Genomic DNA, 71,246 nt, shown 5'->3' on the forward strand with positions numbered 1-71,246 from the left:
TTTTTCGGTTTCGGTTTTTTGAAAGTGGACACCGTCGGTTTTTTGAAGTTCGGTTCGGTTCGGTTTCGGTTTTTTAATTCGGTTTTTTTTTGCATGGGCCTAAAATGGGATATTTTCTGCTTGTAAAATGGACTTTCTTTTTAATTAAAAATGAGCTATTTTATTGTTTTTATGTATATGCTTACCGATTCTTAAACATATATATTTTACCGAATGTAAGCTAGATAATTTAAACACATATGTCGTTACACCTTGCTAGTCCAAACGGTACTATACCGAAAAACCTTGCTCAATCCCTCTGTTAAATCCTAAAGGTACTATACATAGAACTAGAACTAGAACATTAGCATTAGAACATTAGTAGTCATTAGAACTAGAACACTAGCACAATAGTCATTAGAACATTAGCATTAGTGAAAAAATGGTGCTAATAGTTTACAGTGCTAATAGCAAACATAAATAAAGTATAAAAAAAAATGGTCTAATACATGAGCAATTAGCACTGAGAAAACTGGAAATTGGAAAAGACATGAGCAATTAGCACTGTAGCAGCACTGTTCGGTTAAACCGAAAAACCGGTGAACCGGAACCGAACACCGTACCGAAAAAACGAAAAACCGGTGAATCGGAACCGAACACCGTACCGAAAAACCGAAAAACCGAATTAATTCGGTTCGGTTCGGTTTTTCGGTTTTCGGTGTTTATGCCCACCCCTAAAGAAAAGACATACAAGATCTAACAAAACAAAAAAACTCTCAAAAAACACCTCACAAATCTCTCAAGGATATTACACAACTCTTCTTGGTTGTGTTGTGATGATCTAATGTCTGATGATAGAAAGCTTTACAAGTTTCTCTATTTATAGGACCAAAACTAGGTAGGAGGAAGTTAGGAGGAAGGTGTGAGGAAGCTTGGAGGAAGCTTCAATGGTGGGTGAGAAGAAGGTGACTCCTAGGTGCTATGAAGCTTCCCTTGTCATTCATAAATTTGGAGAAAGCTTCATAGAAAGTGCTAGGATATGTCCTGGAAATTTCTTCAATTCTCCCCTTCCAGGCATATTCAGAACAAGCATCCCGACTATGTCTCTACATAGTTCTAGCTTATCTCGTGTCACCACCTTTGTCAGCATGTCTGATGGATTCTCTTTTGTGTTGATCTTCACTAGTCTCAACAGTTGTTGATCATTCGTCTCGCGTATCCAGTGATACCGAACATCAATATGTTTTGTACGGGAATGGTACATGGAGTTCTTGCTCAAGTCTAGAGCACTCTGACTGTCACAATGTATCTTGTACTCTTTCTGCTGGATCCCAAGTTCTTGGAGATAGCGCTTTAGCCACAACATTTCTTTACTAGCTTCAGCGGCAGCAATGTATTCTGCTTCTGTTGTAGATAAAGCGACACACTTCTGCAATCTTGATTGCCAAGAAACAGCTCCCCCTGCAAAAGTGTAGATATATCCTGAAGTAGATTTTCTACTATCAATATCTCCGGCCATATCAGCATCTGTATAGCCTTCCAAGACTGGATCAACTCCTCCGTAGCAAAGACATAACTTCGTGGTACCCTTCAAGTATTTGAGAATCCATTTGACTGCCTCCCAATGCTCCTTCCCGGGGTTAGAGAGAAACTGACTCACTGTACCCACTGCATGAGCGATATCTGGCCGTGTGCATACCATGGCATACATCAGACTTCCAACTGCTGAAGAATAGGGAACCGCTGACATCTCCCCGATCTGTTCCTTGGATGTGGGACATGTTTTTTTGCTCAACTTGAAGTAATTCGCAAGTGGAACACTAACTGGTTTGGAATTATTCATGTTGAATCTCTCAAGTACCTGTTCAATGTAATTCTCTTGAGATAGCCATAACTTGCGATTCTTCCTGTCTCGAGTGATCTGCATCCCAAGAATCTGTTGCGCCGGTCCTAAGTCTTTCATATCAAAAGACTTAGAGATTTCTTTCTTCAGTTGGTTTATCTTCATTTGATCTTTCCCAACGATAAACATGTCGTCTACATATAGTAGAAGAGCAATGAAGGTACCGTCTGGAAGTCTCTTGATGTATACACACTCATCCGCAGTAGTCTTCTTGTAGCCTTGACTCTTCATGCATGAGTCAAACTTCTTATTCCACTGCCTTGGTGCCTGCTTCAAACCATACAAGCTTTTAGATAGCTTGCACACGAGATTATCACTTGAAACCTCAAAACCTTCTGGCGGCTGCATATAGATTTCTTCTTTCAAATCTCTGTGAAGAAATGCTGTCTTCACATCCATCTGTTCAAGCTCCAAGTTCAAACTTGCTGCCAAGCCAAGTATAACTCGGATTGAGGTCATCTTAACAACTGGTGCAAAGATCTCATCAAAGTCAATTCTTTTCTTCTGCTGGAACCCTTTGACAACCAACCGAGCTTTGTGTTTCACCACTTGTCCGCTTGCATCCTTCTTTAACTTGAACACCCATTTGTTTCTCAGTGCCTTCTTCCCTTTAGGAAGTTCTACGATCTCATAAGTTTGATTTTTCTGTAGAGATTCTAGCTCATCCCGCATTGCTATCAGCCATTTTGCTTTATCCTTATGAGACATAGCTTCTTGAAAACTCTCCGATTCTCTATCTTCAGTAAGCAAAAGGTATTCAGATGATGAGTACCTTTTTGATGGTATATGGCCTCGTTCAGATCTACGAGCAGTTGGAACCATCTGAGAAGAACTACCGTCATCTGTGTCGTGTGATGGTTCTGGTGAGGTGGGTTGTGGCTCCCCTTGCTCAGCACTCTCTTCTGTCTCCTCATCTTCTTCTGCTTCTGAGTTTTCTTCTAGTACTTTGTCATTATTTCTCAAGAACAATTCTGGTGCTTCATTTGAAACTTGAGCACCCTCATTTGACTTTTGAGACATCATGGATTTTTCAATGTCTTCTATTGTTAAATTTTCGTGAAACACAACGTCCCTGCTTCTGATCACTTTTTTCTCCTTAGGATCCCATAACCTGTATCCAAACTCTTCATTTCCGTAGCCAATGAAAATGCATGGGATAGTTCTCGCATCAAGCTTCTGTCTGAGCTCTTTGGATACATGTGCATATGATGAACACCCAAATACTCTAAGATGTGAGTATGTAGGATCCTTACCTGTCCATAACCTCTCTGGAACTTCAAAGTTGAGTGGTACTGAAGGTGATCGGTTGATGAGATAACATGCGGTATTGACTGCTTCTCCCCAAAATGGCTTTGGAAGTTTAGCCATGTTCAGCATGCTCCGGACACGCTCCATGATAGTCCGGTTCATTCTTTCAGCAACGCCATTGTGCTGAGGGGTGCGTGGTACTGACTTCTCATGTCGAATGCCATATGCTCTGCAATATGCATTGAACGCCTTGGAAGTATACTCACCTCCATTATCAGATCGGAGACATTTCAGCTTCTTTCCTATTTCACGCTCTACCAAGACGTGAAATGACTTGAAGCACTCGAACACCTGGTCCTTCGTCTTCAGGAAATACACCCACACTTTCCGAGAAGCATCATCGATAAAAGTAAAAAAATATCTGCTTCCACCGAGTGATTCAACCTCCATAGGACCGCAGACATCAGAGTGTACCAAACTTAACAACTCTGATCTTTTTGTTGTAGTGAAATTAATTGATACTCTGTGTTGCTTACCGAAAAGACAATGATTGCAAGGACACAGTGCAGCGTTCTTGTCAACATTTATAAGATTCTTCTTCATCAAGGTAGTCAACCCTTTCTCGCTCATGTGGCCGAGTCTCTGGTGCCATAAATCCTGAGAAGCCTCATCTGCAATGTTAAGGCTGTCTGTACAAATTCTCAAATGCGTTTTGTACAATGTGCCACAAATATGTCCTCGAGCGATTGTCAAAACGCCCTTTGACATTTTCCATGTGCCTCTGCTAAAATGGTTTTCATACCCTTGTTTGTCAAGAGATACCACTGACAGGAGATTGAGCCGAAGATCTGGCACATGTCTGACATCCTTCAAAGTGATTGTTCTCCCGGTACCTATCTTTATTTGTACATCACCAATTCCGGCTATTCCAGAGGAACTGGAATTACCCATCTTCACCGCTCCAAAGTCTCCAGCTTTGTATGTTGTGAAGTAGTGCATGTGGGGAGTTACGTGGTAGGATGCTGCAGTATCTACCACCCATTCCGTGTCTTCTCTTGAGACGTGAAGGCATGTCTCATCATGGGTAGTACAGTACGCTACATCACCTGAGACTGTGATAAGCGCTTCACCACCCTTATTCTTCGGTTGAGAACTGCTCTTGCCTTGCTCCTCTAGCCATTTGTAGCAATTCTTCTTCATGTGACCCTCTATACTGCAATGGTGGCAAGCATAAGAAGGTTTCTGGCCATCCGATGATCTCCCCCGACTTTTGCCTCTACTTTGCCATTTTCCTCTACTGTTTCTTTGTTGTTTTCCTTGTGATCTTCCTCGATTCTCCGTCACAAGGGCATGAGTCTGATCTGTGCTCATGTCTTTCCTTCTTGCCTCTTCATTGAACAATGCATCCTTGACCACAGACATGGTAAGTTTGCCATCTGGGGCTGAGTTGCTGAGAGTAACAACTAGTGTTTCCCAACTATCAGGAAGGGAACTAAGAAGTAGTAGAGATTGCATTTCGTCTCCAAGTGGCATTTCTACACAAGATAATTGATTTACCAGACTCTGGAACTCACTGGTATGTTCGGCAACAGAAGTTCCACTTTTGAGCTTCATATTGACAAGGCGTCTCATCAGAAGGGCCTTGTTCCGAGCGGTCTTGGCCTGGTACATGTCTTCCAACTTCTTCCAAAGGGTATAAGCGTCGATTTCTTGTGCAACGTGGTGGAAGACACTACGGATTTGACCAATAGTTTTTCTATTAATTTTCTTCCACTCTATTGACTTGGGCGGGTCAGGATTAATACCCTTCAACTCTATTGGATCAAAAATATCTTTACAAGGAAATCTTCCATCCGAGGTTTCCACAGCGTGTAGTTGGTAGCCGTGAGCATAATCATAGCTCCAGAAGATGAAGTTGACTCGTCAATGGTCATTTTTCACCTTCTGAATAATTTTCAAAAAAAATTGAGGGACCAAACTGCAATTTTTTCAAAATTACAAAACTGATCGGTAATGTGGCAGCTGATACAGGAGCACCAAGGTAATTCTTTTCTGATGTGGAAGTTCAGACTATGCTGCAACCACAGAGCATACTCAGACAGAACCTTGGCTCTGATACCACTTGTTGGGGGGAATTAAAGTATCGAGCAAATATGAGAGAAAAATACTTCTATTACTTTCAAGAATAGAAAGAAAAGACATACAAGATCTAACAAAACAAAAAAACTCTCAAAAAACACCTCACAAATCTCTCAAGGATATTACACAACTCTTCTTGGTTGTGTTGTGATGATCTAATGTCTGATGATAGAAAGCTTTACAAGCTTCTCTATTTATAGGACCAAAACTAGGTAGGAGGAAGTTAGGAGGAAGGTGTGAGGAAGCTTGGAGGAAGCTTCAATGGTGGGTGAGAGGAAGGTGACTCCTAGGTGCTATGAAGCTTCCCTTGTCATTCATAAATTTGGAGGAAGCTTCATAGAAAGTGCTAGGATATGTCCTGGAAATTTCTTCAAAAAATTGGAAGCCGTACTTCTGAAAAGTTTGCACAAGTAAATGGAGGACACTATAAGGAATTCGAGCTCAAGTATTGTTGTTAATCCACATCTAGACATTGGTACACAACATCAAGAAGAAAAAACTTAAAGAGTGAAAGCCGATTTGGTACTACGACAATGACTAAAAAGAGATGCATGTGTTTAAGATGATTAATGAAATTCCAAAATGTCCTCAAGGGTGGGATGACCAACAACAGTTGTTTCTAATTTATTTTTTATTTACAAACTCGTGCTTCAATTGGACGAAGGCTTATTACGTGATCCACAAACTGAAGTTCTTTTATTCTTTTGTCACCCCCTTTCCAGACCCAAAATGATGTTGATACATCATAAAAATACACAAAGCTAACCATTCTTTCGTTGAACACGTCTTAAGAGGAAAAGAATTTCCCTGTGTCCCTATACCTTATTTTTCCCCGGAAAAGTAAAAATTTATTTTTAAACTTGTAAAAAGGTAACGAAAGGAGAATCCTTTAAGTCCAGAACAAAAGGTTCAAGATTTTTTCATGCAAGGACTAACATGTGTGACAACATCTCTTTCTAAAGTATGACTTCAAATGAATAACTTGGATTTGTAACTTAATTTTTATAAGCGGAAGCGCATAACAATTCTACTTTACATTGATTAAGACAACAATTGCAAAATGCCCATACAGTATAATCCACGGGGAACAAGGTATTAGACCATTGCTTAGACATAATGTACCTGGAAAACACGCACAAAGGATAAAATATTAATGGAGATGACAACTTGACTTATGGATGTTGCATTCTTGATTAAAGAAAATCATATAAAGAATACTAAGAACCACGGCATGTGGTAACGAAATACCTCGTCTAGAATTAAGTTTTTCAAACAACCAAGCAATTTGCTTGTCCTAATCAAAATCTAATGCAAAGGAGGTGTGGTGTCGTTAAAAAATATCATATTGGTTCCAATTCTCTGCTTCTGACATCACCAGTCGGATTAACAGATATATTACCCGTCCGAAGCCTGAATACCAAACACGACATTAACACTTCAGTAAAACAAAAAATGCTACTATCATTTACTCTGACATGATGTTCATTATGTAATTTCAAATACTTCAATTTCATTTAGAGCATTTGGATTTTCTTAGGGAAGTTATTCTTAATTTTGTGTAGTGTCAGAATAACTATAGCAAGCAAAGAATTTATATTTGATAGTATGTCATCCTAATTTTAGTTCACAAACAAAGGCAAGAATTTAGAAAAGTGGTTTCTTTTTGTTCTGTCATCTCATTTTGAAGTGAGAAAACAGTTCATAGGATCAGATGCCTATAGGATTTTTGGGGCCTAGAGACTTATGGTTTAGGCATATTGCTCGAACTCTTCAAAAATGTCGATGGGTGTGTGTCGGATTCTTCAAATTAGTTTTTTTGGGGGATCCGACACAGGTGAGGCAGTATTTTTAGAGAGCCCGAGCTACATAGCATATAACTTCTTGTGTCATTGATTACTTTCACGTTAATTAATTACACTTCATTGAGCAACGAAAACTAACTCAATGACAAAAGTGGAAGAAATAAACGTATATGTGAATTTGTTGGTAAATGCAAGAGTAATTTTATTCCTTTGTAAGGGAAAAAATTATGAAGAAGACACGAATGGAGAAAACTCACCGCCCAATGTTTCATGCCCTTTTGTTCCTTTGCACGATCATCTTCATAAAAGAAAAAAACTTGTCATTGACTGAAGGTGAAATTGTAAATGTAGTTTATATAAGTGAACAGTCACAACATATTCAATTTCTGTTTTTACCGATTTAAGGGTTTAAAGAAAGAAGAGGACGATTATACAAGTTAGCGATCACAACATATTCATTTACTATTTTGTGTCTGTTAAAGGGTTTAAGAAAAAAGAAGACGACAAAAGAAGAAGAAAAAGGAAGACTACAAAAGAAGAAAGTCATCCTCCCCAATTATTCAAGGTACTTGTTGCTTTTTTTGTCCACACCTACACAATTAGATTAGGGTGTTGGTTGAACCATTTTGAAAATATAAATTGAACAAAAACATTAGTTGTTGAATTGAGAGAGTGAAGATGTTGCATGTTGCAAATATATCGAAAGAACGTGTAAAGATTTACTTTCAAAGAATTATCGATCTACATTTGTTGAGTAAATAACACCCTCTCCTGAAGTCATAGCCAATGAGGACAACTGGATCACGGTTGGCTACCAATTCAGTTAAGAATTGATTCCGTAAAATAAGAGAAGATCTTGAAAATTTTGCCTCTAAAAGTAATGGATCTTAAGAAAAAAAAAACTCTTAGCAGTGTAGTGATTAGAAAACCTTTGAATAAAATAAGTTGATAGATAATGTTAACTTCTATATGCACACCCCAAAAAATAATGGAGCTTGATTCCCCACAATTTGGATACCGCAAGAAAGAACAAGGGAAACTGAAAAATCATGTTATATTGAACATTAGTATAAGTGTACTTTCAATATAATTATAGAACCTATTGTTGAAGATAAGGATCCTAATATACAGGATATACATCCTGATATACAGGATACACCAGATATACACGATATACATTAGTGGCTGTTAGTCGAGTTATAGTTGTACTCAAATTCTTTCATGTATCTAGTTGTGTCATGATAGGGTTTAGGTAGTATTGTTTGTATTAGAATAGAACTCTTGTATTTCAAGTGTAGTAGGCTAAGGTCTCTATGCATCTTCACTCCTATATATGAAGCACATGTACTCGGCTATTATCATCAATACTAACAAAGCATTTCCCCTGAGTAGCTTGAGATTTCTACATGGTATCAGAGCATTAGGACTCTTCTCGCTACTTAAGTTGTAAAACCTTGCAACTGCTCTTTTTCTATCCACTCTCAATGGCTCCAAACACACCTACGACTAATACCCTCTCAACTTCATCACTGCACCACCTTATTGCCTCATGTTCCATCAAACTTAAACTAACAAACTACTTGATATGGAGGACACAGATGCTGCAGCTTATTCAGGTGATGAGATTGATGTATCTCATCAAGGAAGATGCAACAGCACCATCATCTGTGAAGGAAACTGGAAAAACTGCTGAAATCAGTTCTGGAGAAACTGTAGACAGTAATAGTAGTGAAGATTGGGAGGAGAAAGATCTTTTGCTTAGGAGTTGGATTTCAGGAACTCTGACAGAAGAAAGTATGTACCTTATAGTAGGGTGCAATACTGCTAAAGAGATGTGGGAGTGCTTGGAGGAAGCCTATCTCCAAGCAACCAAAGATAAGGAGTTTCAACTTAAACAACAGTTGCAGAATGTTAAGTTGGGAACCAAACAGGTTGATGAGTACATTAAAGAGTTCAAAGGCATCTGTGATGGACTTGCAGCCATACACAAGCCTGTTGATGAAGACAGCAAAGTGATCAATTTTGCTAGAGGATTAGGCTTGAAGTACAAAACCTTCTGAACTGTCATGTTAGGTAAGGCACCCTATCCTACTCTAAATCAATTTGTCAATGCACTCAGGGGATTTGACATGAGAGAGGATGAAGAAGAAGTGCCTCAAAAGAACTTTAACATGGCATTCTCTGCTCAAAGAGGTAGAGGAAGAGGAAACTACACTCAAAGAGGCAGAGGAAACAACAACTTCAACTCAAAGGGAAGAGGTTTCAGGCCTGTTCGCCAAGGAAACAATAATCAAAATAATCAGAACAACTCAGGTGGAACTCAGAACAAAGGAAAAAGTGCTTCTGAGTCATGCCAGATTTGTGGTAGAAACAACCACACTGCTTTAAAGTGTTTTTACAGGTGGGATTACTCATATCAAGCAGCAGATGAGTTGCCACAAGCACTAAGTGCTATGAATCTGCAGAACCCAACCAATACAGATGATGCAATGTATATAGACTCAGGTGCAACTAGTCATTTGACTAATAACTCAGGTAATTTGTCTGAACTTAAGAGTTATGATGGTTCTAATAAGATTATTGTTGGAAATGGTTCTAAGTTAGATATTACTCATATTGGAAACATAGTTAGAGCAGGATTGAAACTAAAGGAAGTTCTTGTAGTACCTAAGATCAATAAGAACTTACTCTCAGTCAGTAAAATTGCAAAAGATAATTCATGCACTCATGAATTTGATGAGTCTCATTTTGTTGTTAAGGACAAGAAGACAAGGAGTCTACTGGCCAAGGGAACTAAAAAGGAAGGCCTATATACATTGGAGGATAACAACTTATGTGCCTTAACTGCAACACAAGACTGGAAGAAATCAGACACTATTTGACATACTAGATTAGGACATCCCAGTTTAAAGTCTTTACAAATTTTAAGTAGAAATAGTTGCATTGATGTTAGTAGTTGGAATAAAGTGCCTAGTGTTTGTTCTAGTTGTCAGTTGGGAAAGAGTTGTAAACTACCATTTGGTTTAAAAAATAAAATTGAGAAAGAACCTTTGTTAAAAATTCATTGTGATCTGTGGGGTCCTGCTCCAGTTGAATCATCTCAGCATATGAGATATTATGTAGTGTTTGTGGATGATCATACAAGATATTCATGGGTTTATCCTTTGAGAAAGAAATCAGAATTTTTTGGCATTTTTCTCAAATTCCAGAAAATGGTAGAAAGGCAGTTTTCAAAGGTCATTAAAAATTTTCAGTGTAATGGAGGTGGTGAGTTCATAAAAACTGAATTCATCAAACATTTGGAAGATTGTGAAATCATCAGACATATTTTTTGTCCTAACACACCAGAACAAAATGGAATTGCTGAACGAAAACACAAGCATATAGTTGATACTGGACTAACTTTACTATTTCATGCCAAGTTGCCTTTGTTCCTATGGGTAGAAGCATTCTTGACAGCAGTGTTTCTCATAAATAGATTGCCCTCATCAGTATTGAAAATGGAAACACCTTTTGTTAAGTTGTTTGGTGCTCAACCTGAGTATAACAGTCTAAAGGTGTTTGGATGTAGGTGTTTTCCATACCTAAAGGGCAGTACAAAGTTCAGTCCAAAAACTTATCCTTGTGTATTCATAGGTTACAACAGTTTGCATAAGGGATATAGGTGCTATCATCCTTCAACAAGAAGAGTATATGTTTCTAGGCATGTGATATTTGATGAGTTCCTACTGCCTTATGTCCACTCAGATCCAAGGCAGGCAACACCTGATGTTTCAACACACTTAGCCACTTTTACTGAATTTTTCTCTAAGTTACAGGTACAAAATTCAGGAGAAGTGCTGCCTAGTGATCATGATGATCATGGTGATCATGACCTTACAACTACTGATGGTATCACTTCAGGGGAAGTAGTGCCTACTGATGGTGCAACAACTGATGACACTCAACATGACATGTTGCAGTTTACTCAGGCAGCTGAAGATGTTACAGCAACTGATCTTGATCATGTTTCAAATGCAGAAGTTCCAGGTGATCATAGTGACTCTGATGATCACATTGAGTCTGATGATCACTTTGAGTCTGATGATCACTTTGAGTCTGTTGATCACTCTGATGATCCCATTGAGTCAAGTGCAGCACAGGAAAATAATGTTTCTGTATATAATCCTCAAGGTATACAGTTGGAAGTGGATTTCTCAAAGTGGTTCAATTCTGCTAGTCAACATCAAGAAGTAACAAGTGATGATTCAGATCATGTCTTAGACTCAACCAATACAGCTCCAGCAGTGTCAGTTGCAGATCCTACAACTGATGGTGAACAAGGCCATCACATGGTGACAAGGTACAAGTCTAAGTCTAAGAATGTGCCTATAACACATGTTTCTCTTACTACTAGCAGAATAGAGACATACAAGGAACCAGCAAATATTAAGCAAGCTTTGAAGAGTCCACACTGGCTTCAAGCAATGCAAGAGGAGATTGATGCCTTGCATAACAACAAGACTTGGATACTGGTGCCTAAAACAGCAGGGATGAACATAGTTGGCTCAAAATGGGTGTTCAAAACCAAGTTGAAGGAAGATGGAACCATAGACAGACATAAAGCAAGACTAGTTACTAGAGGTTTTTCACGGCTTGAAGGAATTGACTTTAAGGAAACTTTTAGTCCTGTGATTAAAGCAACTACCATAAGAGTTGTGTTTTCAGTTGCAATCAGCTCAAATTGGTAGATCAAGCAGCTAGATGTCAAAAATGCCTTTCTATATGGTCATTTACAAGAAGAAGTGTATATGAGCCAACCTCCAGGATTCATTGATATCAGGTATCCCAATCATGTTTGTTTCCTAAAGAAAGCATTGTATGGCCTCAAACAGGCACCTAGAGCCTGGTTTGACAGATTCAGCCTACATTTACTTCATCTAGGATTCTTTTGCAGCAAGGCAGACTCTTCTTTGTTTATAGTACATTGCAAAAGAGGCACAATTTTGCTTTTATTGTATGTGGATGATATCATAATAACAGGAAGTAATTCTGAGCATGTCTCAAATATTATCATCACACTAGGCAAAGAGTTTGCAATGAAGGATCTTGGCCCTGTTCATTTCTTCTTAGGCATTGAAGTCAAGCAGTTCTCAAGAGGAATTCACTTGAGTCAAAGCAAGTATGTTGTTGAACTCCTGCATAAGACTGACATGACCCTGGCCAAAGCAGTGCATACACCCCTGGCTCAGAAGCATGGACTACAAGAAGCAACAGGCAGTCCTGTTGATGTCTCCTTGTATAGAAGCATTGTTGGGAGTCTGCAGTATTTAACACTCACCAGGCTTGATATCACTCATGTAGTCAACTTGACTAGTCAGTTTATGCAGAGTCCAAATAATGAGCATCTTCTAGGTGTCAAACGAATCCTTAGATATGTCAAAGGAACTCTGCAACATGGTCTCAGGATTATCTCACAGTCTTCTTGCAGGTTATATGGTTATTCAGATGCAGATTGGGGAGGTTGTCCAACTACTAGGAGATCACCTACAGGTTACAACATCTATCTTGGAGCAAACTGCATTTCTTGGGCATCCAAGAAGTAATCTACAGTAGCAAGATCAAGTGTTGAAGCTGAATATAGAGCATTAGCATCTACTGCAGCTGAGATGACATGGATCACCTACATTCTTCATGATATTGGTGTGTACATCAAAAGGGTTCATATATTGTACTGTGATAACTTAAATGCTCTATATATGACTGTTAATCCTGTGATGCATGCAAGGACTAAACATGTTGAAATGGACTACCACTTTGTTAGGGAAAAGGTGGCTAGAGGACAGTTGCTAACACAGTTTGTAAGATCAAAGGATTAGCTAGCTGATATACACACTAAGGCCTTGACAAAGCAAGTGTTTACTGGTTTCAGAAGCAAGCTAGGAGTGGCAGTTCCTCCACCCACTAGCTTGAGGGGAAGTGTTGAAGATAAGGATCCTGATATACAGGATATACATCCTGATATACAGGATACACCAGATATACACGATATACATTAGTGGTTGTTAGTCGATTTATAGTTATACTCAAATTCTTTCATGTATCTAGTTGTGTCATGATAAGGTTTAGGTAGTATTGTTTGTATTAGAATAGAACTCTTGTATTTCAAGTGTAGTAGGCTAAGGTCTCTATGTATCTTCACTCCTATATATGGAGCACATGTACTCGGCTATTATCATCAATATTAACAAAGCATTTCCCCTGAGTAGCTTGAGATTTCTACACCTATACATGTTGGAAATGCCAAATGCTGACCCTATGCTCATTTTTTTTTAATCTTTTTAACTCTTTTTATCTGAATATAAATCGCACAGTCCAGACAAACAATGTGGAAACCAGGACTTCTTTCTTTTATAGACATAATAAATGGGTACACCAGAACTTTTTTTTTTTTTTTTTGTGAAATTTAGAGTTATGTATATGCGGTAAAGATTACTTTTCGATCTCAAGCCGCGGTGTCTCTACACGGCATTTTATCGTCAAAGTAAGCACCTTGTTTTTTCCCTCACAGATGAGTAGGGTACCATTGGTATGTAGTTTCCTCTTCACTGTTGTAATGCAAACGCAGACAGAATTAAACAAATCAAATTTCAGGTAACTGGAGCATGAAAAATAAAGTGGAGATAGCAATGAGGAAAGAATATAGAAGAATCCAAGAAATTGATGAAAAGTGAAGCAAGAGAACAACAGAACAAAAATGGATAGGAAAGGAAGAACAATAAACAGGGAATGAAGAGAAAGAATGAACAGTCAGGGAAAAGAATCGCTGGGATCTTCAAGCGGTTGTAACCGTAGATTTAAGTACTGACCAAAAGAGAATTTTTAATAGTTGTGACTTTTGGGGTTCTTATTTTATTTATTTAGGGCACTTAAAGAAAAAAATCAAAATTAAAGAAAAAAAATCAAAATTCTAAGAAAAAAGATATATGTAAATGCTGATTTTTTAGGCTGCCACATCACCCTTATGCAACTATGCGATCATTCAGTCATATAACAAAAGCAAACCACTATCAACCACATGTATCATCTATAGCATAACAGTACTACACTATTCGTAAAACGTACTAGATAATAATCCAGATCGCTAGAGCATAATAATAAGTCTTACGTAACAATAATTGAGCAACTTTAATTTAAGAATCAAGGAACAAGATAACATAACGACTTAAGAATAATAAGGAGTGTCAAATGGGCGCGAAGTTGGCTGATTTTGGGCGGGTTAAAATGAATTGAGCTAATAAATGAGCGGGTCTTTAGTCTTTATCCAGACCCGATTTAAAAAATAAGATCACTTCTTATGGACTCGTTGAGAATGATTCTGATCTAGTTCATGGCCTATCAACTCGCTTAAAGATTACTTTGGCTGAGATGGGCTTGGTTAAGACGTGCTCAATAATGGGTCATAACCCAATCTGCCCGACACTTGTCAAGTTTTAGTTATTTTGTTTGCTTTCTTATAATTTGTTTAATTGCCAAACATACAGTCAAACAATGTTTTTTTTTTTTTTTTAAAAAGAAAATATTTTAAGAAAGTTTATCATGAGTTAATCTGGACTATGTATGTCTAAATCAATCTAACTTTTCGATGAACTAAATTGGATGGGTCAAAATAGACTGAATTAATAAATGAACGGATCGATAACCTACCTAAATTTGGCATATTGGACGAATCATGTGTTCATGGCCTAGTTTTCCAATGGTGGTTCACCGGATCAAGTCATCAAGCTGTGTGTGGCAAAACATGCCAGCGTCGTCTAACATGGCAGAAACATAACAAATGCCTTTTCCATTTTTGGTAATATAACCTGGATCTAGGAGAGATCATAATCTTCAATACAAAAATAGAGAGATGGGGAATGCATGCGTACGTACGTGTGTGTGTGCGTACGTATATATGGTTGTTTTCAAGAAGTCACTTAAGTAGGGGCGGTCTTTTAATTTGCAGTTGTGTCTCATTTACGATAATCCTTCTTTAGAAAGAAAAAGGTAGGAAGACTCTCATTTCTTCCTCCCACCATGAGTTGTTGGCCTTATATCGATGACTTTGAAGACATGACATTACGATATATAGAAATGGAGCTACCTCCTATCAGCTGGTGTTAATGCAAAGCTGATTATATTGTTGACAACTTGGCACTGAAGTCACTGGATTCTAATCCGAGACGGGTCCAAAATTTAAGTTTATATATTCCTATAGTGATCTCAAATTGCTATTATATAATGTAATATATAGTGCATGTAGATATTCATTGAAATTTTTAATAAGGAAAAGGTGCAAATATACTCCTCAACTTTGCTATTTGGAGCAAATATATCCCCGTTATAAAAGTGGTGTAAATATACCTCTGTCATTACAAATGGTGCAAATATACCCTTTTTTATGACAATTTAAAAAAAAAAATTATTTAGTTTATTTTTTAATTAAAAAAAATACCAAGTGGCTTTAAAAAAATGTCTACCCATTTTTTTGAGTATACATATTTTTCTAAAGCCACATATAATTGTTTTTTTCCTGAGGGTCGGGTCTGATTTGTTTAAAAAAATGGGAAAACTTTTTTTTTTTTTAAAGCCACAAAGATTTTTTTAAATGAACTAGACCCGACCCATCAGAAAAAATTTACCATGTGGCGTCATAAAAATATGTCTACTAAAAAAAAGTGTGTAGTCTTTCTTTTAAAGCCACATGACATTGTTTTATTAATTAAAATTAAGCTAAATGATTTTAAAAAAATATCATTAGCGAAAAGGGTATATTTGCACCATTTTGTAACAGCAAGCGTATATATACCCCACTTTTTTAACGGGGGGTATATCTGCTCTAAATCGCAAAATTGAGCGGTATATTTGCACTTTTCTTATAGTCTTGAAACAATCCTATTGGTTTAGGCGGACTCTGTAACACCTCGTAGCTTCGGGCGAAGATTTGACTCGTAAGATGATAATATAATGGAACCAATATGAGGGTTATAAGACGTGTTTTGAAAACTAATCAAGTCATAAGAAATGTCTTTGGGCAAAGCAAAGTTAGAAGCCACTCTACGGGGCATGTTTGCAAGTGAGTTTGTAGAAGATTTTACTTCCAACGGCCATAACCCCTTTATTAATTAGGAATTTGGGAAAACTTCCTGAATGAAAGTTGTATCCCTTTGAAATACCTTTCCAATGGTATATTATGGGGGTGAAGGGGACATCTATACAAAAAGTTATGACAATTTTAATGAAGGATTACAGAGCAGTCCATTCACTGGTCATGTTATACGAACTGGTTATACGACCCATATAATTTTATACGGACTGTATAACTCGTCCGTACTTCATGAAACCTCAACCCGACGTTCTGTTTTGTGCCATGCTAAAATATGGTCTTATTATACGGACCGTATAACTTTATACGAACCGTATAATATGTCCATATAATTTCCGCCTCACTTTTGTATAAATTCAAGCCTTGAGTTCTTTTATTTCATTATTCACAATTCCAAGCCGTAGCATCAATCCAAAACATCAAGGTAAGTCAATCCAAACCCTTCCAACTCAATTCTAACATATACTTTAATAATCTAAGCAAGAAATCATTGTTCCTAATCTAGGGTTTTCAAGAAAACCCATCTCAAGGTTCAAGAATCAAGATTTAGGAAATCTTCTCCAAAATTCAAGTCTTTAATTTAAGTTTTGGAGCAATTAAGGTATGTAGAACTTCCATCCACATGTGGGAATCTCTACGTTCTTCCCCATGCTCCGTTTCTTGATATTCATGAAGTTCAAATCCTAGGGCATTAAACCCAACATATTGGTAGCCCATATTTATGTATTTATGTATACGAATTTTGTATCTATATTCGTTATTGTATTCCTAGTCTTCCATTACGGTTATTAGGAACCCTAGCTTAATCCATGAATCATAAATTCTTCCTCATGTGTTCTCATTATGTTTATATGAAATTTTATGATTTTTATCTAGCAAGTTACAAGCATGTTTTCAAGTCAATTATATATATAATCATGAACTATTGTTATTACTCATGAATCAAGAACATGTTTGCAAGACTATGACAAGTTATCTCATGAAACCATATTACAAGATATTTCATGAAACCATGTTACAAGTTATTTCACAAAAATCATGGGCTTCTTAGCCAACTACATCATGTTCATGTTTTTGGGATTTGCTTAGTTAACCGAGAAGGCTCAGTAAAGCCTGAAACTACATAGCCACCGTAGGATAAGGATTGTCAGCAAGGAGGCAACACCTTTATTATGCAGTTTGGATCCTTACATGCTTATTATTACTTAAATCTCATATCCTTGGCAAGGTGTGTGTGTTCTGCTGGTAGGACGCAAGTACCAGATCATGTTGTCGGTTATACTATAACATATCCCACGTTACGAATAGTTTTATATACATGTATTTCCATTAACTTTCGTCCAAACTTCTCTCTAACTTTCTCTCTCCTCTCTCTCCTCTCTCTCCTCTTCCCTTCACCATTAGATCTGAGATTTAGATCAGATTAGATCTGATATCTGATATTTCAGATCCTTTTCCGGCCACTATCACATTCAGGTAATACCGGCGACCAGGTAACGCCGGCGACTTTTCCGGCTACATTTACTTTGCTTTCGCTTTTTCCTTTTTCTTCTCCTCTTCTTCTTCTCTTTTACTTTTTTCCCTTTTTATCTGCCGGATAGCCGCTGCTCAGTCGCCGGCGAATTTTTCCGGCAAATTTTCTGGTTTTTTCGCTGTGAACAGTACTCCGCGTGAACAGTACTCCGCGTGAACAGTACTCCCGACGTTAACAGTACTCCGCGTGAACAGTACCTCCGACGTGAACAGTATTTTCCGGCGGCGAACAGGTTCATTTCGATTGGAGTTGGTACCTCCGGTTCTCATATCTATGCTTTGTTCATACATTTGTAGCTACATTTGCTGACTTTAGACCTTTGACTAATTTATTAGTTCAAACGCGTTTTCGTGGCTTTGGATATTGATGGTAGACTAGGGTCATGTTCTCGTTCAGGGACGGGGACGGGGACGAGGGTTAGGAGGAGTAAGTGGGTTAAAGGAGCATCTAGACTGAGAGTAGGTTCTTGGAACATTGGGACGTTAACGGGAAAGTCCATAGAGCTAGTTAAGACCCTTAAGAGGAGGAAGATTAATATAGCTTGTGTCCAAGAGACCAAATGGGTAGGACCTAAAGCTAAGGAGGTAGACGGGTATAAGCTTTGGTTCTCTGGTAGATCGAAGTATAGGAATGGGGTAGGCATTTTAGTAGATAGTGATTTAAGGGATCAGGTGGTGGAGGTTAGGAGAGTCAACGATAGGATGATGTCGATTAAGGTGATCGTTGAAGGGACCACTTTGAACATTATTAGTGCTTATGCGCCGCAAGCGGGCTTACGCGAGGAGGAGAAGAGGCGCTTTTGGGAGGATTTGGACGAGTTAGTGGGAGGCATACCGCCTACTGAGAAACTTTTCGTGGGAGGGGATTTCAATGGGCACATCGGGTCTATTTCGGGAGGTTATGATGATGTGCATGGAGGCTTTGGCTTCGGGGACAGAAATGGAGGAGGAGTTTCACTTTTGGATTTCGCAAGAGCTTTTGGGTTGGTGATAGCCAATTCGAGTTTTCCAAAGAAGGAAGAGCACTTGGTAACCTTCCGTAGTTCGGCGGCTAAGACTCAGATAGATTTTTTACTTCTTAGGAAGGATGATAAAGGTTTGTGTAAAGATTGTAAGGTCATTCCGAGGGACAACCTTACAACCCGACATAAGCTCTTGGTGATGGATTTAGGGATTAAGATGACGAGGAAGAAGAGGGTCGGGGATGATCGACCTAGGATCAGATGGGGGAGTTTGACCACGGCTAGTGCCCTGGAGATGGAAGAGAAATTGAAGGATATGGGGGCCTGGGATAGTAGTGGGGATGCGACCAGTATGTGGGATAGGACGGCTAGTTGTATTAGGGTTGTAGCAAGGGAAGTGTTGGGAGTCTCGACAGGTAGTCGTGGTCGGCATCGAGGGGACTGGTGGTGGAATGGAGAAGTGCAAGGGAAGGTGGAAGCAAAGAAGATGGCGTATGCGAAGCTGATAGAAAGCAAGGATGAGGTGGAGATGTGGACGAATAGGGAACTTTATAAGATAGCGAGGAAGGAGGCGAAGTCGGCGGTTTCGACGGCAAAAACGACAGCTTTTGAACGCCTCTATGCTGAACTAGAAGAGAAAGGCGGGGATAGGAAATTGTTCAGGCTAGCCAGGGTGCGGGAGAGAAGGGCGCGCGATGTGGATCAAGTGAAGTGCATTAAAGATGAGCATGGAAAAGTATTGGTAGAGGAGACTCTCATTAAACAGAGATGGCAGTCATATTTTCACAAACTCTTGAATGAAGAAGGGGAGAGAGACATCGTGTTGGGAGATTTGGAGCATACAGAAAGGCGTCACGATTTTGGGTATTGCAGGAGTATTAAGGTTGAGGAGGTTAAGGGTGCTGTCCGTAGGATGCGCAGGGGAAGAGCGACCGGACCTGACGAGATCCCTGGGGAATTTTGGAAGAGCGCGAGCTCGGCAGGTTTGGAGTGGCTGACTAGGTTGTTTAATGTCATCTTTAAGACGGCAACGATGCCCGAAGAATGGAGGTCGAGCGTAATGATCCCTCTATACAAAAACAAGGGGGATGTCCAGAGTTGCGAAAACTATAGAGGTATCAAGCTACTAAGCCATACTATGAAAGTGTGGGAAAGAGTGGTGGAGATGAGAGTGAGGAGAGGCGTGTCTATTTCAGAGAACCAGTTCGGATTTATGCCGGGACGCTCAACTACAGAAGCCATTCATCTTGTGAGGAGACTGGTGGAGCAGTATAGGGAGAGGAAGAGGGACTTGCATATGGTACTCATCGACCTAGAAAAGGCTTACGATAAAGTTCCAAGAGAAATCCTATGGAGATGTTTGGAGGATAAAGGTGTACTTGTAGCATACATTAGGGTGATCAAGGACATGTATGAGGAAGCCAAAACTAGAGTAAGGACAGTAGGAGGGGACTCAGAGCACTTTCCAGTTGTGATGGGGTTGCATCAAGGATCAGCTCTTAGTCCGTTTTTATTTACCTTGGTGATGGATAGATTGACGCGACAAATTCAAGGTGAGGTGCCATGGTGTATGCTTTTCGCGGACGACATAGTCCTGATCGATGAGACTCGTAGCGGAGTTAACGCTAAGCTGGAGGATTGGAGACATACCTTAGAGTCTAAAGGATTTAAGCTGAGTAGGACCAAGACAGAGTACTTAGAGTGTAAGTTCAGTGAGACACCCCAGGAGGTTGGCGTGGAAGTTAGGCTTGGTGCTCAGGCCATCCAAAAGAAAAGTAGTTTCAAGTACCTTGGGTCTATCATGCAAGGCAGCGGGGAGATTGACGATGATGTCACACATCGTATTGGGGTAGGGTGGATGAAATGGAGGCTAGCTTCAGGAGTGCTATGTGACAAGAAGGTGCCACCACAACTGAAGGGCAAGTTCTACAGAGTGGTGGTTAGACCGGCTATGTTGTATGGGGCGGAGTGTTGGCCAGTTAAGATCTCTCACGTTCAAAAGATGAAAGTTGCCGAGATGAGAATGTTGAGATGGATGTGTGGGCACACTAGGAGCGACAGGATTAGAAATGAGGCTATTCGGGATAAGGTGGGAGTGGCCTCGGTGGAAGACAAGATGCGGGAAATGCGACTAAGATGGTTTGGGCATGTGAAGAGGAGAGACATAGATGCCCCAGTGCGGAGGTGTGAGAGGTTAGCCATGGATGGTTTCAGAAGAGGTAGGGGTAGGCCAAAGAAATATTGGGGAGAGGTGATTAGACAGGACATGACGCAGTTACAGCTTACCGAGGACATGACCTTAGATAGGAAGGTGTGGAGGACCCACATTAGGGTAGAAGGCTAGTATATAAGTCTCGTTATCTTTCCTTATTAGTAGGCGCATTAGCGCATTATAATTTCTTGTGCTTTGATTTATGTTATTATTTGCTACTTTCTGTACTTTGATTACTCTATTTTATCTGTGCCGCTTTCGTGATTTGCATTTCCATATCGCTTTGAATTCCTTGATTATCCTGTTTTACTGTGTCGCTTGCATTATTGCATTGCAATATCGTTTTAAATCTTTTAACCTTATCTGACCCCCTTTTTATGCTTCTATTGAGCCGAGGGTCTCTCGGAAACAGCCATCCTACCTTGGTAGGAGTAAGGTCTGCGTACATTATACCCTCCCCAGACCCCAAGATGTGGGATTTCACTGGGCTGTTGTTGTTGTTGTTGTATTTCCATTAATTTCCTGTTTTCAGACTTTACTCACGTTTCATGCTCATATTCAAGTTATATTCAGTTTCAGTTCATGTCCTATACCTATGTTGTGCCATGTTCTTTATTTCAGCAGGTTTTACATACTAGTACTATTCACCATGTACTAACGTCCCTTTTTGCCCGGGGCTTGCACTTCACGGTGCAGATATCGATTCTCAGGAGCATACACCTGCGCAGTAGGATCACCTCAGTTATCAGCTTATTGGTGAGCCCCACTTCTCTCGGGGTTCAACATGGAGTTTGCACTAGTATTCAGTTTATGGTAGTCCAGGGCCATGTCCTGGTAGTTAGTATTCAGACATGTTTTAGAGGTTTCATAGTAAGATGTTAGTTCACGGAGTCAATTGTGCTTTTATGATTGCAGACTATTACATTTTTCATGATTTTTCATGCTATGAGATTACTTCAAGACTTTATTCCGCAATTACGTTTTCATGATTCATTTAAATTGCATCATATAGATTATGTTGTTTTGATTCCCATGTTGACAAGCAAGCCATGAGGTTCACTCGGACACATGCAAATAAGGCCCGAGTGCCGTGTTACGCCCAGGCCATGGTTCGGGGCGTGACAAACTCACATACTTATAGATTTGGCTTAGGCTATATATAAGTGTTAGAAATTCACTAAGTACAAATAATAGATTCTGCACTAAGTAAATTTTATGAAACTGATGGAGTTATTATTTTGAACCCATAAATTTTACATCTAGATCTTTATTTCATGCGCTTGGCTTGAGAACCAACACCTTGGGCGTCTTCTCTAATCCTCTTCGACCACGTGCACTTATACTGTCCATTTACCAAAATGATGAAACAAAGAATTCATATAATTAAGTAATTAAATAAAAATGTATTTTTTTAACAATATTCTGGTTTGAGTCTCATCTCCACTCATTATTAAGATAAATTTTTACATTTTTTACTCATAAAAAAATATATATCTGCAGATAAAGAACGTGTTGAAAACATAATTAAATTTAAAAAAAAAATGCTTCTCTAACAACACACGTGTGTTTTGTTAAAGGTATAATTAAGTAAATAGTCTAAGGATTACAAACCAAATTAAAGTCAACACCTAGAAGAAGAAAAAGAAGGAAAAAAAAAAAACTTTATCTATTCATAGTAGGAAACGAAATCATATTAAAATTTCAACCTTTACATAAATATATTACAGTATTCATTATCTTCATAAACAGATCACTAGTGTGAATATTACATTTTAAGAATCAAACAACAATTAATTAATAATCTAAATGAAACCAAATCACCTTTTAAATTATATATAAATCCATATTTCCCCCTTAATATATATCTACATCCTCCAAGCTGGGTAAACTGGGATGCTTTGTTCATTCCTGAAGAAATTTTCAGGATCAACCTTAGTCTTGATCTTCACCAACCTGTTGAAATTTTCCTTCTTGAAGTACTTGATCCCATACACTTTCCCTTCAAAGTAACTCAATTTCCCATTGTGTGTAATACCTATATCAAGATCCCTATAATTCAAATATGCTAACCTTGGGGATTTTGACACAAAGGGTGTCATATATTCATAAAGTACTTTTGTCAAGTTGAGGTAGTGGTTTGCAGCCTCAACTCCTTTCTCATTCCAATTTGTTGAATATTGAATCTTGGCTATATTTCCAGCTCTATGGGGCATTGGCTTAGCAAAAGGTGAACTTTCACTCATTTTCCCACCATAGGGATTAAACGTCAACATCGTTGGGGTTTGTAGCTCTATCATTTTCTTGAATATGAACTCTAGCCCTTCTTTTGACATTGGTTTTTGCAAGTAATCTGATTTCCTTTTCAAATATGATAGGGGAGGTGACCTACTTAGCAAAGCATCAATTGGGGTAATTGGCAAACTTGTATAGTAAAGAACGGATTCTATCCAGGTCATCTCGATGCAGTCCTTTCTTTCTAACCCTAATTCTGGGAAACTTCCGTTGAGAAGTGACAGAAGTCGGTTTGAGTCTCCGAGAAATAAAGTAAAGAAAGACACCCTTATGGTTTTCTCCGTGGTACGTGTAGTGCTATTAACTACGTCAATGATCAATCTCATGAAAAGGTCATTGTCCCACTTGTCCGCGCGACGTTGCCATATGTAAGCAAGGTCGAGCGCATTTTGGTCATAAAATCTCTGGACTCGAAAAACTGTCACCTTTGGTGGGACTCGAACCAACTTTATTTTATATGACAAGACGACTCCATAACTTACCCCTCCACCGCCTGTTATGGCCCAAAATAAGTCCTCCCCCATGGACTTACGGTCGAGGATTCGACCATGAACATCGATTAATTTAGCATCATCGATGTTATCGACCGTCAGGCCGTATTTCCTTATCATGTTACCGTAACCGCCCCCACTAAAGTGGCCACCAACGCCCACGGTGGGACAAACTCCAGCGGGGAAGCCATGCACGTTGCTTTTTTCGGCGATTCTGTAGTAAACTTCACCAAGTGTTGCACCCACTTCAACCCAAGCCGATTCGTCCTCAATGCTAACGTTTATAGACCGGAAATTGAACATGTCAACGATGAAAAATGGTACGTCCGAGACATAAGAAAGACCCTCGTAGTCATGCCCACCGCTCCGAATTTTCATTTGCAAACCTTGTGATTTTGCACAAATAATTGATGCTTGAATATGAGATTCATGCTGAGCAGTGAGTATGAAGAGAGGTTTCCTTGTTGTGGACTCATTGAACCTTAAATTTCTTATGTATTCTTGCAAAACAGATGGAAATGAAGAATTATTGGGAGAATACACTAGTGAGGAAATTGGATACGAAGGGTTTGAATTTGTTTTAAGACATTCAAGAAATGTTTGGTTTTCATGGGAAGGACTTATTGAAGTAGCAAGAACAAGAAAAATAATAAGGGACGAGCAGAATAGTGGAATTTTCGTCATTGGATAAATTTGATGTGATTTTAATGATTCGCTATATGGTATTTTATAGGGAATTGTTGGGCTAATAAGTCAATGAAACTGGTTTGAAAATTAAAAAGTTAACTTAAATATCATATCTGCTTCCAATTTGACCAGAGAAAATTCAAAGTAAGATATAAGAATCATACCAATATTATATATTAGGCTTTGACATTCTAGTAGATGCATTAATTTGCTTACTTTCTCATCATCATCTAATTTGTGATACTCGTTTATCTAATTATTATATTATATAAGGTAAGATCGCGGCCAACTGGTTGACATCTCAAGCTCTGAAGCAGCCGCCGGGTAGTGACCTTAATTAGACACGTTTCCATGGAGTATAAGATAGGTATATTGTAAGAAAAAGTCAAATTAATGCAATGTGAATTAAGAAAAAAAAAATCAGGTAATAGACGACACTCCGATAAATTAGTCAATTCTCTACATTTATTTTAAATTTTCAACTTAAAATTTGGTTGTTTAGCTTAGAAAAGTTAGTATAAATCTCATCATATATATCTTATACACCGCGACCAAGTTAGAGTTCTAAGTTTTCGTCAAAACTTTATATTTTTGTTGAATACACTTGATAGCTATAACTAAATCAGTAAACTGACTTTTCTAGAATAATCTACTCCCTCCGTCCCAATTTGTTTGATACTTTTCGTTTCTCGAGAGTCAAACTGAATTGTTCTTTGACCGTAATTTTGTCATATGTCTTTTAAATATTTTAGATTATTAATTATAGTGACTTATAGTATTTTTTACGTAATTTCTAAATATATAAATTTTATTTCGAATTTTCTTATGATTCTATGTCTAAACACACGATCATAATTATGAAATTTGACTCTCGAAAAATAAAAAGTGTCAAACAAATTGAGACAGCGGGAATATACGTTTTTGCATTCGCCTCTGCTTAAATACAAATATGTAACTATTATTATGTATCGTGCACAACACTTCTATTTAATGCGTGCCTCACTTTCTGGTCAACTCTTAAAATTATTTTATTACTGGAAAATCAATTATTTACTTGTACAAAATGGTTTCGTTTAAATGATCAAAGCTTTTCTTGACTTAACTTTATATAATATCTTTTTTAGTAAAGCCTTATGTTAACAAAATCATCCGAAAGATGGTTTCCCTAAAGAAAATGATGTTCGCTTTTAGATTTCTAATAATTAACGACACCGAATTTTGGCTAAGATTAAACATCAAGAAGAAATTTCAAGATAGCAAACATTCTCTACAATTTCTCTTAGATTCAAACCCATAGCTGATGATAGAACTAGAATAGATATTTTTTGTTTCCTACTTACACGAGCCCATATCCTTGCTTCTTACCCTGAAAAAACTGGGACACCTTACGTTCTTGAACCGATAACCATCTTTCGGCTAACCTAGCCTCCTCCGTCCCTCTCTTTATCTATTTTTCGAAAATTAGAAGACAAAAACAAAAGTAATAAAGTTTATTATCATACATATCTTTCTCATGTAAAAGATGAATAAGTCCATTTATTTAGTTCTACGGTTTTACATTTCGTCATGTGCTACGTAATAGTTTCGTTGGCAAAAGCTTCATGCATTTTGGACTTGGTGGGTTCATGCCCAATTAAGCATCCTGTCTTTGGCGATCGAGGCCAATATGTGTCTCCAACTCAACTTATGACTTTAAATTTTGCTATTAGCACTTGATAATTATCTAGAACTTGAAACCAAAATAAGTAGTACTAAAAATTAAATGGCTAGTCAAGGTCAACAGACAACCATGCATGCCGCTCCACCAGCTCTCCGTTAACATCCATCGCACAAATGAGAATTTGCAAAGGTTAAAGTTATCTCGAGGGACTTTCACATCTTACGCGGATTCAGAATTTAAATTTTATGAGTTCAATCTTAAAATTCTTAATGAATCCATTATATTTTTAAAGTTATGGGTTCATATCAACTATTTATTTATAATTTTAATAAATTTTTACACAAAAATTTAAACACCGCATCGAAAGTTTGGGGTTCAATTGAGCTCCTACCTTATAGGCTAGATATGCCATTGTCTTTAGTGATCTCAAAAAAATAGTTCTTTGTCATTATCATTTTGTTTCTCGTTAGTATTTTGAGTTATGTCGTTATATACGTATGAATCCGTTAATCATGGACTAAAAGTGATCCTCTATCATAAAACGTAAAAGACTACTAATGTATAGGGTTATATATCAAGAATCAAAATAGATCTAACTATACTTAGGGAACTATTTTGTTTTATTTCTTCGGTTTAAACCGATATTTTTAAAAAAAATCGGTAGTTTTTCAAATTTTTGCACAGATTGTCTTTGGTACGGACTGTTGTTTAATTTTTTGTCCCTCATATTTGTAGTCTTTAATTTTGTCTCTTTGGTCTATTTAATGAGAATATTCAGATATACTTCGCTCCGCATCATTTCTGTAACATTTTATCTTCGGAAACTAAACTTTTGTCTTGCTCGACACAAGTTTTATATAAATTAAGTTTGCGGCATATGTTGTGTAGTATATTTCAGGTGTATTGAGTGTTAAACATGTTTCCTTTTCTGACATAACTTGTTGGATGGCGAGATACATATTTCCAAGCTAAACACTTACTATGTTGGCCGAAATTTAATTTATGCCGCATCAAAAGTGCTGAAGGATAAAAATCAAAGACCACAAATTCAAGGGCCAAAAAATTAAAAACCATCCCGAAATAGAGACAAACGACCCCAGCCCTTAAGCATTAGTTTCTTAGCACATTCATTAAGCCCAACTTTTTTCATTTTTCTTTTGGGCAATTTGCACGATTGTCTATCTTTGGGGGTGGTCTTTAACTTTTATCCCTCAAATTGCTGGTCTTTAGTTTTTGTTCTTCACCTAAAATATCCTGAGGTTTTGGATTAGAATCCCGGCTTTGTCATAAAATAAAAAAACATTCACAAGGCAAGATTTTACAAAAAGTTTGTCTTATGCGGTAGACTTTGCCTTGCAAAGCCTTACCTTGTAATTTTTTTTCTTTTGATTGAGCGTGAGTTCAAACCCAGAACTTCGAGAAATTTTCAGCCACTTTTTTAAGCGAAGGATAAAAATTAAAGACTAGCAATTTGTGGGACAAAAATTAAAGACCAGTGCCTTTGAAGGACAATCCACAAAAAATTGTTTTGTTTTTCGACTTGGCCCGTTTGATTGATTTATAGAAGCCCACACCAGTAAGTCCATACCTCAAGTTTGACCTGTGCGCCAAAAAGATTCAGACTTGACCGTCTCAAAGCCAAAACCCAACCAAAACCCTGCATATTTCCATCCTTCTGCTTTTCCAATTCTACTGTTTTGCCAAATTATTATGAAGAAAGTAGAAGAAGAAGAAAGAGTTGAGGAGGAGCAAGAAGAAGAAGAGCAGAGCTTTGAAGAGTTGGGAGTTGACCCTCGCTTAATCCGTGCCTTAACCAAAAAAAACATCGATAAACCAACCCCTATTCAGCGTGTTGCTATTCCTCTTATCCTCGTAAGTTTCATTCTCTTCACATTTGTAGGAAGATTTATATGGGGCAGGGCAAAACATTATTTTTGTAAATTTTTAACTGGTTAGGGCAGGGCTAAAGCTACAGTTTTGGTTTAAGCTGACTGGTTGGCATTGAATTTTAAACAACCAAGAATTTGAAATAAGAATCTGCAGAAGAGTACTTGTGTGGATGGGAAAAAAGAACTTGCCAATAAGAGTAGTGATGAGATTTGATATCTGCCTATTTGTACTGATTTAACAGGGTCTTTTGTTCTTTAGGGAGGCCAAGATGTGGTTGCTCGAGCTAAGACTGGTTCTGGAAAGACCTTTGCGTATCTCCTTCCTTTACTTCAGAAGCTCTTTACTCAGTCACCTTCAACGAACAAACTTGCTCCCACTGCATTGATTCTTGTTCCCACAAGGGAATTGTGTCAACAGGTCCAAACTTGCTGCTTTTATTTTGGGGAAATTTTTAACCATACATTTTGTTGAGACTTGAAATGAGTTTTTGGTTGTGTCTGGACATGCATTTTACTTGGAGAAAATTTGATGTTTTCTGAGTACAAGTGAAATTTCACCCAAAAACTAATCTGGCCCCTTTTTGGAACTTGAAATTTCTTAAAGATAAATATTCAAAAACTGATAAACAACGTTTACAAACTTTTTTTGAAAATCTATGGCCAAACGGGAGCTGATTTTTTTTTCTTTTTTTCTTCAGTTTGTCTGTATATTTTATTTGTGTTTATTGTCCAGGTTTGTTCGGAGGCGAATTCGCTGATTGAACTATGTCGGGTGCAATTGAGGCTTGTCCAATTGACAAGCTCCATGTCTGTTTCTGAACTGGTTGGTTCTTTTATTCACAATTATTTGCTGATTATTAGTTTCTGATATTTATGTGTATGCAAAATGGTGCGGAGGTGGTAAATTTATGAATTTTTGGTTTCAGAGAACTACCTTGGCGGGGCCTCCGGAAATTGTTATATCTACTCCTGCTTGTATAAAGACATGCTTGTCAAATGGAATTATTCAACCAAAAGCTGTTCAAGATTCTCTCTCCTATCTCATTCTCGATGAGGTGGGTTAGTTTACATAAACTTTGTTCCTCAGAAATTCTTCTAGTTGCAAGACTTTTTGCTGATGTCATTAGATATATAATGAGTCGCATTGTTCAAAATCTCAAAAGTTCGGCTGTGAAGGTTGGATGTCTCGCGATAAATAAAGCATAAGTCTTTTAAGTGTAACCACCCCTTGTCTGTATTTGTTTGAACTGACAGGAGGTTGATAATTATGTTTCTGTATCAGGCAGATCTTCTTTTGTCGTATGGATATGAAGATGATCTGAAAGCTCTTACATCTCATAAACCAAAAGGTTGCCAGTGCCTTTTGATGTCGGCAACCTCAAGGTATGCTCACCTTACTATACTAGCAAAAATATGTTATGCAAATTCTTGCTGATTCTTCTACTGTTGCATATGTTGGTTTTCTCCATGACAAAGTTCTTGACTTCTTTTTTCTTCTTGGTTTTTACCATCTCACTTCCCATCTTTGTCCCCCATCTCAAGGTTTCGATATGAACTTACTTAATCATGTTAATGTTGCAGTTCTGATGTTGAAAAGCTGAAGAAACTTATTTTACACAATCCCTACATCTTAACTTTGCCTGAGGTGGGCGACACAAAGGATGACATTGTCCCAAAAAATGTTCAGCAATTTTATGTAAGTATATGCCTTCAATAGAGTTACCTGATTTAGTAGTCTGTCCTTTCTTCAACAGTTTAACATTAAGATTTTGGTTCCTTCTTGGTACTTTATCATCTAATAGATATGTTCAAATTCGATAGTGTGATCCTCATACTTTTGGCTTCTGTAATACTTGATTAAGAAGCTGCATCTTCTGTGCTAAGGCATGGATTTAGGATGCATATAAAATGGTAAATCATCATACATGTTCAGTTGTCGCACACTTTTCAATCTCTTGTGGTGGGTAAGTGCCATATTTTGACACTAACTTCCAGTAGGCAGTGTATTTGCCCTTAACAGGATTTTATTTTGTTCTAGACGTCTTATTACAACAATAACAATACGCCTCAACAACTGCGTCTTGTTGGTGCTCAATGTTATTGTTTTCTTTTATAGCTTAATGTCTCTGATGACCAACTCTACTGTTTGTTCAGATTTCTTGTGCTGCTCGTGATAAGCTTGTTCATATCCTTGCCCTCTTGAAGCTAGAGTTGGTTCAGAAAAAAGTGCTGATATTTACAAATTCAATTGACATGAGTTTTAGACTCAAACTATTCTTTGAGCAGGTATATTCATGTACATGATGCCACTAATTATCATAAGACGTGTTATCAATTTATGAATGCTGTAGAAAATACTAAGTAAAATATCATATTTATCTTCTGGTACCTCTTTTAGTAAGCACCAAGACATCTTTACTGCTTGAATCTTTGTTTTTCCCCTCTTATTATTAGTATTATAGTTATTATTATTTTTTTCTTTCTAAAAGCCTCTCTTTTAGGAATTGTTGAAGTTTGTTCTATTATACCTCCTAGTATATGTGGATGGCGCAGCCATGCGGGGGAATGCTTTTTGTTGGTTTGTGATACTATTTTTGAAATCCGGGTTATGTTTTGCAGTTTGGGATCAAGTCTGCAGTGCTAAATGCTGAGCTGCCTCAGAGTTCTCGTCTACACATCCTTGAGGTCTGTCATATAAATGTGGAATGCCAAGAAATGCACACCCTTTGTATGGTTTTTGTTGTTGTTCAACAAATTTTCAGTAATCTCATTATTCTATTTTTAATCAGGAATTCAATGCTGGGCTATTTGATTACTTGATTGCGACTGATGAAAGTCAATCAGAAGGAAAGGAACAGGTTGATGATCAAAATGGCGTTGAGCGGAAAAAATCGAAAAAACACCGAAAGCATAAATTGGATGCAGAGTTTGGCGTGGTCAGAGGGATAGACTTCAAAAATGTGCATACTGTAAGTTGTTAGTGTTCTTTTTGGAATCTTGTCCTCTGTTTGGCAGCTTATGTTCTGTTTCTTTCCCGTTTAGTGATAGAGGATATACTCCCAATGCAAGTTCAGCTTTTTTTATAGACCTAATAATCCATATTCTCTTTGTGGCTTATTTTGAATAGGTGATAAATTATGAGATGCCTCAAACTGCTGCAGGCTATGTACATCGAATTGGACGTACTGGAAGAGCATATAATACTGGAGCATCTGTTTCTCTTGTGAGTACCTTAAGACATATCTGAGATCATTGATGTACAATGTGATTTCTAGCATATATTTTATTTGACAACTTCTCAATATCGTATTATAGATTATGTGTCTTAATGTTGTTTGGTTTTTAAGTTTTGAACTACTGATTCATAGAATTTAGCTCTTGGCATTAACAAATTACCCGAAGTTCTTATTTCATCTAAAAAGGGCAGCCCGGTACACAAAGCATCCCACATTAGTAAAGTCCGGGGAAGTGCTGCACCCCAAGGGGTGTGATGTAGACAGCGTAACCTAGTGCAAGCATTAGTGGCTGCTTCCACAGCTTTGTAGGTCACACGGAGACAACCTTACCGTTGCTCCAACCTCCCCTTTGAAGTTCTTTTTTGTCTACTCTCTGAATTTACTTTTCATTGGAGAGAGAGGCATGAGTTTGTAGAATTGATGACGGGGGAATTGGTTTTATACATTTTCTCTAACATTACTTATTCTTCTTTTCTTTGAATTCTCTTCTGAGGAATATAGTAGAAAACCATGTTTTTCCCGCGTTTGTGACCATGTCTTTGTTCTGCTACAGGTTTCTGCTGAAGAGACAGAAATATTTGAAGAGATTAAATCTTTACTGGGGGGAAATGAAGACAAGGTGTCACAGTTTATTGCCCCATTCCCATTGCTGAGTAAAAATGCAGTGGAGTCTTTGCGTTACCGAGCTGAGGTAAAAGTTTCATCAATTATATTTGTATTTAAACGCAGTTCAATGGCGTTCAACAGTAAAATTTGGAGCCTAGCAGAGTTAGGAGTGTGTCACCTAGTCTACAGTTGCGGTGAGCTTTGTGAAGCTGAGGTTATCAAGGGAGTGTCTTAAGAGTTATATGATGCTTCTTGCTTTAACTATCTTGAGTACGCTTTTTGTGAAAAGAAACAGACCAAGTGCAGCCCAGATGCATCATGTAAATCAACAGACAAGTGCAGCCCAGATGCATCATGTAAATCAACACTTTTTATAGAGCATTTAAAAAGTGAACCTCATTAGTTAAAGCATAAACGAATTGGAGTTGTTGTGTTGATGTCCTTTAGATAAGTGCAGCCCAGATGCATCATGTAAATCAACAGATTATTAATAAGTCCATATTTTGTCAACCTCTTGATGCACAAGCATACGACTATACAGGAGATCCATGCAAGTAAAATTAACTCATGTGACTACTGAAAACTTTTAAGAAGTTGGTTATTACTGCAAGCCATCACCTTTCCCCACATCTCCAGGACAAAAGGAAGTAAAGAAAAACAGTTAACTTTGAATTGTATACTTGTGCACTCCTGCCAATTTCTTTGTTTTGGAAGTCTAGATAACTTGACTTCCATCTTTTATATAGGATGTTGCAAGGAGTGTTACAAAAATTGCTGTAAGAGAATCACGGGCGCAGGATCTGAGGAATGAAATTCTTAATTCTCAAAAGTAAGCTACTCTTTTTTTCCTGTTCTTTTTGGTCACAGAGATGTTCTTTGTTTATTGGGATTGTTTCTGACTACTACAGAAAATATTGCTCAGATACTTTTGCTTAATTACTGTGTTTTCTGTCCAAGAATGATTGTCATGTTTCCATCCAAAATAGGTGTTATTTTCGTCCTCATCCCATTATTTTTTGATAAGGACCTCCGTATCTCAATTCTTCATCACATTAAGGTGTGTAAAAAGAGTTCTTCCAGTTAAAAAAGGGGTGGTTTGATGGCATGCTGGTTAACGTGACTCTTGATTGTATGATGCATATCTACTGAAAATTTACTCAGATTTTTTGCAAGGAATTTCAAGATTTGAATGACTCATACTTTATCAAATGATTTGAATGACTCGTAATAGGTGGAAGCTGCAGTAAACTATACTATACTTACGGGAAGAAGTTAAAATATTTGTCAACTGTTTATTGGTTGTATAGGTGTGTCTAATAGACTTATATTTTGTGGATTAATAGTTTGCTTTCATATGGTTTTTTGTTTATTATTATTCTTCACCTTCTCTGTCACTTCGCAAGCCTCTTATTGCTGGTTTTTAATTTCTCCATGTTTGTATTTTCTTGGGCTTGACTTGACATTTGTATCAACTGAAGTACTTTTTCCGCTTTTCTTGATCAGGTTGAAGGCTCATTTTCAAGATAATCCGAAAGACTTAGGTACTTTAGCTGTAGTGTGTGGGATATACTTTTGAGTTTAACACAATCACAGTACTCATTGTATTCAAATGTTCTGGACAGATCTTTTGAAGCATGATAAGATGTTAAGCAAGAAGGCACCTGCCCCACATCTACGTGATGTACCTGACTACCTATTGGATCCAACAACACAAGAAGCCAGCAAGATTGTGAAGCTGGCCAGAGCTGCAATGGGCAATACGAATCCATCTCGCGGCAAAGGATCGAAAGGAAGGTTCAAAAGAAGCAGAGACCCTCTTAAAACATTTTCAGCTGAGGTATACCTCCCCAACCTCTACTTGCACTATCTGTATGCATTGGTGATTTTACATTCCCGTGTTATCTATGTACCACTAGAAATTGAACTTCATTTGGTCATCTTATACTTCTATTGCTGTTGTAGTCATGAAGGTATTTCAAGGTGAAGAAACCATATATTCCCTGAAGTTACTATGTTCCACATGATCAAAAAAGAGAAAAAAGAAAAATAGATCTGAAACACGATATCAGGTTACTGAAGGAAATGAGTATATAATCTTTTACTTTATCAAAAGATCATAGCTTCTTTTACCACAGCTATAAGAATTTTGATCCTAGATAATTGTGTTCTTTTAGTTTTGGTATCTCGAGAAACCAACATTGCTATGAAGCTGTGGACTTGTACATTGGCATGGGAGCGCTGGCGGCTTTAGATTTGCTATCCTAAGAAAAATTATTGAGCTATTTGATAGAAAACGTCTTCTTTGATTGCAGGCACCGAAGCGAGCAGGGAAAGGTGGAATGAAGAGAAAGGCAAAAGATACTGATAATGACCATAAACAGAAGAAGAACCACCCTGCCTAATTGTTTGATACAAGGAATTGTATTTTATACGAAATTTGAATTATTTATTAATCAATTTTTTTTGAATGCGTTCTCCGAGATTCTATCAACTCTCGAGCCACTGTTGGTACTTGCCCTCCCTCTGGCCTTGTCCCTCCAAGGTCCCGCTGTCAGGGGCGGAGCTAGGTAGCCACCAAGGATGAACCCCCTCAGCAAAAAATGAAAATTATTTTTTATGTATATATAGTAATTGTTGAATCCCCTTGGCTTTCTCATGTATCTACTTAATATATTTGAACCGTTAGGCGAAAATCTTGGCTCCGCCATTGCTGGCCATCCACCCCATTCTGGGATCTGAATACTGGCGACGAGTGAAATAATTTGCTGAAAGTCAGGTGTGGAATAGTTGTATAACTATCAAATGCTGCCGTCTGGAATATGTTCAAAACTAATCTTTATTTTAACTGAGGAAATTTTGTACCAGTGGTAGGGAGTGATGGCCCGTGCTGAAATTTTGTACCAGTACTAGGGAGTGAAGGCACGGGCCCAATATTATGGAAGTTGGAACTGTAATTCTTGATCAACCTTTGTTTAAAATTAAATTGCAGATACGGGGAATTGATCCATGTAAGTTATTATCAAATCAGCAGATATAGACGGGCCAAACAATTTGAATTATGATACATCTTTAGATTCCTATGGTGCAACTACCAAATGCATTTTCGTATATATTGCATCATTGAAATCCTTAGCAGTTGCAAATACTAAATAGAGCAACTATAATATCATAATAAAGTATGGGAAATAGCACAAGAACATTGAAAAACTGTTTTTATACATTACATTTTAGGTTTGTAAAACTGCTATGCAGCAGTGAGCATGCTTCCAAGTCGTCAGAATCATAAAAACAAGCATCACTGGTGCCATTGTTTAGTAGGTGAGCCCAGTAATGGACCTAAATAGCCGAATGCTTCATGACTTATATGCCGCTTGATGAGAGTCGTACTTTCTCATGATGTGCTCCTGTATACCGGATCACTGAGTAAGGTCCCATCAATCCTTCATGGTTTTTATAACTAAAGGCCCGTTCTTAAGAAGTCCTTAGATGCAAAGAGCAGAAGATTGACTCCATCCCATAAGAAATCCAAAATGCTCCAAAGTCATGACTGTAATATCAGAAAATCAATAGTGGCGCTTCTACGCTTTTTAATTTTTTTCCCCCCCTTTGTTTATGGGAAACTCGCAAAAATCCTGTAAGACATAGGAGCCGCTAGAACAATCTTATTATTTATTGATAGGTAATCAGTAGTTCCACTTAGACTTACAAGCCAAAATATAGATATCCATTATTATTTGTTTTATTGATTCGGTTCCTGCACAAAATCTCAATTGACCAGGGAAGAAAATAGTCCAACTCTAGCCATGACATTGACACCTAAGCCAGACAAAAAGAGAAATAAATTTGCATCTTAAAAACTACTATCAAGAAATTCGACCAATTCTTTTCCTCTCCAAGCGAAAGATAAAACTAAAAAGATCTCATGCAGAAAGCAGATAATGATGTTTGCAGTATTTCTATTTGAATGATAAAGTTGTTGACTTGGATATACAGGCGGACCCAGGATTTTGAGTTCGGGGGTGCTGGACCCAGGAATTTTGAGTTCGGGGGTGCTCTATTAACTATTTATATCTGTTTTCTTTATATTTTCTATACAATTATACACTCCGTGATTAAATTTAATGGGTGCCGGAGCACCCAAACTTTACACATGGGTCCGCCACACAATCCACCATTGTCATTGCTATAACAGTGTTTTTTGGTCTACATAGGGGCAGCGATCCAACAAAAACAACAAACATAAAGGACAAGTTAATCTTTACATATCACTTATTAGCACTTGTGATTTCTAAATACTAAGCTCTGACTTCTCAATATATTTTCAGGCATAATAGCTATTCATTTGAAGTTAATTCTTTTTATATAGTGAAAAAAAAAAAAAAAAACTGAATGGCATTGAAGTTTTCCTTACCATTGAAGATAGTCTAAGTTAAGCTGCATCCATAGGAAATTGAATATTTCCCAGTCAGCTGCTCATGCAATGAAGAAGCCTTCTCTGAGCAAGATGCTTTTGATACTGAGGCGACATTTGCTCCTGAAGTTTTTCCTTTTCAGCGAGCAAATGTGTGTTCGCATCTGAGTCCAAGAATCCTCAACTGTCGACTTCAGAAATAATACTGGATCCACGTTGTAGGAGTCCAAAATTAGATGATCCGGCAATGTTATATGAGTCAATTGTCTCTCATCATAAATATGAGCAGCATAAGAAACGTTTTCTCTGATATAAAGATAAATAGTGCAATTGTAAACTCACTCCAAAGCTACAAAAGAGAAGTGACTGTCTTTTCCTTCAGGCTCGGCGTCAAATAGCCCCTGCCAACACGGGCCCAACATAATAAATTTAGAAATTTCATTATCTGTTTGAGAGGGGCGCTTTAGAGCAGCCATTCAATAATAGAGGATGACAGTTGGAGTGTCAGTTATAAGTATTAAATCATTCATTTCATGATGAAACAATTCATATCAGAGATACAAGAACGCCATCATTGGCAGGTTTCAGCACACACTACATCACTTTTTTTGCCTGGTAATCATACTAGTGATTTTCTGTCAGTTGTGAAACACCAACTCTTCATGTGCAATGAAAAAGTTTGTACATGTCAGGCTTTTGTTTCCAAGTAAGCAAGTCAATGTGTTTTCTTATATACTAATCAGACAGAGACCAAATATTTTAGCAGTGTTGTTCAACTAAAATGTTCAGTATGGGACAAAAGACCAAAGGCATACCAATTCACTCTATGTTACTTATATTCAAAGATTTACACCAAGATACTACAAAAAAAAGGGTAGTTTGTGGAGGTTTTGAAAGTTACATTTCGCAGGGGTTTTAGCCTCTTAAACAATGAGCGCAGGCTAAAACCCCCACAAATTACAACTTTCAATCTCGGTAAATTATCCATTTTTTTGTAGTGATAGAGTACAAAAATAGCGCAGGATATATCAGATATTGAACTTATGTTTTCTACCTTCAAAGCATCTTATGTCTCTCTCTTCTCTCAAATACATTAAACTTAGCCAAACATAAGCTATCGTCTGCTGAACTTCGCCTTTCAGGAAATCATCCGTTCTTTCCTTAAGAGAATAACTCAAATACAAAATAGTCATCAAAAGCTGTAAACTTTTATTTGATGGGTAAAGTGTAGCATTTATATATATATATAGAACCAGCAAAAAGGAAGTGCTGAGAAGGTCATCTAGAGCTTTAATATAACATATCTAATTACTCAAATAGGCATAGAAAATATGGCCAATATTCTGACATAAAAAAAAATGCTCTTCATTCATACTCTTAATGATAGGTACACTCTTTCAGTCCTACTTAAAAATGCTTCCAGACACATGCCTTAAACACATTGCAAATTGGAAGTCTTCCAAAACTCTGCATGATTGGTTAAATGGACTATTATAGTACAATGTGGTGTAATATATACAAAACATGGATATATTAGTTAACCCAACAACTATTCTAGTGTTGGAAACCAGAAAAAGAAGCAGTTCACTTTAGTTGTTCTTTTATTAGTAGTTAAAAGGCACATATCCATGTTGACAAGTAAGCTCTTGGGTGTTTTTTATTTCTTGGTAACCGGTCATAATTGAAAATCAGTGCAAGTCTCCTCAGAATCAGAGATAGATCCATAATTTCATTATATCAACAAAGCATGTAGTTATAAAAGAATGTGCAATTACAGAAAAGCAACCAGGCAATTTCGATGTTTCATCAGAATCAAGTAAAACGAAAATTGAAATAAAAACTCCATAAGTTTCGTTCATCGTGTTTCAGTCTCTCGGCTCAAGGAAATCAATCACATAGAAAAGGGATCCCCCATTTCCTCTTCGAACTCTTAATATGTTCTGTTTATATAACGTTTCACACTTTCCTCTACTGGTTTCCAGCAATTGGGAATTTATGATAGCAAGAGGTATTGAGGGATGGATTGGCTAATTTACGTGGCTATTCTGTTTTAGGTTTGAAGCCATGTTTCATTAAGCTATGAAAAGACTAAATTATCCTCAACTTTTTTTTTAAAGCACACACGTCGAAACCTAGGTCTTTCTAAACTATCTATCTTCTATATTATTATAAAAGCACAAGTATAAATGTTGGTTGAACGAAATATTCTTTAAATAGCGAACGACTTCTATACCCTCTAAAAATTCTATCAAGTCATATTCTATGTTGGATAAAGTTGTAATCTCCATCAATATTTTAAATACTAAATGAATATCTAATACTTTGAAGCCGGCAAAAAATTGATCGTCATCCATCTCCAACTATAATTCTGTCTTTGACTTTTATAAGAAACTAGTAAAGCAGCCCGCGCTTCGCGCGTTCTTACTAAACCTCATCAAATTTACATACTAATCTTTTTCTATTAAGGAATAAATAAGAAAGAAAGCAAATTGTATAAGAATATGTCATTGACCAATCCAAAACTTGGTGTTATACTTTACTGATAACGACAATATTTTCAATAGTATTTGTCATAAAGAGATTCCATTTCTTTTCATTTATATTCTATGTACCATATATTATCCCACAATTCACAATCGTGAAAAATATTGGTAAATGCATACTCTATTACATGCAATTGCTCAGATATATAAATTATTAAAAGTATGAAGTCGCGATAACCAAAAATACATATGTCCTCTGGCCACACATGGGGGGAAAAAAAAAACAAGATTGGCAAGATAAACACAACTTTCAAAAGAAAAAATACCAAAATATAATAAAAAATACAAAAAAAAAAAATGATTTTCGTTAGTTGCACACAGTAAAACTAAGTAAGATTTCCACAGATTTTCAACCAATTATATAGCAACAAGAAAAATCTCAAGTCTCAAAAATAAACGAAGGAAAAAAAGAAGAAAGTAATCAAACGTGAAGCTTCTTTATGCTGGAGTTTTTCACGGACGATTGATGTCTCCTCCTCTGAAGATTTCCTCGCTGCCTTGTGTACCATTGCAATTGAATGTGTGAAGGTTTTTGCATGAATTACGGAACAGCTGTGTGACTCTACAGGGAACTTCATAAACTTAGACCAGTAAATACCTTAGGAACCTATCTTAATTTTTTGATGAAGGATTCATAACTTTGGCCTTTATCTGCTATTGATATTATCTCCTCGCACTTGCATTATATAGTCAATACTACTAATTATATGTTGCCCTTTCATCATGAAATTATCTCATAAACCTCTCACGTGGTTTCAGATATCACATATACGCCATTCTTTCATATTTTATGTAACAATATTATGTAATCTAAAAATTAATAAGCTAGCATCTTAAGTGTTAATTTCTTTTTTGGTCTATTTTGTAACATAACAAACTACTACTACTTCATTGTTGTTTCTTAAAAATGGATGTATGCGTTGATTTGTTTAAATCATATCCCCTACATACATAAAGGCTAAGTGGACACTCTTTTTGATCCGGTGGGAGTATTTACAATCCTACACTTAGAGGAGGTAGGGGTGTAATTCTGACTATTCTACAATTGAACTTGTGGGTCAAATTTTCAAGTCTTCTTCCCATTTCATTTCCTCTACTTTGGTCCATTCAACAGTCATTTGTTTCTCAATTGCATGAATCCTGTCCGGATAAATAAACCACCAAGTCTAAGAATTGGGGTTAGAATATTATTGTTCTTCTCTGAATCTCCTCTGACCTCTCTGTTAGCACCAGTAATTGGACCCAAAGAAAAGCAAGACGAAAAAGAAAAACAGACCAGTCTATGTGAAGCCATTGATTAGTCAGTAAACTCGTCCTCCTCCTCAACCACAATTATCGAAGACATCCATATTTTCATTGTAATTGTTATGTTTCTGTTGCACCACCTTTTGATACTTTTTTATTTGCATATGTTTATTTGAAGGAAAACAGAAGTTAAAGAGTAAACATCCACAAAGAAATAATGTAAACATTCAATTAAAAGTGTAAGAAGACTTCCTTGGCACTTAACTATGTTTAATTTTCAATCATATTGGGTCAACTACTTCATTGGCATCTTCTATACGTCGATTGGTCAGGGACTTTGACAAATCAAATTATAACTGGGCCAAAGAAAGAAAAAACCAATTGTTTCTTTTGATTTTTCATTAAGAAAAGGAACATCACAGGTTTGTCAAACGACTATCCAATTACTCAACTCGTGTCTCGTGAATAAGATGGATATGCATGTTACGTAACTGATTGCTAATTATAAGGCTAAATAAATTTGATTCAATTATGGAAATTATCAAGAAAGTGGAAAAAGGGGAAGAAAAAGATTATCGAGTATTGTAGGGCTGAAATCTAGGCTGAGAGGGACCTGGTTCTGACAGAAAGGGCATACTGCCCATGTAGAAACGATCACACACATCGAATTGGAGGAGAAAGGAATTACCCGTCCCTCAAATCTTCCTTGTGAACGAACAAATTTGAAGCGGAGACAGATGATATAATTGACTGGATCAAAGGGAAGCTTGTAGACAATGAGGCTTGGCTTTTGGTTTACCTGTCGAGGGGTGGGATTGGTTTTCCAAGTGAGCGATGGTTGGTTTTAATAGCGTCTTTTGGGCTCCTAAATATTAAGTTTTTTTAATGAAAAATGAGAAAATAAATAAATAGAGAGTGTCACGTCAGCGGACCTTTGTCCTGCAATTATATATTTGTATAGATACTTAGCCTAATCTGGTTTAACTTGAACAATCCAGTCAAACAAAAAACGGTATTAATTAACTTTTGCTATCCCTACTTCAACTAAGTCACTTATTGATACTTAGTAAAAATGCCTCGTGTAGTTACCAAAAAAAAAAAAAAATTGCCTGCTGTGCTCTTTAACTTAAAGGAGACGTGTGGTGCACCAATTACTTCAATTGAAAATTATTTGGCAATAAACAAGTGAACCTCAATTACGTATAGCATAATTCTTGCTTACTTGAGTTTGTGACATTCTAACTATTCGATCTTTGGAGCTTAATTTGAATCCACTTGAGGAACAACCTATTGTGACTTGATTCGAAGTTCAAAATATCAGGTGTCACGACGTTTCTATGAAGGAATTCTTTCCATCTGATTATAAATCTAAAAATTTCGAATATGTTGATTTTTGAATTGATAATTAAATGTGGTTGATGAGGTAAACTTTTTATATTCTTTAGTTGTGCATTCATGTACATATAACGTCAACAGGTTAGAAAAAGTTTGTCGACAATTTTACTGGCACTGCATAACTCAGAAAATTTAATTTTATTATTGAAAAATTGTGTTTTTTGTTGCTTTACTTTCTACTTTATAATTCAAAACAATATACTTGTAATACACGTGCTTACAGATTCGACGTTTTTACTTGATAAAATTAGTAATTGATGTTGGATATACCTTATGTTAAGGACTTTCACTTCAATTTTAACTATGTAATATACGTTAGGATTGTCTTTATTTTCGGGCGGGATGTAAAGATTGATTTGGTAACAAGCTTAAGGTAATATCGAGTTTAATTTGGCAAGATAACATTTTTTTATAACCTCCTTCTTGGTTTTTTCCTCGCTTAATAAATTTCAAATAAATTACACAAGCTGATAGATGATGTGGCAACACACGTCAATAGAAACTAGTATTATTTTAAAAGCATGAATATAAATGTTGGTTGATCAAAATAGCCTTCAAATATTGAACGACTTTTATGCCATTCGAAAACTAAATTATCTCTTTAATGAACCAATTCTATATTGAATAAAATTGTTATTATTTAAGATTTTGTCTAATGTTTAGGATGTTGAAAAAACTTAAATATGGGACCTTTTGGATTCGTAATGTAATAGACTTCAAATTTCAATTGATAGTCCAACTTAGAGTCTAACACAAAAAACAAAAGACACCTGCGTGCACATGTATATTTGTATTTGAGATAAATTTTAAATATGAAGCAACTTGAGATAGTAGTAATCTTAACTTCTTAAGAGGATCAAGACTTCCATCATAATCTTAAAAGTTGTCCGAAGAGTTGGTTTGCTTTCATCCACGTCTGATTTGATCCGGATAATTCTTACTTGTGCTAATAATCTCCATAATAGGGGTTAACTTCGATTATGCTTGGTATTAAGAGATTCTTATGAATATTTTTTCAGGTTCTAGCTGCCCTTCGCCATTCGTTCCACTTTTTAAACTGTAATTTTCGAATATTTACTTTTCATAGTTTGAACTCTTTAGTGAAAATTGTGCTTCCATCATTAATTCTAAGCTTGTGGCCTAAATCTTTTTTCTCACGTGCCTTGAGACGATCTCTAGCGTGTGTGTGTCATAGCTTATTTTTATGCAGTCAAGTTATAGCATGTTTGGCCAAGCTTTAAAACCAGCTTATTTCGAAAAGTACTTTTGGTGAAAAACAGTTTGTGTTTGGCCAATGAATTTAAAAAGCACTTCTGAGCAGCAAATAGCGTTTGACCAAGCTTTTTAAAAGTGCTTCTAAGTGTATTTTTATCAAAAGTGCTTTTGGGCAAAAGCTATTTTTTTAGCTTCTGAAAAAATATTTCTACTACTCCCTAGAAGCACTTATTTTCTCCAAAAAGCTTGGCCAAACACCATACTTTTTGAAAATAAGCACTTATTGAAAAAAAATAAGCACTTTTGGGAAAAAATAAGCTTGGCCAAATAGGTTATTATTATGGTGTCGTATTGATTTCAATTGACCGTGCTCTATTTTAAAGGTGAGAAAGCCAGAAGGAAGGTGGGAGTATTAATTACTAGGAAACCTCTGCATTACAAAGGATGCTTATTTCACCTCACAATTAAAGGATTTGTAGCAAAGGTATATTGTTATTTACAGAATTAATTTGTCAAGTTTATTAACCTATTCAAATTAATTCAATCAATTAAAAATTCATAGTTAAACAAACAAACGTTCAAGAATAACTTTATGAAAACAAAGTTTGTAAGTGAAGAGAACTACGACATTAAACATTACAAGAAAAACAATATTTTTTGTTTAAGTTTATTTCTTCATATTATTATATTTTTATTTAATTTTAGTATTTCTATTCGGGTACTTAGTTATGTTAAAAATATATCGAATATGATTCTTAGGACCGCGAGTGCTCTGTAAATGGTAGTTATTTGTTTGGCCCTCCGAAATAATTTTTCAATCCAAATTTATTTTTCTTAGCCAAATACTCCATTGTTTTAATTTTAGTTTTCAGAACTAGGACGAATAGTTATAGTAGATGAAGGACTTGAAGGAAATTTGATGTTGAACAATCTTCCTCCAATAATTATCTTTGAAATTTACTTCAATGTTGATTCGATTATATTGATCAATTTTTATGCCCTTAAAAATTATATTATTTTTATAAGAAAATTATTCTGTATTGGATAAAATTGGAATATCTGATAATCATTAAGAATATATATGCAGTTGAAAATATGTTATTTGAACTACACATTTCATAATATTTAACGCTTATATGATTCGTGCAAAGCACAAACAGAGAAACTAGTATATAGTAAAATATGTGATGAGGAGGTAACTACGGCAAATATGCCCCAGTTATGCCCTTAAAAATACTTAGCAATATGTAATGAATCATAATTGATAGAAAAAAGAATTGCAAGAAATTTGGAAAAGAAACTGGGGATGTTCTCATTCGATACTTCAAAATTTATGTGCGAATACATTCTATAGCAAGAACCAATTGTAACTAACTGAAAAATCCCCAAAGTGTCATAGTTAACAACTCAATTAATTCTAACAATGACCAACTGTTTCCCGGAAAGGATTAAGTGCACGACCTCAAATTCCATTGGCCTGGATTGTAAGAAAGCCCTGCTTTTATCCACCTATGACCTAAACTAAATCGCCCCCTTAAGTGCATGAATTTTCTTTACTAAGAAATTTCACATAAGCAGAATATATAGATCTCTTGTTCAGTTTTCATCTAAAACCTTAACTAAAGAATGACTTACTAACTAAAGGATGTTGCAGAAACTGTGCTATTGAACATACTTTGATGCTAAGTTGCTTGTCGAATCCTTCAAAAATGCACTATTTTTGGAGGATCCGACACATATCCATCGACATTTATAAAGAGTCTGAGCAACATAGTTTTGATGACGTAACCGCACGACTCTCCCACGTGAGCTTAGGAGCATTTACGTCCAACATTTTCCTCGTCCTCCTTCTTCTTACCATCCCTATGCAACATTCCGGCCATTATTTCTTTCATCCGACTCTACAATAATTTGTTGTTGTCTTAAACACTTCTCAAAGAAAAATGATTTGCCCCACAAATCTGACTTTCTTACATTACGGAGCCGTTTGGACATGCAGTTTGGACATGCAGTTTGGATTTCTTAAGCTGCAGTTTTTTTTATAAACATAAAAACCCCACAAGTTGTGAAAACCATCAAATTTTTTCCAATTCTTATACAATCTTACTAAATGAGTAAATCATAGTTCATAATAAAATAAATACGCTACTAGAATGCCTTTCTAAAAAATACAACATGAATTGATCAAACTTTAGTTCAATAAAAAGGAAAATTTAACATGAATAGTAATGTAACTACTCTTTAATATAATCCTCTCATATGGTAAACATGATTGATAAATATATTTTACCAACTTGCAGATTAATATTTAATACAAATGGTTGGTAAATATATCTACCAATTTATGGGTTTTTTTTACAAAATATAAACGTATGGGTCAAAATTTACATTTATATTTTTTGAAATCATGATTTCAAATCCCAAATCATGCCTTTTTGGATGATTTGGGATTTCATTTCATGAGATGAAATCAGAGATGAAATCGCATTTCCAAACGCCGATTTCATCTCATTAGATGAAATCGCATGTCCAAACGCCTACTAAGTGGCCAGAAGAAAGGTAAAAAGTACGGAGTAATGGACCAGGAGAGATGGAGCTTTCCTTGGAATTCTTCTTTTCCAGTCAAGTTATCGAAGATCAATGTAGAGCTACAATCATTAGAAATCTCATGGAATAACCTTGTATTATTAGAAAACATGTCTTGTTGAGTAAATTTTGATTTCATAGATGTCAAAATCTCATGCAATAACCTTGTATTAGCAACAGTTCAATTTGACAATTATGAATGGCATAATATATTGCTTAGGGCTGGGATTCCACAAACAATGGCGGATAAGATCATGCCTACGTTCGTTTAATTGACATGTACTAATTAATTGGAGTATATAGATGTACGTCTAACGACGGTTTATCCTTTTCTTATTTTTAGTTATGTGCTTGGGGAATATATTCTCACCAACTTTAATTAACAGCTATAAATATATGATAGACTTAATTGCTGAGAATACATATTTTGCATACCGTGAATACCATCACTTTTGTGAGATTGGAAACCCTATTTTTAAGACTGATTTGAAATACTTTCAAAATAATTTTTCACGGTATACTATTCTTCTTTAATGATCTTTATATAGTTGGTACGTAGCGTCAAAGCTGCTTGGTGTCGTGTTCCAAACACCTTTGTGAGGTGGGAAACGCCTCAGGTTCTCCACACAATTATTATTAATACATATTTACATATAATAAGAAACATACAATTTGACAATCCATGAAACCAAATATAGAGCAAATATATTTCATACAATTAATGATGTACAACACAAATTCTAACATGATTAATAACATTGAATAGAATGTATCTTACACAATTTCTTTGGAACACCATGCACTGCATGCATGGCTCCATTTATTTTCGAGTACTACAGTAGTATATATGTATAAAAATTACGTACGTGAAAAGCCTTATTATTAAACAACCGGTGATGGCTTTGCAAACTGCATAAATTACCACTAAGCTTAAGATAATAGAGGAGGAATACTTTGTTCATTCCTAAAGAAATTTGCCGGATCAACTTTCGTCTTCACTTGCACCAATCTATCAAAGTTGTTCTTGAAGTACTTCACTCCCCAAATTCGTGCTTGTGCATAGCTTGTGTTTCCTTTGTTGTTCACTCCCAAATCAAGATCTCGGTAGTTGAAATAAGCAGCTCTAGGAGATTTGGACACATACCTAGCCATGTATCTGTAAAGATTTCGAATCCAAGTTAGATGTTTTTTAGAACTTTCCATTTTTCCCCAATTCACCCCATAATGGATCATGAATATGTTTCCAGCTCTATGAGGAAAGGGGGTTTCAGATTCTGAGATGTCACTCATCTTTCCTCCATAAGGACTAAACTGTAATTGGGCTGAGTTTTTGCCTACTAGGTTAAATAGTTTCCATATACCTTCGAGGCCATTTATTGAAATAGGGTGCTGGACAAAGTCTGATTTCCCTTTGAAGTACCCCCTTTGATTAGTTGTGGTATTCCAATCTAGTAACGCTTCAATTGGTGTGCCCCTAGGAAGCCAAAAATAGACTATAGATTCAATCCAACTCATTTCAATGCAATCTTCTTTCACCAACCCTAATTCAGGGAAGCTCTTTTGCATTTCGTGGAGGATTTCATCAACTCCTCCAACGAACATTGTTCTGAAAGTGGCATGCATAGTCCTTTTCCCACGCCGGAATGGAGATTCACTGTTGCTCAGGAAGAGCCTGAGGAGAAGGCGGTCATCAACTTTGTCAGCTATGTGTTGCCATTTGTAGACTAGTTGAGTTGCATTTTGTTCCAAGGTTCGTGTCACATTGAAGACAGTCACCTTTTCTGGAATATCGAGTAATTTAACTTTCCATGAAGTGATGAGACCAAAGCTAGTCCCTCCACCTCCCCTAATGGCCCAAAAGAGATCCTCGCCCATTGATTCTCGATCATGGATTCGTCCATTGGCATCAATTAATTTAGCATCAATGATGTTATCAGCAGCAGTACCGAATTTTCGTGACATCATGCCATAGCCTCCACCACTAAAATGTCCACCAACACCAACAGTGTTGCAAACCCCAGCAACAAAAGCCAGTTTTTTACTTTTTTCCGCGATTCTATAGTAAAGTTCCCCTATGGTCGCGCCAGCTTGAATCCAAGCAGTCTTTTTTTTGGTGTCAATGGAGATTGATCTTAGTTTCCTAAGATCAATAATGACAAAAGGGTTTTCAGAAATGTACGAAAGTCCCTCATAGTCATGTCCACCGCCTCGAATTCTGATTTGTAGGCCATGTTTCTTGGAGCAATGTATAGCTGCCTGAATTTGAGATTCATCCTTAGGAGTGAAAATAACTGAGGGTTTGAAGTCGGAAGTTATCCTTAGATTACCTGAAAAGGAGTTCAAAAGGGTTGAATATGATGAGTTTTTGGGAGTGTAGAGGACTTGTGATATTGAGTTTGAGTTCATAATTTTGTGAGAAAGGCATTCAAGAAAGTCATCATGTTTGCTGGCCCATGATGATGAAAGGCAAATTGAGAGAAAGAGAAAGATTGTCAACTTCTTGAAAGTAGTCATTTTGATTAATTTGTTGTTGCAAATTCTGGTGATGGAGAAATGGAAACCGAAGAACCTCTATTTATAGTTTTGGCTTGAGAGAAAAGAAGCTTAGTTTCAACCCTAAGACCACGTGGTATGGAATAATCTTATATATATATAAAAGCACGACTTAGCCCGAGTGATGTAGTGCTCTTCTAAGTCAGGAATCCTATTTATCTAATTTTTCAGATTTTTGCACCAATTCCTTAATTTCCGTCTATTTATCTAATTTCATTGAATTCTGCATTAATTTCCTAAATTCTTGCCTGATATGCCTATTCGGGATTTAGATATCCTTTCTGAAAAGGCTCCATTTATCCCTGAAACGACGCCCCATTATCTTTCTTTAAAATTTCGTATACTTCCACATCCTTTTTACCCGAAATTTTCTACCCAGTTCCTAGCATTTCCTTTTTACGACTGCCTACAAAAATTGAAGTACGTGGAAAAATTTAATACGTATCAGGGTGGGCTCAGAAAGTCAATCGTCAAATCTTAGCACTATGATTATGATATGAAATTCTGAATTGACAAAACGCCCCTGCTGTTGGTCAGGTTGTGAATTTTTTCCAGGTTGTATATAGTGGGCTGTGCAGATTTATTAGATGAGCAAATAAAAGAAGAGTTTATCTTTGTGTAGGTGAAAAGGACAATCAAGTAAAGAGAAATGAAATAAGTACGTACATTTCTTCTCCTTTTTGTCCTAATCTAAAACTTTTGGATTTGTGTCTTAATTTCTTTTTTCGCTTTTAAAATTTCCATCCTTTTTTTCATTCTTCTTTGTTGCTTTATTTTTTATTTCTCATCTCTCTAAAATAAATACAAGAAAATTTGAAAGATACAAATAAGAATATATTGTATGTGTGTGTCTGTGTAAGATTGTTAAGATGATGTGTCTGTATTTCTATCATCAACAAACAAATTCATATTTTTTTCTCCTTTCGCCCCCACATTTTGCAAAAAATTAATTAAATTTGTTATTTTCTTTTCTTCCCCTTATTTAAGATTTCCATTTTCAGAAAATCAAAGAAATATATCTAAATTTGAATGCTAAAATTCTCTGCAATAAATTCTTATCTTAAAACTAGAAAATGATTAAAATTTATAAAAATTAGTGAAAAAGTAAAAAATTATGTGCCTAAAAAAGCTGTTGTCTAAGAATATATTTTTTACTCGATTATTACTTGAAATGTAGATATTATAGTTTGAGTGAAGCATATCCATTATGAGATTGTCTTTATATACAAAAATTATATATGAATTACATCTCAGATATAAAGATTGATTTAAGTGAGTAAACTTTCCTTTTAGTAATGAAGAAGCAACAAAATAATTTTGTTGAATCAAATTATTGATGATGCTTTAACGAAGAAGTACAATAACACATGGTGAATATAGAAATTTATATGGTGATTTAGAGATAATATCATTTTTTTCTTTCAAAATACATTTTCATCAAAGTGGTTATATGGAAAGTGTTTGAGCTAACCGAAAAAATAACGTATCATAATTTATCTAATCTATAGAACTAAAATTATAAGGAAAACTTTTTTAACCATCATTTATCTATTTTTATGACCGCGCGAAGCGCGGCAAATTTACTAGTATTATAATATTTTTACCTACTTTATGAGTAAAATATGTACTCCTAATCCGTGCATAGAACTTTCCAAGAATTTTGACTAATTAGTTGTAAAAATAAAATTGAACTCTTGATGGATATATTAAATTATTAATCATCTCTAGTTTTTTTTTTCTCTCTTTTGGTTGGGTACATTGTGAGGACAATAATTACTTAAATCTTTCGTAAGCTACTTGACTTGAATCTGTCAGAAGAAAAAATTGTATTTCCTTGATCGCAACTTCCCCATGATTATTAAACCATCTTCATGTTTCTGACCTTTATTTATTAGAAAGTCAGCACATTTGTTCGCCTTCCTCCAATTATGTTTCATATTATCCTTGTTGGTTTCCAGATTATCCAAATCTTAACCATATAACCCTATCACTGAATGATAGGCGTATGAAAAGGTTTTCCTGGAACGATCTTCCAAGGCGTGTAAATATAAAATGCATTATTTTTCCCGTGCAAGAAAAGCATGTATACATTTCAAAGACTGGTCATGTTTATCCATCTACAGGATGCACACGCTTCCTCGTCACGTCTAACGTAGATGATGTAGTTTTTTTGAAAAAATTGGTCGTGACATGTAAAAATATTTCTATCAATGAGAACGTACGATTGATAAAACTAATTAGAGTACATATTTTCCTAATTTGAATCTTACATATCTTCTAGATTTGATTAAGACACCTATGCTGATATAATTGCATATTCCAGTAGACAAATTAATTACCTGCTATATAGAAAGACAGGTAAAAATAATCTAATGGGGTAAAATTCTTATATTGAAGATACCTTAGTTACTTTTAGTTCTTTCTTTTCAGTTGGTGAGGATCGATAGGTTCGCATCTAAAGTTATTTATTAATATATTATATTGCTCTTAATAAAAACAATTGTGTAGAAAATTAACATTTTCCTATGTATGTATTTGAAAATACGAACGTAACGACTAAACAAGTACTCTGTTTATTAAACTTTTGTCCGCGCGACTGGCTTTTCAAAGGTCAAACTATTAGACCTTAAAAAGAAAATACAATTTCTGTAAATTTATGAAACTTGATGGGTTTTTTTGTCAAGTTTCCTATAACATATATTGTCCCAAAAATAACTTTGACCATATCCACTTTGACCTTTAGATGATAAATATGAACAGAGGCGGACCCACATGGAAGGGTGGGAGTGGGAGTGCACGTGCACTCTTTAGCTTCGGTATACTTTGAGAAATTAATATATATTTAATTGTGTACTCTATCAAACATAAGTGTCTTTGGAGCACGTTGGTTGCAACTGCGGCTTCCCTTACATGTCACCTAGTATCGAACTCGAATGTCACTTTTAATTATATTTTGAGCTTATTTTTAGGAAAACAATAAGCGTTAAATGAGCTAGCCCAGATTCGAACCTGCACCGTTAACACAAATTGCACAACTTTAGCCAATGTTCTCTTTCATTTGCTTCACTGTGTTAAATTTTATTTAGGGCAAAGATGCAAATATACTCCTCAACTTTGCGATTTAGAGTAAATATACCCTTTGTTACAAAAGTGGTGTATATATACCCCTGTCGTTACAAAATGAGGCAAATATGCCCGGGCCGTTACAAAATGGTCCAAATATAACCTTTTCGCTAACGGAATTTTTTTAAAACATCATTTAGGTTATTTTTTAATTAAAAAACATGTCACGTGACTTTTAAAAAAAAAAGTCTACCCATTTTTTTGAGTAGACATACTTTTCTAAAACTACATAGTAATTTTTTTTTCTGATGGGTCGGATCTGGTTCGTTTAAAAAAATGGGTATAATTATTATTTTTTAAAGTCACGAAGATATTTTTTTAAACGAACCATACCCGACACACAAGAAAAAAAATCCATGGCTTTAGAAAAATATCTCTACTAAAAAAAAATACGTAGACTTTTTTTAAAGTCACGTGGCATTTTTTTTAATTAAAAAATAACCTAAATGATTTTTGTAAGAAACTCCCGTCTGCGAAAAGGGTATATTTGCACCATTTTGTACCAGCAGGGGTATATTTGCACTATTTTGTAATGGCAGGGGTATATATACACCACTTTTGTAACGAGGGGTATATCTGCTCTAAATCACAAAGTTGAGGAGTATATTTGCACCTTTACTCTTTTATTTATTACTAAAAAATCATATTTGACCTATATAGTTATTTGAGTGCCAGCTTTACCCCAAAGCCACTAAAGCAATGGCTTTGGCCCCCAAAAAATGAGGGGCCCAAAATTACCCATATATATATATACTTATAAACTGAATATTTTCAATAATTTATTGTTAGGGTGAAGTAATTACAATTGAAAGTATTAGATGATTAAAATTGCATTTGTTTTCTGCTACTTTGTCTTAATTCAATCCAAATTGAATTTATCACTACTAAAAAACTGACAATATCCGACGGATTCCGTCAGTTTTTTGATAATTTTTCATATTGTTTTCTAAAATAAACCAACGGACTCCGTCGGCTTTTTATTTTTATTTTTTAATTTTTTTAATAAAAAAAATCCACCGAGACCGTTGATTTTTAGAGAGAAAAAACATATAAATTAAATCAATGTAAGTATTTGGATAAAGAACACGAGTGGTCTAGTGGTAGAGTCCTTTAATTTCTAGGAATATACCCGGATTCGATTCCAAGTTGCTACATTTCATTATTTTATTTCAAAAAAAAAAAATCGATGGAATTTTTTTTTTTTTTTTTTTTACATAACCGACGGATTCCGTCGGTTTTCGAAAAGCGACGTAACATTATCCGACGGACATGTTGCGTCGATTTTCCGTCAGTTTTCACTGAAAAATTAACGCAGTCCAACGGTTTTGGCCATCGATTTTTGTCCCTTTTTTAGTACGTAGTGAATCTTCTTTAGAACATTGGCTTAATTTGTACGATTTTTTCTTTAATTCTTTGAGTTCCTTTGTAAAGATTCCTCAAGCTAATTAGATTATTAATAATTAGAATTCATTCTCTTAACCTTGAATGTTTCATGCAGCATACTAGTCGTTATGTTATTGTAGGTTTCAACTTATTTGTATAATAAAAAGTGCTAGGAGAAATTGTACAAGTAAAAAGTACTTTAATTGACATACTTGAGAAGTGTTAATTCTTTTAAGAATATTTAATTGCTTATAGAATAAATTATTTATACACTAAGTTGCCTTAGTTCGTAACAAAATTCAAAACTAAATCAATAAAATCTCACCTATTATCAATAATTTCTCAAAAAAAGACTAAACAAATTAACTATATGTTGTCAATTACGAAAATGATTATAAAAATATTATTAAATACTTTAAATTATAAGAAGTTATAGGGATAAACTTCAAATAAATTATATAAAAGTTTTTTAACAATATATAGCCCACTTTATAAATTTTGGCTTTAGGCCCTTTGATATATTAAGTTGCCTCTGACTTGTTTTTCGCCACTGCTACGCTATTAGTGACCGGTCTGACACGGTATTATCTCTCAATGGTCATTAAAAATTTTGTTAGCGTTTATGTTAAGATAATGGTGCCCCCACGCCCACACCCCATCTTAAAATTCTGGGTCCGCCTCTGAATATGAAGACTATGGGAAAAAGCTAAGTCTCAATTTATGTGATATAGTTTGATTAGACACGAAGTTTAAGAAGGAAAGGAAGACTTTTAAAATTTGTGGTCTAAAACAGGCCATAGATATTTGTGTCGTTGTAAAACATTTCATTAAGGGTACAAGTGGAAGTTTTAAGTTAAATTATTTCTAAATATAGAAATGTATCATTCTTTTTTTAAAAAACTAAAAAAGAAAGTGTATCACATAAATTGGGATTGTGGGAGTAGTAATTTTCTTAGATTCTATTGGACGAAAAAATGTCATGATAAATCCTATTTTTTCAACATTTTTGTATATCAACACGGGTATACAATGAGAACGTATAATCATCAGGGGCGGAGCTAGCCCTTCGGGCGTGGGTTCGGTCGAACCCGGTAGCTTGGTCCGAACCATATATTTGTATTAAATTTTTTGTCAAATATGTACAAATTATTAGTTTAGAACCCAGTAAATTTACAGAATTAGAACCCCGAACCCACAAGCTTCAAATCATGGTTCTGCCTCTGATAATGATATTGATGACTTGTAATTGTGGTCCAAGACACTGCGTAATTACAAAGTCTCCTCTCACACGTTGAACTCAAAAGTCTAAATTCATGAAATGTGTTGCATATCGGGAGTGGGTACAGGTGCGATTCTTATGCAAAACCAAAAATTACTGCGTAATTTACTTGAGTGAGATGTTGCATGTTATTACATTGAATTACTCCACTTATAATAATGAGTTGTATGCACTCGAGAGAACTTTAATATATTAACAACATTAACTTTGGCCTAAGTAGTTTATCATTAGAACATTTATGAAAGTCACGGGTTTTTTATGAGCCCATATAAGTTGCATTATAGGCCGGGCCGGCATGCTAAGTGAGAAGATTACATATAAATTTTTTGATATATTATCCGCTTCAAATAAGGAAAAAAAATAATGTTGTTGTTGGTGCTTTATTTAGGAAATATGCTTTGATCAGTATCTTAAGTGCTAAGATGGAAGGTTTTGATCACATAAAGAATTGAATGCAAATGATCGTAATTTAGGCTAATCTAAAAGTGCTTCTCTGAGTAATGTTTTTGACCGATTCGATAGGCTTGATGGATTTTTGTTGGAAGCAAAAAAATTGGTGATCCATGAGAGAATTGCTTGTTGGGGAAGCAAATGGTGGGGGAAATGATGGGCACCCCAAAGTGTGGCCTAATAATTAATGAAGTAGGCGAAAACTATGAGGTCTCAGTTTCAAATTTCAATAGAAGCAAAATACATTAGGTCATTTTTACATATGCCTTTGTCTTTATAGACAGAGTTACTCAATCACTTGTGCCGATAGAAGTAACAGGTACCTGAAGAAATAATTAAGGTATGTATGCGCAAGCTGAACCTGACACCACAATCATAAAAAAAATCTTATGGAGGATGATGGCTTGGAATGCAATAAGACTTTAGACGCTTCGGGTGAAAAGTTTTATTGACACACATGAGAAAGGATGTGAAGAAAATATGCAACCAATGTTTAAAATGTAGACGAGCTAAACTCAAAGTTTCACCCCAAGGGTTATATATACCTAGAATCAAGAAGGATCATGTTGCTTATTGAAGATTTTTAAGGTCTCACATTCATTCCCAGCGAAATCCTAAGTGATCTATGTGATATGAAACCAAGTTCTTGTATTTTACTTTTTTGTCGTCCACAAACAGAAAAAAAATAGAATTCCCAATGAATAATTTTGTTGATTCGATAGCTCAAAGAGACTGTTAAATAAAAACCTTACCTATGTAGTTTCAATTGATGAGAGTAGTCTTGAAGGAGGATCAAAAGACTGATTCTCGATCCCTTAAATTAGGATACGCATCTCTCCTCTAGAAATTGATCATGATATAAAGAGGTAATAGTAACTGAAGCAACGAGAGACCATCCCAACTCAACTCATTTAAAAATGGAAAAAAAATTCATAGATCATGTTCTTCCTTGTAGGGAGAAAAAAAAATCAACATATACAATATGAATATAGGACCAAAAAATAATAAAGTATATGAACCACAAAAAAGTTACATTATAAAAAATAAAATAAAAAAAAAAACTCCATCTTCATTCAAACTAGAAATTTGTTCATCTCAAACTGCTGATTTCTTGATCTTGTGTCGGTAAAATGCCTTCTTCTTCTTGCTTGAAGTGTTCTTGATTGTCAGCACAACCTTTCCTGCTTCAGTGTTCTTGAATGTGTTGCGAATTGGCGAGCTCACCTTCTTGTCCTTCTGAACGATAATGGTGTAAGAAGTCTCATCCGCTGGCACAAATTCCTCCTTATAGCTCACTTCCCCTCCCACAATCGTAACATCCCAGATAAATGTACTTTCCACCTGACATAATTTTAACAGAAATAATCAGAATCACCACGTAATAATAAAAAGGGCAAGATCAAAATCTCAATATGTCCAAGGTTCTTACATCTACCGCAGGTATTTCGATGGTTTCAGTTGATCCAGCTTTAAGGAGAATTTCTGAAGCTTTACAGTCTGAGACTGAAAACTCAAAGTCATTCTCCCTCTTGAGTCCACCATACTGAATTGGGATTTCTTGGATTGGAATGTACCTGCTCAAGCCAAACAGTTAAAGGATTAGCCCTCAATAGACAATTAGACATTAAAAGTTCAAGGACCAAAAATGCTGAATCAACTGAAATTTATGTTCGATAAAAGGGAAAAGAAACTTACTTGAGCAAGGTCTCAGTGACCTTAGCAGGGCGAGCAAATACAAATTTGCTTTTGGTTCTTTGAGTTAGGAAAGGAGAGAGCAACGAATGGACGGCATAATACCAAAATGGTACATTGATGAATATCTGAAACACAAACAAGTAAATGGTCAGATCAACACAGAGAAAAAGTGAATACCAAAGTTGATTGTTTTTTCCAGAACAAGTATTGTACCATCTCTAGTCATGATAAATAAAGATTACAACATTGTAGAAACCTCGAAGCAAGATCACAGTTATGCTAACACTTTATTATATCAACATAAGGATGGCTCTGCCTAGTGTCAATTTCCAAGAATCAACTGAAAGTAAAAACAAGAAAAACGAAATAGAAGTACTCACATTTTTGGCAACAAATTCAGGATAGTTATCCTGAAGAAGATCAACAGCTTGTTTTGTAGCAACCCTGACTTCTTTCTTGGATGGTCCAGGAGAGTTCTTCAGATCATTTATCTGAAGCAATGAACTAATACCTCCAGCCTTGAAATCAAGTTGTTGAATACCCTTCTCCATTAATTGGACTCTCCACCTCAAGAACTGGTTCCGTTTCTCCTCCGTCCCGAACGTCTTGTTATACAGCTCTTCATCATCCAAAACTCCAAAAATATTGTAACAAATAGGGTGTCCTTGGTTATCAATTCCACTCATGTAAGCAGCTGGAGCAAGATCTGAGCCCAAATCTTCCTCCAAGATTGATTGGATCTTAAATTCTTTCCTCCATTCGAGTGTTTTCTTAAGCATTTCAAAAGATTCATTCACTTTGTAATCCCTTGCTCTCAAGAATTTCAAGAGAACCACATTAGTTTTCTCATCCCCTTTGCTAGGCAAAAGTGGTACTCCCCAAATGGATATCTCTTTATCCACTTCATCAACTTCCAATTCACCCTCCTCCTTCTCCTTCTCTTCTTTCTCCTCTATATTCCCACAATTCGCATCGGGATTTTCCTCATTCTTTCCCTCTTCCTCTTTTTTTTCTTCGCCTTCACTTTTCTCTGGAGATTTTTTGGTATTTGTCTCTTCTTTTTTTAAGAGAGTGTTTCCAAGAATGGCTTCCTCAACTTTAGATTTCAACTCATTCAAGGCCTTTTTCTCATTTTCTTTTAGATCAGTGAGAAAGTTGCTCTCTTCTCTATAAGAAGAACTCCTCTCAATTGTTTTTAGCTTAGCCTCATCTTTTTCTTCTTTTACTTTCTCATTTACCTCAACCTCCTCTACAACCTTCTTAGCAGCCTCTAATTCCTCTTGTGGCACAACTACTTCAGCCACTTGAGTTGCCTCAGATTGCACCTCAACAGTCATCTTGATTGATAGATAACACAACTACACAAGAATCACCTCCTTAAACAGCTGAAAAATTAAGTAAAACAGAATTTGAGACCCCAATTCAATGCCCTAATTAAATAGCCAAGAAAAAAAGTGATTCTTTTATTTGCAATAAGTGAAACTCATTTGAGATTGAGGCGTAGTTCAAAACGGTAGGAAATACTCCTCCTAAAGACCCTAAAAAATCATCTTTTTTTATTCATGATGATAAAATAATGGGATTTTCGGTGACAAGGTAGTTGAACCTCCTATTATCCCCTACTAAAACCTCTACAATATAAAGAAAATGTCACAAATTTTCCTAGCACAAATTATTCTAAGGACCAATAAAAGAAGCTCTTATGATTCATTTTAGAAGCACAAAATTGAAACTTAGATAAAACCATCAAAAAAAAAACAACAACAAATTCAACAAACAAAAAAAATAGAAGAGTTGTTAGAAATTCACCTTTTGCACTTAAATGAGCTTTGCTATGGCAACTGTCACAAATGACTTTGTTGTTTGAGATGAGAAATGAAGAGGGGGTATTTGTAACGGTTATATATTCTTTTTGAAAGTGTGTATGAGGGGTGTGTGGGGCCCAAAACGGTCCAATTCAATGTTGTTTGGGTGACGACACCGCACCGCAGGGCAGCATGGCATGTTAGAGAGCCGTTGAGGGATTCGTTTCCAAGGCTGGATTCCAGCTAACTTCCCTTGTCCTTTAATCATTTTGGGGAGGGGCCCACACATAACATTTTATTCGTCAAGGCTTAATTATTTGATTCTGTCCAAAATCCAAATCCCACTTTTTATTATAAATACACGTGTTTTAAAGTTGTTCCAGTTTAAATTCGAGGTTTTAGTTTAAATGGGAATTAGGAAACATTTAGACTGTATTTGCGATATATAGATATAGTTTTAAAAAATTACAACCACGTAGCCACATTTTGGGTTTAGTAGCAGATACATAACACAAGCGCGTAATAATATGTGTCAATATAGCTCTTTCCCGCTATTTTAACTGATACAGTATGCGCTGATACAAGTAATACCTGCTTGATACAGTTAATACCCGCCTGATACAGCTCTTCCTGATACAACAACTGTAGTTTCGTAATCACGCTCTAAACTATAGTTAATTATGAAATTTTCTCTAAATTTTTTACATGATTTTGGCAATTACGTCAATGTCATAATTAGCTTTTGGGGTTGATATACGAGAATGTAAGGGGAAAGCTTGAAAAGAAAAGTCTTAGATACTTGAAATTTAAAGAGAAAATTGTAAACTTGATAAGGAACAGCGTGAATTTAATATGTTTGGTGTTGTATGAATGAAGTCTAACCTATGTGTAAGGAAATAAATCAAGAGTGGAAAACCTAAGTTGTTTAGGATTTAATTTATTTAATTCATGTCTAGTTAGGATTTATTTATCAAATCCATATTGGAATAGGTTTTTCTAGTCCTAGTCTATTTTGATTTCTAGTATTATAAATAGGGATGCTATGTCACATATTTTCATTGTAGTGAGATTCAAGAGTTTTGAGTTATTAAGTAAAGTCTCCTACCTTCTCTCTCTATTTTGATAAATTTCTTTTATATAGTCATTATTGAGTCTTCCGCTTGTGCTTATATTATTCCTTTGAGTATTTTTATTTCCTTCAACTTGTACAAAAGAGACTACCCATTTATAGCTAGGGGCCAGTCATTATGTGCCTAAACCGTTTTCTTGTCGTGCTTCAATTTTGTCTTTCAAAGCTCAGCACATCCAGTACAATGCTCAAGTTGTTACTTGCTCATGCGGCATGTATTGTTCGTTTTAGCCCAACACAGGAATTTGTTCTTTCACAACACAGGAATTTGTTCTTTCAGTTATACCGTCATCGAGTCCATAAGCATATACCATGCAAATTTGTGTTTTATGTAAGATTTATCTAAGATTTATCATGCTCACCCGTTGATTCAAAAGTTTGTCAACTTAAAAGTTTGACAGTCGTTTACTTTGACCCATCCTCATCAGCCACCCTGGGGCATCACAGCGGCAATCCCCTTTCATTTGATGCCTAAGGTATTTGCACTTGTGTAGCCATTATATAGTCCAATGTGCTCTAATCTTCTGAGGACAACCCGTGCTACCCATTAATCCCCTAAGACCCAGTTACAAATTTTACTGTTAATAATCTTGAAATTGGTCAGTTTCAGAAAACACACAAAGTCGATTGCTTTATAAAAAGGAGATATCGATGAAACGGAGCAAAAGAATTACTAATCTTTGATTTCACAACGTACAAGGGAAACAACAAACATCATTTTTGAGTTGGCATTATTACTTGATCTCCTTTAGCTTAAAGTTATAAGTTCACTTTTTATCTTCTTCTTTATCAACAATTTTTTTATTAACTTCTTCGTCCCCAAAAAATTGAATCTTTTATATGTTTTGTAAAGTCTCTAGATTATCATGTTACTATAACTTGTTCATATTTGTTTTCACCTTAGAATTCGGTTATTTCACAGTCAAAAGGCAACTAAAAAGAACTTGGAGCTACTAAATTTTCTAAAACCTGCAAGGGAAAACACCGCCTTTGAGTTGGCAAATTATTTGATAAAATCTTTTCCCTTTATTATAAGCATTTCACTCAGTTTTTGCTATTTGTTTCTATTTGGGTTTAAGGTTATAGTTAATTATCTCTCTTTTGTTGTCTTTTCCCTCAATAGTCGTTTGGTGAACAACTGATTATCACATGGTGCTTGCCAGCACCTCCTTTAAACAAAAAGCCCATAGTCAAAGACATGATTTTTATTTATTTTACTTCTGTCTTTTTGGCCCCTGTAAAAACATATTTTATCTTTAGACCGGCCTCAAAAGGTGAACCTGTTTTACTACTGACAAAAGCTCAACTTTATCAGAATATATTAGATTTATCTCTGTTTTTAAATCAAGCTTTATTTTAACATGATAAAGGTTCATTTGGCATAATTGAGGTAACGGTTAAGAGTTTATGGCAAATGAACCTATATCATGTTAAAACAAATCTCTGAATAAATACTTTGAAAAGGTCAATAGTTTATATGCGATCAACCCATTTGAGAATTTAACTTTCATCAATATTAGGAAACGGTTTGTGTATGAACAATCTTTTCTTAAGAACATTTTTAATGTCTAATACCGAAATTGCTTAGCGATTATCATTATTCATATGAAATTACTATTGTTGAGTGTTAAAATACATTTAACAAAATATGAAAATGAAAATACAAGATACATTTAAATTTAATCAGTATAAATATAGTAAAACCAGAATAAATAATGGATTATATTACTATACCTTTTTATATAATATTTTGAATGTAATAAAATACGTCATTCAGCATATATTGGAAATTCACCCCAAAAAATTACTCGTACTATATATTGGTAAGGTTAATTTGACATGCAAAGCTTTTTTTTTTTTTTTTCCTTCTACTTCCAAGAAAAAAATTTGAAAAATTGCTTCCTCCCAGCAACTGTTCCTACTGCTACGCAGAATCACTTAATTTTAGATGACTACCTCTTCGATACAGCACCTTTTTTTGAAGAAAAATGAATAAGCAATTTTAATTCTGAAAAGCTTGGTTAAATAGTATCTCTTAACTCTCTTTTTTCTTCATAAAAGTTGGTATCGTACTCTAAACATCTCTGTAACCCGAATTAGTTGGTTCACATTTGGCTGTTATTTCTATAGGAGTTATGGACATGCACCAATATTACTCTTATAACATATAATAACCAAATGAATGTAACCAAAAAAATAATTAAATGGAGATATAGATATATATTAGTATAAGAAACTAATCTCCTAAACAGTTTTAGACCGATTTCGTTCCTCCATCGTTGGAAAGCATCTGAGGACTCTTATAACAAGGTACCTTGTATGGTGACTATGGTCCAAAACCTTCATTCCAACTTCCAAGTAGAGAATGAAACCTTTCATCTCCAAAACCTGTCACCAATTTAAGCAATTTTGTTTGAGAAATCCAAATCAAAGAGTTAAAGGGAAATACGATCTTCTGAAAAGGGAAATTTAGGTGTTGACAAAATTGCTTCAAGTCCTCATCCTGAGTGACGTTACTTACAAGAACAGTGGACACATAATGTCTCGGGGAGAGTCAAGTACTGTTGAATAGATCTGTGTATCAAAAAAACTTTGGTTGGTTGTTATCTTGATTATTAAGGAAAAAAAAAAGACAAGAATTGAAAGAAGTAAAGAAAAAAAAGGGCAGCGAAAAGTATGTGTCGAATTTGGAATCTGTGACACATACCTTAAAAGACTTGAGAAATGTGGATTAGTTCAAATTCTGCATTTCATATTTCACAGCACATTCAATCGCTTCTTTCAGGGCTTGTAATCCCAGATTTACAAGTACCTACAACAAATTTATAGAAAGCTTTAAATTTGTTTGTGCAACAGAAGCAAAAACGCATTAGCAAATGAATAGCAGACGTCTTGACTTTTGGCAAAGAAGAGGGAAAAACAACCCTGCTGGTTTCAGTGGATTGCCAACACCATAACAGAAATTTGACAGCATGTTCCTTAACAATATCTAAACTTAGAAGCTAGTTTCGCTGGGACAAAGAAGAAAACCCATAAAATAATAGTAATAAATACGATGCTGCTTAACCATTTAACTTCAGTAAACTTCTCCAATGTTCTAATCCAGTGCCATAATTACTTGATATGAACCAGGTTGAATAAGTAAAACATCTCCTTTTTTTTTTTTTGATAAGGTAATAATTTTATTAACAGTTGGGGGAAAAGACCCTGTATACAAGCCGTATACCAAAAACAGAGAACCTACATCAAACCATGATTCTCAAAAAAGGAGACCCAATTTTCTATACAAACAGGGGTCTCATGGGAACACCAAAAGCAAACTAGAAACAAGAGACTATTTTGCAGCTTTACAATATCTAGTTCCACCCCTTCGAATGCTCTCCTATTTCGCTCTTTCCAAATAACCCACATCAGTGCTAGCGGGGCAACCTTCCAAGCCCTAGGACTCCTCTTCCCCTTTCTATAAACCCAACTATACAAAGCCTCCTCCACCGTTCTCGACATCACCCATCGCATCCCAAACCAATCAAGAACCACCCTCCATAGTCGGTTAGCCACCTGACAATGCAACAAGAGATGATCCACATCTTCACCCGTACTTTTACACATGAAACACCAACTTACATGGTTGATCTTCTTCTTTCTCAGGTTTTTTGCTGTCAATATCACACCCCTTGCTGCCAACCACGCAAAGAAACACACCTTTCTCGGAACCCTGGGAATCCAAATAGCACGATGAGGGAAAATACATTCATCTCTCCTTAATAAACTTTTATAAAACGATTTAACAGTGAATAAACCAACTCTACTCTCTCGCCAACTACAAGTATCCGATCTATCGGTAAGAATATTCTGTCCATACAGTAACTCAATCAAACTATAACATTCTTGCAGCTCCCAATCCTGAAAATTCCTCCTGAACCTCAGATCCCAATGAACTTCCCTCTCGTGAGGCCTCACAATTTGTTGGACTGTCATCTCTCTTTGACAGGACACTCTATATAAGTTAGGGAAAACTACCCTCCACTCATTCTCGCCACACCACTTGTGTGTCCAAAAACTAACTCTACTACCATCTCCAACTTTGAAAGAAATGCGTCTACTAAAGTCTTCCCACCCCTTCATAATACTCCTCCATAGGCCACATCCAAACGGTGTCATGATGTCTCTAGTCCTCCACCCACCTTCCATAACGCCATACTTCTCTGCTACCACCCCCCTCCAAAGTGCGTTCTCCTCCCCCCCAAACCTCCATAACCACTTCCCTAGCAAGGCTTTGTTGAAGACCCCAAGATCTTTCACACCGAGTCCTCCCCATACCTTTGGAGATGTGACAGCTCTCCAATTCACTAAATAAAACTTTTTAGAACCATCCGCTGAATCCCATAGAAAATTACGCTGAAGTCTTTCTAGCGTTTCTGTCACTTTACAAGGAGCCTGCAGAAGCGACATGAAATAAGTGGGGATGCTAGACAAAGTGCTCTTAATCAATACTTCCTTCCCTCCTTTTGATAAGTATCTCATTTGCCAGCCCGCTAGCCGCTTCTCAACTCTTTCAATCACCGGATTCCACACCACTAAATCTTTGTTTGAAGCACCACGGAAGGCCCAAATATGTGGTAGGAAGCGTGCCCACTTTACAATTCAACACTGGTGCAATCTCATCCATATTAACCACTTCTCCTACCGGAGTGATTTCACATTTCCTAAGATTGATCTTGAGGCCTGACATAACCTGAAACCAAATAAGTATCTATCTCAAGTAATCTACCTGAGAGACCTCAGCATCACAAAATACCAAGGTATCATCCGCAAATAAGAGATGTGTAACCGTCACATTACTGTGTCCTCGGAATGAAGCATCAAAACCCTTCAATAAGCCTCCAGTGACTGCCCTATCAATCATTTTGCTTAAAGCTTCCATAACAAGAATGAAAAGCATAAGGGATAAAGGATCCCCCTGTCTTAACCCCCTCGAGCTCCCGAAGAAACCGCAAGGACTCCCATTCACCAAAATAGAAAACCTGGCAGAAGAGATGCAAGCATTCATCCATGTCCTCCACTTGTCCCCAAACCCCATCTTTTGCATTATAAAGTCTAGAAAGTCCCAATTCACATGATCATAAGCTTTCTCCAGATCCAACTTACATAAAATTCCCGGCTCTCCTTTCTTTTTTCTAGAGTCAACCACTTCATTCGCCACTAAAGCTGCATCAAGGATCTGTCTTCCTTCCACAAAAGCATTTTGGGAGGAGGATATTGTTTCATCCAAGACCTTTTTTAGTCTATTAGAAAGCACCTTAGAGACAATCTTATATATGCTACCCACCAGACTAATAGGCCTGTAATCTTTGATGCTCGTCGCCCCTTCCTTCTTCGGCACAATAGTGATGAAAGATGCATTAAGACTTTTCTCGAACTCTCCAGTTTCATGAAATTCTGCAATGGTCTCCATCACCTCGCCCTTGACTATTCTCCAGCAATGTTGGAAAAAAGCTAGAGTGAAGCCATCCGGTCCCGGGGCCTTGTCTCCTGCACAACTCCCAATCGCATCCCTTACTTGTTCTTCTACAATAACCCTTTCCAACCACTCCCCCATCCCCTCCCCTATTTGACTAAACATTATTCCCCCAAGCTTCGGCCTCCACCTAACATCTTCTTTAAATAACCGATCATAGTACCCCCACAATGGCCCCCTTAACTTCCTCCTCCCCCTCAAAAACTACTCCATTCACTTCTAAAGAATCAACAAAGTTCCTCCTCCTATTAGCCACAATGTCCAATGTGCACATGAAATCCCTAAATAAAATGGCTAGGACAAATGCAGGCTATCGATAAAGTGAACAATAAAGGACCACTAATTTTAGTGGGATGTCATCTGCATTTCCTGCTTCATTTTTACTTGTCTAAAATTTTTTTTGTATTTTGAAATATCGACTTGATAAGTAAGATCTGCAAGCATGTTCTAAGTACATTATCAGTCCCTCCAATATCCTTCCAATTCCTTTTAGCTGTCAAAGCTAACTCGGATGGTCAAATACTCAAAAGGCTAACCAGACAACTTCTTGATTTTACGAAAAAGTTTAACCAGATAACTAACCCACTGCTAATGTGCATTGGAAATGCAGTTTAATAATCTGCTTCGCATCCTTAAGGTTAGAGAACCTATATACCAGATTCCCTCCCGAGGATGATATTCTGAATAAATTATAAATGAGTTACAATCCCACCATCTCTAAGAATCCAAGTTCTTACAACATGCAGACCATTAATGTAGACACTAAACCTTCAAAAAATTTCATATAGTGTCTTATTTAATGAGGGCATTGTTCTTCTTGACCCTAATTTAAATTTCCTGCAGCACCTCTATAAACAAGGGAATAGATAAATAAAATTTGCATGGAAGAAATGTACAATTACAAAGAAAGAAAGAAATATGACGCCCACCACCTAAAAAAAAAAAAAAAGAAAGAGCTTCACCTCATTTGCATCTTTATAACTGCTACACTCATCCTTTTTAGGCCAACATACTTGCCAACACCTGCAAATCAAGCAAAGTCAACTAATTGTAAATACTTTCCGTCGGTGAAATATAAAGGCTTTGGGCTGGATGGAAGATTGAACAAATGAGAGTTACACCAGTAGAAGCATCTGTACTTCTGTATATTGCAGCCAACCAAGATAGATTCTATTTTATCGACAAAGAAAATTATATTAGGTCCGAGCATGCTGAATGAAAAAAGGCATGTCTTCTCATTACTGCCAAAACACATAAACAAAGGAAGAAAAAAAGCGGACAGGAAAAACAACTATAAAGAGATGGAGAAACTAACCGACAAATTTTTCAAGGATCACATTGCAAATGAACAACTTTAGAAGACAAAGAACTCAGACTTTGCATACATCCACATAAGACAAAGAACTCAGACTTTGCATACATCCACATACCTTCTTTTTTTTTTCTTTTTTTTTTTGAAAACTGGTAAATTGAAACAGAAATAAAAAGGAGGGATGCAACACGAGGACTTCCCAGGGGGTCACCCATCCTAGTATTACTCTCGCCCAAGCACACTTAGCTTCGGAGTTCTGATGGAATCCGGTGAGCTTTAGCCAACCGGATAATTATCATTTGATCAGAGTACAAAACTAAAATGGCAGAAGGCTGTGCAATGATAGTGCAAGGAGAGATTTTACACTTAAGAAAGTAAACAACATTTTGGGACATAGATTAAAGGAACACAAAAATAAATACTCCCACCGTTTCATTTTATGTGAACCCCTTTGACTAGGCATGGAGTTTAAGAAAATAGCAAAGACTTTTAAACTTGTGGTGTTAAATGAGTCACATATATTTTGTGTGGCTATAAATCATTGCATAAAGGTAAAGTGTTTCCAAATATAGAAAGATGTCATTCTTTTTGGCACGGACTGATAAGGAAATAGGTTCACATAAATTGAAACGGAGGGAGTATGTGAGAAAGAGGGAACAAAACCTTTCTTTCCCCAAACGGCGGGCAAGCTCTTCAGCCAATGCTTGGCCTGGTAAATCACCATCAGTTGCCAGCACAATTCGGGACGCCTGAGCAGAATAGAAGTTAAAAAATAGGAAAAATATGAACAAGAACATTAGGAACATATCTTTTACTTAGTGTTCTCAGTTTCATGGAATCATCAAGACTGCCAACCTTCTCCAAGCAATCTTTGCAGTTCCACAGGTATGAAAATCTGGTATCCTGTCTCCAGGTGCAAGAAGAAATATTAAGCTGGAAAATATAATCCAAATTCTCAAATAATTGAAGAATAAGTGGTAAACCACAGCGGTGACATTTATGTAACAACACAAACCTCTTCCAGTGGTAGAGGTTCTTTGGATGCGATGGTCTGTGGTGCACCATTAGGAACACTGACACAGTTGGGAAATCCAGCTTCTTCCACTGAAAGCTTATCTATTTCACCTTCTACCTTTGGTCAGCAATATAGTATCACATCTAGTAAGTAGCCAGAAATACATATCTGAGAAAGAAAAAGTTTCCAACTTACAATGATGATCTCGTCTGCTTCTCTTACATCATCCAGTCCATAAAGTACCTTATCTGTACCCTTCTCCTGGCAATTGAAAGTAGATTAATAAAAGCACAAGGAAAATAAGGAGAAGTACCAGCTAATATCCAATTTTCCTCCAGATAAATCAATTGTAGTGAAAATGCAGACTCTGACTGGAAGCTTGAAAAAACTCTCAACTTGACATCACAAACCGAACTGTTCAGAAGCGTTTTACAAGAAGATAAGCTAAATTTATACAAAAGAGTCCCAAACCAAAAAGAGGGATCAATTTTTGAAATTGTGATGAATATTACTGCAAAACAATTGCAAAGTGTCATATATATTAGCATGACAAACAATCCCCTTCTTCTTGCAAGATACTAGATCGTTTCGTCCAAGGCCTCAAATATCTTTTTTACTAAATGGGATCTGAAGCTAAAGATTTGCTCATCAAGGAACTTTTGCAATATAGCTTAAAAAAGGGAAGCATGCATTGCATATAGTTAAGTAGAAACGGCACATTGTGTTTTCACATACTTCCCCATTATTCTATGCAGGCAGTTAGGACTACAACTTAATGAACAAATGTACCTGCCAAAACCTTTTCTCAAGAGTCCGATACTTGGAGCCGATGAGCATACCGTTCTGCCTATAAGTAAAGGCAATGATGATCTGCAATCACCCAAATATTGGCACCTAAGTCATATCTCTATCCACTATGAGCCATAAAATATTACTTTCCATTTTCAGAATGAGGTTAGTGATCAGATTCTGCACATATTATACAAGAATAGAATTATGGTGGCTTGGAAGTTAGTCATCTGATCTTCATGTTTCTTGAGTCTTACTTGCTTTTTGAGTTAGTGAGCCATATGAACCTTATCATATATTTTTTTGTTAATTTTTTCTTTGACACAGTTTAGCCATTAGGCAGCCCTGGAATTTAGTATTTCTTCTTTCCCTTCTATCTTTTAAGTCAAAGCTTGATCAATCCGTTGCCTTGCTGTTCTCATGGCAATCATCTCCTAGGAGTACATGTGTTTACCTTGAACTCTTAGATGAAAGGAAAATGTGCTAAAAGAGAAATTGAAGATTCTCAAAGTTGTAAAGCGCAGGACTTCAGTGCAGTTTTTTCAGAAAGTTTCATTCTTAACCCATCACTGAGTTTTGTCCTGTACATAAAAAAGGGCAGCCCGGTGCACTAAGCTCCCGCTATGCGCGGGGTCCGAGGAAGGGCCGGACCACAAGGGTCTATTGTACGCAGCCTTACCTTGCATTTCTGCAAGAGGTTGTTTCTTCAAGAATCTAAAATATGCATTAATATCATGAATGCCTAGAGCATGTGGAATTAAATTAACTTCTTATTAATAATTAAAAGCACTTGGATGAACAGAATTAATTTTACTTGTTATTAATAATCAAGTAATCTTACCCGATCAGAAAAAATTCTTACTAATAATCAACAGCTCTACCAAATAATAATGAACTAATATTGTCTATTGATATCAGGAGTCCCCAGAGCATTTGGATGGACTGACTTAGTTTGACTTCTTATTAACAATCAAAAGCTCTACCAAACCATAACGCAATAACATTGTCTGACCTGATCACCAGCCATTTGCATGACATGATTTCTCCTCAGAGTATCCTTTGATATCATCCTCTTGGCAAAATATGCAGCTACCTGTAATACACCCAAAAGTCATAGGCAATAAACAAAAAAGGCATCTTGTACTATTTTAGAGCAAAAGAATCAGTTTCTTTTTGTTAAAATCATTACAGATTTGATTTGATTGTTCTAATTAGGCCTATATGTAGTTATGCCCATAATAATGAATTTATCAAATCATAACATAAAAACTATAAATTCCCAATCAACTGTTTGAGAGAATCAAGTATTCTTAGACAACTCAAGACTATATGAAGCACTACACCAATGCGCATAACCTGGACAGAATGGAAGGAACAAACCTAACTTTTGAGGGAAGACCGAGGCTCTCCATTGTATCAACTTATATGTTTGCAAAACTTAGTTTTGTGGTGTAATATGCAAAATGCAAAAACAAGGATATAACTGATTCCTTATAGCTTATGTAGGAACTTAGTCCCTTTTAGAAGGTGGTAATTTTGTTAATAAAAATTAAAAAATAAAATAAAAAAGACACCTTGCTCTCAATCAAGCTTAAGAGAATGCATTGTTGAAAATCTGTTGCCCGGTGCTATATATTAGACTATAAAATGTTAACCACCAGATTTAGAGTATGCATGACAGAAGAAAGTTACCTTACCGTATCACCTAATGGTTCTAACTTCAAGCTTTCCTCCATAAGTATCCGTGGAGAAGTCATTCTGCCAAGTTGATGAACCCCATCAGATGTCGTGTTGTTGTGTGCAGGGATCTGACGTTCATAATTAATATCCAATGAGGTGATTTAACTTCTAGCTCTCAAAAATTAATGTAATCAAATTTTTACAATGATAAACTAAATTACCTGGCCTGCCCATCCACATTCAAAATTGAAGCACCTCCATAATGCATAATTCCTTGATGACCACAAAATTAAGTTTGAAGTAACTCTAGTTGCTCGTAAAAGGAGGTCATCACTGAACATGGGAACTATCATACCTTTTCCAGGACATATGAAATGATAAACTCTTTTCCATTTGCTGACCACCTTTGCACTGTTTCAGAAGAAACAAATAAATACAAAGATATATAGAGAGGTAAAAGAAAATGAATGGGGCTCACGTCTAGTTAACAAAATGAGATAAATTTATCCAAGTATCCATGGGAACCCTCAACTTATTTTCTTTCGCAACAGTTCATTAGCAGAAAATTAAGGTTCCTTTGTAAGATTGGAAAACAAAGAAGCACATCCTAAATGTGTCTACTCATCTACTCCTTGTTTTATATGAATAACAGTTTAAAGAACTATGTTAAAACTGAAGCCTATATATTCGTTTTCCCCGATCTCTGTTACAAAGAGCCAAAAGTTTACACATAGGACATAGCTAATTAGCTATATCAACCTTGAAATCTCCATTTCACTCCATTATTTCTTATTTCATCTTGCATTTTCCCACCATGAAAAGAGATGATAGTTGCAAGTTGTTAAGTCCCACACCAGTGGGATGAAGACCATTTGGACTCCTTATATGGACTTGGCAATCCTCCCCTCGTAAGCTAGCTTTTGAGGTTGAGTTAGCCCATTATCCATTTATTACACAAGTATTAAAGGAGCAACTACCCAGCTCTTACTATTTTCTTTACTATTGTGTGCTAGAAGATACCCATTTTAACGAGTTGGCATGGCTAAATACAGTTACCAGATTCCTACCACTTGACACTCCCATGAAGAAAAAAGTAATAAACCATCATAAAAGCGCCAAATAAAATGTCACATACCTTGGGACACATTAATCGTGTGTATTCTCCGGGGTTAATAGAATCGCAGCATATACCCAAATTTTCCACTTTCTCCTTCAGTTCAGCAAAATCATCCGCCTCCTTATTTTCATCTCTCTTCAGACTAGCTAGGAAAGTTGGGGGAAAAAGGAGGAAACAAAAAAAGGTAAGAGAAAAAGTAAAAAGGGAAAAAGAAAAAAAAACTAAAGTAACGAAATAGATATTCAAGCATTTGCTATGGGATCAAATTCCTACACCACAGCAGGTTTCATTTGACCCTCTAATTTTCTTTAATTCCTACATTACAGCAAGTTTCATTTGACCCTCTAATTTTTTCTAGAGTTGATTTATCAGATGGTCACTCAACTAATAGTTAATGTGAGTAGTTATTATCGCAAAAAGGCACTTTCTTTGTTGAAAAAAATTGGAATTAAGAAAAAGGTGACTTTCTGAGATACTCCAATAACTATTAGTTGAGTGACCATCTAAGAAATCAACCCAATTTTTTTATTGTTAAAGGCAATTTATTGAGAATCCAGCAGCAAGGAGATGCTGAAAAAGAACTTACAAAGGACTTTACCAGGGGCGGAGCCACACCTATTCAAGGGTAGTCATATGAACACCCTTCGTCGGAAAAAATTGTCGGATGCCTCTATTAAATATAGAACTTTGTGGATATATATTAGTAATGAACAATCTTCACATAGAAAAGAAGGATAGCCCAGCGGCTAAGGGTGTGCAAACTCTCGCTGAGGACGCGAGTTCGAATCCTGGCTGTGTGTTTTCTTCGTGCGCTATTTTTTTTTTCCTCACACATCCCCTGTCCTAAAATATGAACACACTTAATGAAAATCCTGGCTCCGCCCCTGGACTTTACAGTTGCAAAGTGTAAAGAGATCAATATATGGAATCACCCACTGGTTTTAAATTTTTGAAAAATTATCTTCTAAAATATGCTTATGGATTCTTCTATAATTGTGTCTTACTTCGAAAATGTTTTCTTGCTGGAAAAGGTTTTCTTTGTGGAAAAAGGATTTACCATATCTATCATTTTCTTGGAAGAGAAGTTTTGAACTTCTATAAATAGAAGATTAAAATGAGAATAGCATCCACAATGCAGTCATTTAGAGAGTTTCAATAATTGTTATGCTTTCTTTTATTAGTTTTTTATATATAGTTCAATTGACCAAATCATATTAAAGTATTATGCGTCTTTTAGTAT

At 36.1% G+C, this 71,246-nt stretch overlaps 5 protein-coding genes, 2 long non-coding RNA genes and 1 pseudogene across 10 annotated transcripts in view; 2 read left to right on the plus strand and 6 right to left on the minus strand.

The window, feature by feature from the left end:
- Positions 1 to 22,595: 22,595 nt before the first annotated feature.
- Positions 22,596 to 24,396, minus strand: LOC132622056 (berberine bridge enzyme-like 8). Its single transcript, XM_060336575.1, has one exon. It carries the CDS (start codon positions 24,367 to 24,369, stop codon positions 22,768 to 22,770), a length of 1,602 nt encoding a protein of 533 aa, XP_060192558.1. The 5' UTR covers positions 24,370 to 24,396; the 3' UTR covers positions 22,596 to 22,767.
- A 3,260-nt stretch (positions 24,397 to 27,656) lies between these two features.
- LOC132621528 (DEAD-box ATP-dependent RNA helicase 16) lies at positions 27,657 to 34,407 on the plus strand. Its single transcript, XM_060335838.1, has 15 exons — positions 27,657 to 27,904; positions 28,181 to 28,339; positions 28,655 to 28,744; positions 28,848 to 28,976; positions 29,204 to 29,304; positions 29,503 to 29,617; positions 30,076 to 30,207; positions 30,541 to 30,606; positions 30,711 to 30,890; positions 31,049 to 31,144; positions 31,711 to 31,848; positions 32,510 to 32,592; positions 33,267 to 33,304; positions 33,386 to 33,600; positions 34,076 to 34,407. The coding sequence occupies exons 1-15, from the start codon at positions 27,743 to 27,745 to the stop codon at positions 34,163 to 34,165; spliced, it is 1,794 nt and encodes a 597-aa protein (XP_060191821.1). The 5' UTR covers positions 27,657 to 27,742; the 3' UTR covers positions 34,166 to 34,407.
- A 390-nt stretch (positions 34,408 to 34,797) lies between these two features.
- LOC132621530 (uncharacterized) lies at positions 34,798 to 41,035 on the minus strand. 3 transcript variants are annotated; one of them, XR_009575552.1, is made up of 4 exons: positions 37,229 to 41,035; positions 36,517 to 36,575; positions 36,175 to 36,379; positions 34,798 to 35,579 (listed from the first exon to the last, which is right to left on the minus strand). It is a non-coding gene; the product is annotated as an uncharacterized LOC132621530 (long non-coding RNA). The 3 variants fall into 3 exon arrangements; XR_009575551.1 differs by having other exon boundaries at positions 34,798 to 35,395; positions 39,145 to 40,982; XR_009575550.1 differs by having other exon boundaries at positions 34,798 to 35,395; positions 37,229 to 40,981.
- A 1,082-nt stretch (positions 41,036 to 42,117) lies between these two features.
- Positions 42,118 to 45,377, plus strand: LOC132622515 (uncharacterized). The gene is made up of 2 exons (XR_009575923.1): positions 42,118 to 42,416; positions 42,956 to 45,377. It is a non-coding gene; the product is annotated as an uncharacterized LOC132622515 (long non-coding RNA).
- Positions 45,378 to 45,843: 466 nt separating this feature from the next.
- LOC132622514 (tetrahydroberberine oxidase-like) lies at positions 45,844 to 47,776 on the minus strand. Its single transcript, XM_060337122.1, has one exon. The coding sequence runs from the start codon at positions 47,670 to 47,672 to the stop codon at positions 46,089 to 46,091; it is 1,584 nt and encodes a 527-aa protein (XP_060193105.1). The 5' UTR covers positions 47,673 to 47,776; the 3' UTR covers positions 45,844 to 46,088.
- A 7,080-nt stretch (positions 47,777 to 54,856) lies between these two features.
- On the minus strand, positions 54,857 to 57,647 carry LOC132622568 (patellin-4). Its single transcript, XM_060337188.1, has 5 exons — positions 57,451 to 57,647; positions 56,022 to 57,026; positions 55,642 to 55,766; positions 55,376 to 55,520; positions 54,857 to 55,287 (listed from the first exon to the last, which is right to left on the minus strand). Exons 2-5 carry the CDS (start codon positions 56,976 to 56,978, stop codon positions 55,042 to 55,044), a joined length of 1,473 nt encoding a protein of 490 aa, XP_060193171.1. The 5' UTR covers positions 56,979 to 57,026; positions 57,451 to 57,647; the 3' UTR covers positions 54,857 to 55,041.
- A 3,028-nt stretch (positions 57,648 to 60,675) lies between these two features.
- LOC132622606 (primase homolog protein) overlaps positions 60,676 to 71,246 on the minus strand; it is a 10,936-nt gene continuing 365 nt past the window's right edge. Inside the window, exons 2-15 of one of the 2 annotated variants that reach the window (XM_060337232.1) lie at positions 70,025 to 70,152; positions 69,245 to 69,300; positions 69,111 to 69,162; positions 68,907 to 69,017; positions 68,222 to 68,302; positions 67,210 to 67,290; positions 66,616 to 66,681; positions 66,421 to 66,537; positions 66,261 to 66,308; positions 66,069 to 66,154; positions 65,056 to 65,116; positions 61,283 to 61,387; positions 61,097 to 61,149; positions 60,676 to 60,963 (exon numbers count right to left, since the gene is read on the minus strand). In XM_060337232.1, the coding sequence (XP_060193215.1) occupies positions 61,307 to 61,387; positions 65,056 to 65,116; positions 66,069 to 66,154; positions 66,261 to 66,308; positions 66,421 to 66,537; positions 66,616 to 66,681; positions 67,210 to 67,290; positions 68,222 to 68,302; positions 68,907 to 69,017; positions 69,111 to 69,162; positions 69,245 to 69,300; positions 70,025 to 70,152 (968 nt within the window). In that variant the 3' untranslated portion in view covers positions 60,676 to 60,963; positions 61,097 to 61,149; positions 61,283 to 61,306. Of the gene's footprint in view, positions 60,964 to 61,096; positions 61,150 to 61,282; positions 61,388 to 65,055; positions 65,117 to 66,068; positions 66,155 to 66,260; positions 66,339 to 66,420; positions 66,538 to 66,615; positions 66,682 to 67,209; positions 67,291 to 68,221; positions 68,303 to 68,906; positions 69,018 to 69,110; positions 69,163 to 69,244; positions 69,301 to 70,024; positions 70,153 to 71,246 lie in introns of both variants that reach the window. The other variant, XM_060337233.1, reaches the window with a different exon arrangement.
- LOC132625254 (5S ribosomal RNA) lies at positions 65,585 to 65,705 on the minus strand (annotated as a pseudogene).

This window comes from Lycium barbarum, chromosome 12, assembly GCF_019175385.1.
Source record: "Lycium barbarum isolate Lr01 chromosome 12, ASM1917538v2, whole genome shotgun sequence".
NCBI lineage: Eukaryota > Viridiplantae > Streptophyta > Magnoliopsida > Solanales > Solanaceae > Lycium > Lycium barbarum.

Coding starts and splice junctions, on each gene's coding strand:
- LOC132622056 (XM_060336575.1), bottom strand. CDS start 24,369: ATGACGAAAATTCCACTATTCTGCTCGTCCCTTATTATTTTTCTTGTT.
- LOC132621528 (XM_060335838.1), top strand. CDS start 27,743: ATGAAGAAAGTAGAAGAAGAAGAAAGAGTTGAGGAGGAGCAAGAAGAA. Junction 30,208..30,540: donor TCAAACTATTCTTTGAGCAG/GTATATTCATGT, acceptor TATGTTTTGCAG/TTTGGGATCAAGTCTGCAGT. Junction 30,607..30,710: donor CTCGTCTACACATCCTTGAG/GTCTGTCATATA, acceptor ATTTTTAATCAG/GAATTCAATGCTGGGCTATT.
- LOC132622514 (XM_060337122.1), bottom strand. CDS start 47,672: ATGACTACTTTCAAGAAGTTGACAATCTTTCTCTTTCTCTCAATTTGC.
- LOC132622568 (XM_060337188.1), bottom strand. CDS start 56,978: ATGACTGTTGAGGTGCAATCTGAGGCAACTCAAGTGGCTGAAGTAGTT. Junction 55,521..55,641: donor GTCACTGAGACCTTGCTCAA/GTAAGTTTCTTT, acceptor TGGCTTGAGCAG/GTACATTCCAATCCAAGAAA. Junction 55,288..55,375: donor TCGAAATACCTGCGGTAGAT/GTAAGAACCTTG, acceptor AAATTATGTCAG/GTGGAAAGTACATTTATCTG.